The sequence below is a fragment of the Lepeophtheirus salmonis genome, chromosome 1 (assembly GCF_016086655.4).
Source record: "Lepeophtheirus salmonis chromosome 1, UVic_Lsal_1.4, whole genome shotgun sequence".
Taxonomy (NCBI): domain Eukaryota; kingdom Metazoa; phylum Arthropoda; class Copepoda; order Siphonostomatoida; family Caligidae; genus Lepeophtheirus; species Lepeophtheirus salmonis.
In genome coordinates, this window is record NC_052131.2 from 564,877 (window position 1) to 636,965 (window position 72,089).

At 30.4% G+C, this 72,089-nt stretch overlaps 1 protein-coding gene across 1 annotated transcript; it reads right to left on the reverse strand.

Moving 5' to 3' along the window:
• Nucleotides 1-6,040: 6,040 nt before the first annotated feature.
• LOC121132299 (uncharacterized) lies at nucleotides 6,041-35,826 on the reverse strand. Its single transcript, XM_040727675.2, has 4 exons — nucleotides 35,703-35,826; nucleotides 35,076-35,402; nucleotides 21,469-21,702; nucleotides 6,041-7,128 (listed from the first exon to the last, which is right to left on the reverse strand). Exons 1-4 carry the CDS (start codon nucleotides 35,724-35,726, stop codon nucleotides 6,472-6,474), a joined length of 1,242 nt encoding a protein of 413 aa, XP_040583609.1. The 5' UTR covers nucleotides 35,727-35,826; the 3' UTR covers nucleotides 6,041-6,471.
• Nucleotides 35,827-72,089: the final 36,263 nt, after the last annotated feature.

Below are 72,089 nucleotides of genomic sequence, written 5' to 3' on the forward strand. Positions count from 1 at the left end.
CGCAAGAATGACGCCACTACGTCAGCTGAGTCAGCTAACGCCAAACGGACAGCCTTAGAAGATCCTTGTTGCCTCACCTTTATATATAGTCACCTTGATTATATTAATTTCGTTGCTGCTCCTCAATTTTTCTCACTTCTTCATCATCCGGCTTCCTTATAATCCTTGGCACCTTTGTTCTGACCTCCCTATTAAAGAGGAGCTGAGCAGGTGATTTCCCATTTTGTAACGAAGCCGACCCATATTCCAGTAACGTGTCTTCTACATCTGGATCTTTTTTTTTAATTTATGGTTTACACATCCCTTTCAGCTAAACCATTCGGATGTAAGTTCCATCCCGTTTTGGTACTCGAAAACACCAGCAAACATTCGGGGTACAATTGTGAGGTTGTGAAGGGCTCTTAATGGTATTTTAAAGTTTTTGCGGTAAGTTGCATTCCTTTTTGGTACACGGCAGTACCTGAAAACACCCTCAACATTCGGGGTACAAAATGGCAATTGATAAAGTCTATTTAAGTTTCTTCATAAATTTATACAAAATGGTTTCATACAAAATTGTTTTGTTACCAAATATCCTTATATGGAAATGTTTTATACGAATTGTCCTTATACGAAGTTACCGTACACCATTTTAAATGAGTGAGTTGTCTTCATACAAATTGCCTATGCCCAGTTTGCAAGTTACATTTTGAGTTAGATTCCTTTTAATCTTAAAGTACAAGTAATATAATTGTCACGTCATTAAAATGGCTCTGATTACTTCTGTCAATTTATAAAAGTCGGGAGCGACGTAACTTTTATTGACTTATTGAGACAAGCCTCCAAAAATACACCCATTTGGAGGATTGTAAATCGTAAAGATTGTTCGAATGTTTTGGAGGAAAGTAGCTTAACTGTCATGACGTTTTATTAGATCAGCTGCAAGCACCGCTGAAAGAAAGGAGATAAGCACAAATCTCACTCCGTATCAAGCAAGGACATAGTCAGAAATTACTCCGTAATCCTCCATACTACCTTTAGTCCACAAGGGACTTAGGCTTAAAACTCCCCAAAAAATCTTCAGCGTTACTCTCCGTCAATCATGATTACACACACTCTTAGTAAAAAATTTTAACTAAATGTTGTCTCCTCAAGAATGAAAAAATAAAACTCTCCTATTTACCAATTTAAAAATTAAAAAAAAAAACTTGCTGAAATATGCTTAGGATTTACAAATCAACCTATTTAACTCCAGCCATAAATCTTCAATATGTATTAACTTACAAATTGATGACAAAAGTCTACACACTTTTCCAACAATTCATAAGTTTATTTTATTAAATGTAATTGATTGATTTTTTGTTCTAAACTATATTGCATTTAAGTTCAGTTTGTGAACTTCGTATTTGCTAAACCATTTTAATAATATTTCCAATAGTTACATATTGATACATATTATATATTATTTAAAAGAACATGTTTTAAGCCAGTCTTTTCTGTTTATCAAAAAGTTTTTTCTAAAGGCGCATTCATGATATAACCAAAACCTTGGAGCACACCATTGAACAAATTTTTTGTTTATATTATCACAATAACACACAAATATATATATGACGGAAGCTGTCTCAAGGTGAAAACATCGCAAGGCAAACCCGTCTTAAGGCGAGAGCGTCACAAGGCGAATATGTACAAGGAAAATCCTCCTGACAAGTAAATAAATGATAAAACTTGGGATTTTTTTCGGTATAACGTAATGAGCCGTGCAGTACTTTAGTCTTTAGAGCGCTCTTTGGCTGAGGTTTAGCAACACACCCTCGTTGCTAAACATCGTTTAAAGGTTCCTTAATTATTTTTTATTTGATATAATGTAAGTTCTTTTTCTTTCCTTTCTTAATATGAGCTTTAGTTACACACCCCTTAAAAATGACTCATCAACTCATATTCATGATACACTAAAAAATGATTGTACAGTACTGTACATTTATAATACAGACAAACTTTGCTTTTTTTAATAAAGATTATAGTTTTATGGTATGTATAACATAACATTTTGTAAACCTCTTACTTTATCAAGTTGATGAGTGATGAGACTTACATTTTTATTGTGCGTCTGATCATCAAAACTATTATCTTTGTAACATGAATGTCGTCTGGGGATCATTTTTTGCAAAATGTGTTGTCATGTGTAGGTAATAATTTATTAGAGTTGAAATACATTATCTGTTTTTTATCAACATATCTAGAGCTATATATTTACAAACATCAATTTGTGTTGTCATCGTCAGGGGAATTGTATCTACTTAATTATCCTTTCCAAATATCATATAGGGAAAATAGAAGAAAAAAAAATCATTTTACTAATAAGATATTTTTATCCAGGGCTGTTTTTCCCAAGGTGGGTTCATTGAAGTCCTTGTGTGTGCTCTATAGTGCATCGAGCTCCGTTCTAATTTACATAAATAATAATTAAACATTTGGTTGTACATAACTTTTATATGCTGAAAATATTAGGAAATGCTATAGGGGACTGTTTAACGTCCAGCACGATTTCTCTGTAGATGCATAGCTTTAATATCGTGGCAATACTTAATCGTATTTTAAACGATGCTTCTGACTAAAAACATAACAAATGTGAAAATTCCAAGCTCGAGCAAAGCTTATATCACAAGAGTAATTTGAATTTTTCTAAAGAAATTCGACTTCCTCATATAAGTGTTTAAAAATTGATTTCATTTCAGGTTTTCATTGAATAGAGGGCACCCTAGGGGATTTTCTTGTAGATCAAACATTTCCTATAGGGCTTTGCAGTAATGATCCAGGAAATAGTATATGGATCATCATATCTGAATGAATGTGCGATGTAATAAGAGATAAAGTAAACATATGTAGATTGGCTCTTCCAAAATTATAGCAGCATGTGTCGAGCGTCTCACTTGTTGTGATCCATTACATATTCTTAGTGAGGGATTGAGTCTGCTGTGTGATAAGGGCAAGGAAATAGATGATACAACTGACAAAAAGAGTACGTCTAAAAAACAAATATGATTAAAGACCTTAAAATTGAATACTTAATGAAGGTTAAAAAAAGAAAAAACAGTTTGTATCTAAATATTACATTTTTACTTAATATTATTTTTTTCCTTTTCCTTATAAGAGTGCAGCTATCGTTCTTCACATAATTCATGGCTGGGTCTTCTCTTCTTATAATGTTGGCTTGTCTCTGGATGTTATCTAATTACGATAACAATGTATTATCGCTCCAGGTCGACTTAAGTCAAATGCTTGTAGGATTTAGAAGAAAAAAATATTGGGGCTTATATTTTGAATGAGGCCTTATTAAAGTGGGTGCAAAGGAAATATTTACCTTCTGAACGCAATAAAAGTGTTAACCTAAATTTTTCGTCTGCTTTTTACGTCACTTTTTCTCACAACAGATGATGAAAATAGCTTGATAAGCCGGTTATCACTTATTTCATGCAAATGGGCGTGGAACTCTAGATATAGAATTGTAGAATTATATGGTATTATATAACTTGGCTGATATGAGACATATTTTGTTAAAATTCAACTATATTTGTTAATCTATTATACTCATGTAGCTATAACTTTCACAGGAGATGTACTTTTATTTTGTTTACAGAACATTTTTAGCACTTATCTCTAACACATAAAAATATTTGAAGATAGAGGCCTATTTTGGAAAAAGAACAACTACAATTACACCATAATCATGTAATACGGGGCACTAAAATTGGATTAGTTTAAATGAAACCAAATTGGTTTATTCTTTCTATTTTGCTACTAAATATGTAATAATTTATAAACAGTATTGTATGATTGATAAAATGAAATAGACGGCACATACGATTATAGCGTGGACAACAATCATTTGTTAGGCTTTATATGGGCTACACCTCCTACTGTGCAACGCCTAACAAATCTACACCAAAGTTCAAAGTTGTGCCTGCTCTGGATACACCTACTACAAATCAAGGACTTGTAAGCCTCATGACAATATCAGAAACATCCACAAAGCCATGACCAATATTACCATTAATAGTGTGTCTCATATTACCCACCACAGAGGCATTTAATATATTTTATTGTTACTAAAAAAATTATCATCATAGAGCCCAAGCAGTGTGCAAATGCTTTGTCACGTTTTGAAAAAATTATACCAACTTTAAAACCCCAATACAGTTAAAACGATAGCTGCCGAATTGAAAGTCAGCCGAATCCTCTCACAGACCAGGCTCTGGAGGCCAGACTAATGCTCATTGTATGGAAAGAAATTTAACATAAAAGAAAATATATAATAAAGATGATTTATTTTTTTGTTTTTTAAATCCTAAAATGTACTATATTAACATTTCCATTGCGTCCCTCATGTTATTTATTGATGTTGAGGAATTAAAAATTCTAAGTTTACTTGATGTATTTTCAATTTCAAAAAAGACTCAGAATTTGAGTTTAGTCAAAAAGGCAAAACCAACGATGGGGGATGTGTACGAAATGTAAAAAGTTTGATAACAACTGCATTAAAGGATAAATTCCCGTTATTCCTCAAACGACGATTTGTCACATGGGTCTTAAATGATCTCTAATTTTTGCATGCTTTATTTTCTATATAATCAATGGAACCTTTGTACCAATTTTTAAAGACTTCGCAATGCTTTCTCATGTTAAGAGTGCTTTCAATCAAAGAGATACACTGGAACTCTTATTTTTGAATATATCATTGCAAATTTACTGTTGCATATTTAATAGTATTTTTAATTCATATTTATTCCATGAAAAGGTATAATAAATTTGAGTTATAATTTATAGCCACAATTCAATATTCTCAGTGAGGTGTGACATATTTCAAATTCTAATCTAAGTCACGTATGTAAAAACATCCCAAAATAAAAGATGTAAATATTTTGGTAAAAATTATTCATAGTTCTTGACTATACAAAGAATAACTATGCCAAAAATCATCTTGACATCCTTACTATTTCCTTTGACGTTAAAGGGTTAAAAACATGATTTCTAATGCAAATTTTTTATTTTTTGGGGGAGAGGGGGGTGCTTCCTTCGATTACGGCCCTGTAGAGTATGTACAGCATGCGGGCATTGTTTAACAACGAACTTTGAGAGCATGCAACAACTGTATATGTTCAGGTAGGACATAGTTTGTTGTTTTGATAGATAGCCAAAAACGTTTGCATCAGTTTAAAAAAAAAAAAAAATAGCATCAATCAACAAAGTATTTATTCTAAAATTGTGTAAAAGACAGAGTGTGCAATCCACGCCTTACGAGACAATGTTGAGATTGAATATTTCTTAGACCTACCCAAGTCGTTTTTCCAGAGAGTAAAGAAGAAACTGGAAAAGTCTGGAGGAGATTATGAATCTACAACAAAAATTTGCTGAACACAAGATCACAGAGGGATCAAGATTTCATTGCAAATAAAATATTGATGATGAAGAATCCTGTTGTGTCTTGACCGAGAGAAAGAAGAATGAAATGCGTGGAGGAGATTTAGAGAATGTGTAAACATTTTATTACATTGTCAAACTATCTGGTAGTGACTAAGCCGCCAGGATATTTCCGTTTCCGAGGTCGAGTCGAGGCCGTTATTAAGACTAAAGGCGATTATATTGAATAAGATTGTTTTTTTTCATGATTCTAATTTTTTTTAGCATTGGATTTTACTAAAATCGAATGATAAGTTTAGGAGAAAATCCGGTTGGCTGTTAAATAGGGATTGGATCCTGTATGTACCTAAGTTAATAACAATTACCTAAAAAATATATATATTAAAATTTCTCCGCCGGGATCTCTTTTTCCTGGAATTACTCGGATTTTTACACCCAGGGGAACTTCCCGGAAAATATTTATTGATTCTATAATTTCACAGTATTTATTATTTACTAATGATATCCAGTAATTTAAAAATTTGTTACCCGGGGATCCCCCTCAACGACGATTTCCGTGGAAATAAGAAACCCTTCGACTCTTAGTTACCCTATTGTGTCTCTGAATAAAAGATGAATTGGTAGAATTCATGGTACACAATTTATAAGACTTCATATTAAAAATTTATTGGTTAAACATTCATACTATGTAACATGGGTTATATATTAAACTATGAACAAATAAAATATAATGTTATTAACAAAGTAACGAAAAAATATGTTTTTTTTTAAATGTATTAATTAATAATAAATACGGTACAATAAATAAATAATTAAAATAAAAACAAACCTTAGAAATGGTCTATGTGTTTTCTTTTCTTTTTTTTTTGTATATATTTTTTTGCTCTTTTTTAAAAAGAAAATATGTAAATGATATATTTTATTATGTAGTCAATACAATCTGAATTGACTCATAAATAGAATTATGTATTCATAATGTTTTGTTTGTAGGCATTTTTAGACTACTAAGTCTCAATGTCTATTATTCTTTCAAAACCGTGGCAACAGATGACGACATTCCCTCTTGGACTGTCAATCCTGCCAATTGTAGTTATGGTACTTTGGATCTACGAGTACATGTCCCCGTACAGGTGCAATTTGTCTAAGACGTCGATATAAAGACTGAGGTGGAGCAACTCCTTCTGATATCCTTATCCTTGATTCTTCAGCTACGATGGGCTCAGCTGTGGTCGCGGTACGAGTGGGAAATGTTATACTTAAGAGCGTCGTTGACGTAGTAGTTTCTTCCCGATTCTCTCCTTGAGATAATACGTCGATTCGATTACTGTCCTTAGTAGGAAACTCAATAGAGTCATCTCCCAAATTCCTTGGGTTTGAAGGAAACCCTGTTCCATCATCTGGGAGGAGACATTTTTTCTTATGCTCCTTTTCTTGAACTGGAATCATAATTTCTTGCTCCGAGCAGTTTTCTACGGGCTCCTCTTCACACTCTTGATACACAAGGGTCTTACATTTGGTTTGTTTGACTGGAACACAGTTTGTTGAGTGCTTCACCTCGCAAGACATGGTGGAGGTCATTTGCTCCTTCTCTGCTTCTTGGAGATCCGTGTAGGGAATGGGTTCACCTTCTTCGCAAATGATTTTAGGGACTTTGAAGTCTACTTGACGAGGAACGAGTTGACATTCTCTCCATGTCACAGGCTCGCAGGATTCGTTTCCTGCCCAAACCTAGCAAAGAAAAACAAGAGCGATATAATCATTTGCTTTTGAATATACCCAAATATGTGCATAGTATAAAATTTCCTACTAATAAGATGTTAAAAAATTTAAAAAAATCTTAAATATTTTTCTTTAATATAAAATAATTTGCATTTTTTTATACACATTTAAGACACAGAATTTAATGCATAAAATACCTTTCCGATAAAGGCTTCAATGCATTGTACAATGTATGTAACTACATGGTTAGGAATGTGGACTTTTTTTTTGAAAAGGTGGGCCTGATAACTTTTTTAGAAGAGACAAAAAACTTTCTATTGTATTTTTTTAGTCAAACCAATAACTTTGTAATGGTAACGATAAAAATTTCTCCATTTGGGTGGAATACAGCCAATTTAGTCCTTCTTCTGCGGCCGCCCCTGATTATACATTTTATGTATCATTACGGAAGATCAGGACAGTTGGAACACAAGACGGTTGCAACAGGCCCTTTTTCAGGAACATAAACCTACAACCATATTTACTTGATTTATTTCACCAAAAGATTCCCAGGTTAAATAGAGTAGAATGCTATAATATTTACTTGTAGTTAACGAGTGCTACTCCATCAAACCAATTAACGGAGCATTACAAGTGTATAATATATAGGGTTTTGAAATAAGAGGTGTCATTTTGATATTCAAAGAAAAATGTCATTTTTGTAGATAAATGATTGTTGGTTTATTACAATCTAAAAGAGACAAGTATATCATTAATAATGGAAAACAATATCAGCTAAATGGCCACCACAGCTACGCTTACAGGGCCGTATCCTTTTTATGAAACTTTCCATCGCCAAATTGCAAAGTAGCTTCATAAATTCCAACTTTAATGTCTAGAATCGAGGCTGGGCTATTGGCATAGACCTTATTTTTCACGTGCCCCCAAAGGACAAAGTTGCAAGGTGTTAAATCACAGTTACGGTGAATGGATTGTGCTATCGAGAGATGATTAATGATTTTTTATGGCCAGAATTAGATGGTATTGATCTGGACAACGTTTACTTTGAACGGGATGGCGCGACGTCTCACACAAGCAACGAAACCATTGTTCTTTTACGGAAAAACTTTCCGGTCGTGTTATCTCGTGAAGAGGCGATTGCAATTGGCCACCGAGATCTTGTGATTTAACACCTTGCGACTTCTTCCTTTGGGCCACGTGAATGCCATTTTTCTTTGAATATCAAAATAACATCTCTTATTGGAAAATCCTATACATATAATGCAGATTATTTTGAAAAAAAAAAACCGCAATAATTTTAGTCAACTTTTCTATGAAATATTTTATGGAAACTGTTTTTGAGGAGTCAAAGTAGTTTTTTTTTATAATCATTCACAGTCAGCTTTTGATGGGTTTTCCAGAAACTGATCTAATTTGAATTATTGATTATTTTGCTATCATTTGATATAGTTGAATCAAAATTCAAAAACCAATACGAGAAGAGTTGCTAGCAATTAATGAATCATTAAACAATTTTTTCTCTCTTCAACTTTGGGGCTAGTTTTTATTTAACAAGGTGTAATCTCATTAGCATAAATTGAGATTTATGTAATCAGTTTTTTTGTGTTTTTCTTCTAACTGATATAATTTAAATTTTAGATTATTTTGCTATCATTTGGTAAAACTTTATCAAAATTCAAAAAAACACTCATTCAGGAACAATGTAAGATATTGTAACCCTCAATAGTAAGGGGACAGTTGCAACAAGTCCTGCAATTTTCTTCGCAATGTTCATTCTTCTATACATATAATATTATATAATTACACTTTACATCAAGCATTTGATTAATAGCATTTTTGTGGCCAAACTATGGACTGGTATAACCTTCAAATAGACTTTAATAATAGTAAACTTATCTAGTTTTGTTGTGCTAAAATTTAACAAGTCTTACTCAAACAAACATGGCGTAACTGAGCCAAAAAGTACAAGTGTTTCAAGTTTCCTTTTTAAAAATTCCAAGAATTGAAAATAAGGTTATAATAGAATGAAATACATATTACATGGTGATAGGTATGTCTATCGACTAAATAATATGTAAGCACATCGTTGATAAAATTATATTACATAATAGTATATTGCCTATAAGACAAAACAAATTGAATACTATACGAATTTTAACATTTCATTTCAGGAATACTAATTAAATATGTATTATGTAGCTTTGCTTAGTAAATACATGTACAAAATGAAATAATGAATGTAGGAATTGAATGTAAAACTAGGGAAACTGCTATTATTTTTTTTCAAATTGATATTTTTTCGGTAATAAATTACTACTATCTGGAATATACATACAAACAAATAATAAATAAAATATTATAATATGTCGTTTCTACGTATAGCCCCCAAAGTAATAAAGAACACATGCTTTGTTTAGATTTTGGAAGTATTTTAATATAATCATTGTACATACAGACACACAGAGGTGTACACGTAGCTTCCAAGCTTCGTGGTTCCCAGTCTATTAACAAACATTTAAAGTCCCTTTATTTTTATTTTCAAAATTGGTAACGTGATTGTTTGATTTGTTCTATAAATGTTTCCAAAAATTCATTCTTTATACTACCAATTACAAATTGACAACCAAATATCGTTTAAATGATTGTTACAGTGAGCTAACGGCATGGTAAATATACATACATGTAAATACGGTGTTTTTGAGCTGGTCCCAAGGTTAATAGAAATACAAGATTTGACCATCATGTAATCGGGCTTGTTAGAATTTTCAATCTGATGTATTATACCGACTGCTGGGCAAGACAGGCAGATTTTGACAAAACACCCACCCACTCATCTACTATGACGTCAATATTAAAAGCGTGGTGGAAGTCAAACATAAGTTGTATACGCGTTATGGTATAACCTTGTATTTCTATTACCCTTGGACCAGCTATAAAACACCGGATTTACATGTATCCATATTTATCACCCCGTTTACTCACTGTAAAAATATTTACACGGTATTTGGTTGTGAATTGTTGATTTACCTGCTTATTTCCCCCTTATGAGTGTTCTATACGTTGATTGGTTGAATTCGAATTAGTTTTTGTTAACCCCCTCTGTCAGTGAACTCTGTTAGTTATATAGCCCGAGATTGATAAAAATACACCTTATTCCTTTGAATCTAACTTTTATAGCCAATACTTGTGAGCATGGTCCTGAAAGTCCTACCTTTCTTTTCCTTTCAATTTCTTGGATTCTTTTTTTTTAAATGTGAGGAAATGTATAATTGTGGCTTTCATTTTAATGTTGGCAGATTTCTAAAATTTGAATTGTTTGATTAGCTTATGATAACGTAACCTAGTTAAAATAATTAATAAAACAACGTTGATACTTGATTGGTTACATTCAATTTTTGAAAAGAAGGGGCTTTTTTTGTATCATGCAACTTTTTTTCTAGTGAACTTTGGTGCAAGCTCAACCAGGTAATGTTCAAAATATTCATAAAGACCAAGACTAATAGAAAAATCATCTACTGACAAAGGAATACAGTGTACATTTTTATGTTTGTGGAATGACACCGTGTTATTTATTTATTATAACAAACATTTTTAGTCTAAATTTAAATACAAAAGTTGATACGGCATTACCTCACTAACACAAAAATATCCTATGTAGTTTGTTGTCAGCTGTCAATTCCATCTTCTCCCTTGATACGTCATGGCTATTTCATAATTAATTCTTTTTGATCAATAAACAAAGTAATAAGTTATTATTCTATACTTATACTTCGTTTCCAAAAGAACAGGAAATCAATTTATTGTTGATCCCTTGTCATTTATATAATAGATATATTGGCCATTTTAATATTTAAATGAAGAATTTTTTGGCTATTTCTTCTTAGAAATAATATAATAGCTACTCTTTTAATAAAATATTACTAAGCAATATTAAAATATAGTATCGAATAAAATACTATTTAGATTTTAATAATATGTAATTCATTTTAAAAATGGTGTAGAAGTTACTTTGATAGTCTGGAAGTATATAAGAGATAAATGGCAGTTGGTATGATTGACTTATTTGGCTAACTACAAGATAATTTTGGGCCTTTTTTCAGTTTTTTTTTGGATGAAAGGTATCGTGATACAATAAAGGTTGGCACTTTAAGAAATGGAGCTCTTTTAAAGAAACAACAAAAAAAAAAAATCTCTTGACTAATTACATCATCAATATACCTATCAGCGATACAAGAAATATGTACTTCATTATTGAATTATCCTCAGCATAAGTTCTGTAAATTCCTCATATAAAATAATTGATCTTATTTTTGGGTCGCAACTTGTAGAATCTGATTGCATGTATTGTATATACAGTGCTCGGCAACAGGTGCTCATTTTTCCAAAAGACACTAAAACATGTTGTTGTTTTTTTTTAATCAGAAAAGTTCTATATTCTTTTTCACAGTTTTTTACACATTTGAACTTTTGTTTCATACATATAATTTTGGAAATCATACAAATAGATTACTTTCCTCATATGCTGAATAAACCGAACTAAATTATATTAATACCTGGTGATTTTGTCATTTTTTTTTTTCTATTTAAATAACTTTTCATTAAAAGGTTTTAAATGAATATTTATTTAATAACATATCTTATTTCATAATTGCGTATGATTAGTTGAGTAAGTAATTAGCAATTTACAGAATAAACGCTAACTACCAGATTTGGACATACTGCACCATTTTAGGATTATTGCATGATTCTAATTTTAGCTCATTAGCATCATTATCCGGAGAGTTATTTGCGTTCAAAGAGTTTTGCAAATTTCAAATTATGAAAATGAATTGAAAAAATGTAAACGGATTTTCATTTATAGCACCAATAAAGCCTCAAGTACTAAACTACAAAATAGTTTAATTAATAAAATATTATGTTAATCCGTTCTTTGGAAATTATTCAACGCAGGTTCCTCACTACTCCTTGTGATGATAGCTATTTACAGTATTTTCAAGAAAACTTTAGAATCTTGTCTTTAGAATGAAATCACACTCACTCCTCTACTATTTCTAATGCCTGATTGTCATGGATTATAAATAAAGGAAGTCATGTTCTTGCACACTGTATTTATAATATTTGTTTACTAAGATCTTCCCGGAATTTAATATTTTTTTATTAAGATAATGAAAAATAAATAGTAAGTATTGAAGTTAACGTATATTTTCTGATATTTTTTTATGTAAGCCATCAGGATTCCTGTGGAATTAGATCATATATATATAAATACCAATACCTACATATGTACAATCTACATTGTACATACATATATTGATTCAATCATCTACAATTCCTAGCATATTTTAGGTATCCTCCTCATATTTTTTTATGATACTCCTTAGATATCTAATTTTGTAAAAGAAAACAATAAAAACAAATGGTTATAGGCATTTATACCCATGTGGTTATTACCTGGAATTTTGAGCAATTTTCCTTAATCATCTACTTCATTCCTAAGTCGTTTAACAAAATTAGACTGCAATTTTTCTTATACGTATATACTGTAGGTATATACATATTTATTATCAAATTTACAAATCAGGAAATTTACTTTTGGAATGAAATAGTATAAAAATGCCCATCTAAAGTATGAATGGGGTATGTCTAAAGATTATAAAAATGGTTTTAGCTTCACTCTAAGTCTTTCCAAAAACCGCCACTGCTATTCTAAAGATTAGCAGGCACAATTTTAGTTAGAGGCTGCGAGATTATATTTATTCTGGATATACCACGAACAATATTTCACTATATTGATGTGAGAAAGCAAATTGGTCATTTTCAAATGGTCACATAAATAGTCAAATGCCCAATGATACTTGAAAGTTGGGGTTGGTCACTAATTTTGCTTTCATTTGATTTGAACCATGCGAAATACTTCTTTTTGGAAGCATTTTCAAAATTTATGTATTAATTTTTGATAAATTGTCAACTATAAATTTATTTTGATGAATGTTTGTTATGGTTCTGGAAATGAAATTTGTTCTGGGCATATTTAAAATCAATATACTACAGCAAACACATACTAAATTTAGGCAAAAATTGAAAATGTTGCCGTATACATTTTCGCAGCTTGTCATTTTGCCTAGACGTGATTTGAGGCATGACATTTCACCGCTTTTTTGTCTTTAGTTATTAATGCTGTATCTGAGCTATAGCTTTTAAGATGAAAAAAATGAATACATTGAAGAAATTTAAAAGGAAAATTGTTTATAAAGACACATAAGTAAGAAGTATCGGATCCAGAATGATGAGTCTATTTCAAAAGGACTCATTACTCATAGTCATGATTTTAAATAGTATAAAAACATAATGAGACCTTCCATCTATTTTCAAGATCTTCTAAAGTACTAATTGTCCGAATGACTCAAAAGAGTTCAAAGCCCTCTTTCAACTCCAATAATAGATAACTTGCGTTGCTTTGCTTATTATTAAAAGGTTGCGATCTACAACTGTCTACAATTTTGAAAAAAAAAGAGAAAGTATAACCTACGTGTAAAGTTGCAAATCATAAGCCTATTATATTTAAAAAATAGCATGATAACTCTCTTATGAATTATAGAAGGAATAAATTTACTTTTGAAATCAAAGAAAAAAAATATGAGATAAAAATGGAGAATGAAGTAAGACATGCTAATGACAAAATCATACAACTTAAAAGGATGTTGGAGCTTTCTAAATACTTATGTAGCTTTATCAAAAAAAGAAATCTTTTTATATCTATTTATGCCTGTAGGTGGCATGTACAAAAAATATATACCTTCATATAATTAAAAAATATATATTTATGCATATATCTTTTAACTTTTTTAGGTGATATGGTCTAAATAAAGAGAGATACGTCCACGAAACAACGTTTTTAAAACGATTTCTTTTATGTTGATTAAAACAGTTTTGGGGTCCCTCGAGGAAGAAATCTGCTACAACCGAGTTGGTTCAGAATGTTGATGTGTCAATTGCAAATCTTTTTAAATAATACATGTAAAGAAAAATAATTGGGAAAGCGAATAAAAAATCCGATATTCTCTTATGGACAATGAAAAGTTACATACTACTCCGAGTTACATTGGACATATACAAATCATCCAAGTTCCAAGCTGGAGGGGCTCTAGACCCCCCTCCCCAAATCAAATAATCTTTGAATCTTAATAGAAAATGTAATATTTGAAAAAAAAAATTCAAAAAATGTAATATTTGAAATTTAATTAAATTTTTCAAATATTTTTCCAAAATAATCTTATTTTGTGTGAATAGCTATTTATTTTTGAAATTTTGCCCTGAAAATTTTAATATTAAATTTTCATTTTATTTTAACAGCTCTGGAGTTTTGAAATTTATAGATTTTTGAAACTTTTTTTGAAATTTTTTTATTTTTTGTAAATAGCTATGAATTTTTGAAATTTTTCTCCGAAAAATTTAATATTTCAACTGATTTTTGGCCCTTTTCTTCTTTTTCGTTTTGGAGGATAAAAGACTATGAAATGCAATCAAGTTAACAATTTGTCAAACTCTCTAAAATGAAGGTAAAACATAAATATTTTCCACTCAATCTTCTAAACCTCACTACACTTTTCTTTTAATATCCTGACTACTAGATCATTTGGGGACTTTTTTCGATTTCTTTTTTGAAGAAAGGTTGCGGGGTATCAATAAGGGAACTTCTTGCGGGATCTCTAAGGGATTTATACCTACGAAAAAATATCGAGAAATCCTGCATTGATTTATTTAATAATATAAGTTTTGTCATCATTAACTATTTAATAATTTTTTAGCCAGGCTTGGATCGGGTAACGGATAAGAACTTGTACATTTTAGTAATTATGATAAGAATAAAGAACATGGGAATTTATAATAAATGGGGGCTTAAGACTAGCTTACAATCTATTATTATTTTTTAAATATAAAAAGAAATATTTCCCGGGATCTCGTAATTTAAAAATGTATTTCCCGGAATCCCGCTCAAAGAGTATTTTCCGTGATATGAGAAATCCTACTAGGTATGTACTTTTAAAAGAAGAAAACCTCATTACGAGACTTGAATGCAAATGATTAATGCTTATTATGGACATATTAATAAATCCATATGATTGATTGCATTTCCTTATCGGTGCACAATACATACTTAGTTATTATTCTAGCAATTTTTAAATATACAAAAATATATATGCAACTTTTATAAAGCGATTATCGAAATTCAATCATACATAGAACTAAATGGGCTCTAAGAAATGTGGGGACCAGCAATGGACGAAAAAAATATTATAAACTTTAATTCCCATCCCTATTCAATTTTGGCTCGAGGCATGGATATTGTACCTGGTCTCAAAAGTTACACTTTTTTATATTTTCTAGTATTTTTTTATGATTAAAGGTTATTGTGGACCTTTTTTAAAATACTTTATGGGGTCTAAGATGTGCTTAATAATGCTTTGGGATTTCCCTGTTTTATCAAAGATAATGTTCCTCGTTTTTGTTCAACAAACTTCACTTAAACTGGGGTTAAACTTAACTATGTTATGATGAATAAAACAAGGAAACTGTAAATCATTGAGCACATCTTAGAAGACTTAAATGATTGAAAACAATGTGGCAATTAAAAAAAAAATTATTTTTAAATCATAGCACCATTTTTGGCAGGGTATAAAAAGGTCTTATTTATACCTAAATATCCTAATTTTGTCAAATTATAATGACCTGAAATGCCTCAAACTTTAGCAAAGTCATTTTTTTGATTGTCACCAGCTGAAATGATCTTTATGGAGGGGAAAAAAATATTAAACCGAAAATGGAACTGTCTTATAATGTATGTAGTGATTTCCATCCTGGTGTTTTGTGGAGCACAAAAATGGAATCTTTGTCATTCTTTGAGACCTGCTCCGAGGACATTCTGAAGAGGGAGTTTGACTGAGGGTGGTACATTTGTCAAATGATAACTCAGGTGTCCTTAAGCCAGTATATTCTGTACTATTATAATAGCGTTATTCTTTTAAAATAATGAATAAATGAAAGGCACATCTGTTGTTATAAATGTACATTGTACAAACCCTTTCTTAAAATAATTAGCCAATTTATATTGCTATGATTATCTATTTACAATGGGCAATATAGGTATGTAGAATAAATACTTTAAAGGATACACAAGTTAATGTTGTTGGTACAATTTACATTTAATTGCATTGAATGTGCTCAATTATCCACCAATAATATTAGGTACTCTACTTAAAGGTACATTACATACATTTGTATTCATTCGTGTTATTCAGTCAAATGTTGTATAAAATGACTCATATTTTCATTGAAAAAAAATAAAATTATAATTTTATTATTTATTTAAAAATTTACACCAAAAGTTATATAGGAATTCATCTTTCAGATATGTTATGACCACAACGATCTATCAAAGAATGAACATAATTTCAAAAAGGAAAAATTCCATCCCTCGGATTTTAGCAGACTGCATCCACAATATCCGCTATTATTATGGCCTTTTTATTCAAGGGTTTTTGATAAGGGAGGGGTTAATACCGCCGTTAGGATTATTTGTGATCATATATCATATCAAATTCGAAAAATATCGATATCATAGCATAGTGACTTTTAAGGAATGTATTTTTTTAAATAAGGTAATAAAATCTAACAACTAAATATTTAGGCAAAATTAATTAAAAAAATATTTAAGTTGAACTGACGTTCGCTCACTTTCATATTTGTCAAAAATCCTTTGTCTTATTTTTTTCCTTTATAAATCTTATGATCTCCTTTATAAAAAAGTGTGCATTGTGCAAAGATCCATGCATCAATAATAATTCTTAAAATATTTCCTTCTTTATTTTTTGTTTTGACCAAAAAGAATGAATCGGGGCTGACAAGTACTGCGAGGTTCTGAAGGACAAAGTCATCACGTGGATGAAAGCCAAGGATGGGAGCGACGGGTTCACCTTCCAGCAGGACTCAGCCCCTGCTCACAAGGCCAAGAAGACCCTCGACTTGCTCAAGGAAGAAAATTTCGACTTCTGGTGCCTGCACACTTGGGCCTCTAACTCTCCCGATTTAAACTCTATGGACTACTTCTTTCAGTGGGAGTTAGAGAGGCAAGTCTGTTCGAGGCCCCACAACAGTTTGGCCGACCTCAAAAAATCGATCGTGAAGTACTGGGCCAAGGTAAATTCCACTCACGTCGTCTCTGCCTGATCCTCCTTCCCTACCCCTCTAAAAATAATAATTTCTCCAACACTGGATGAACAACTTTTGTAAAAAAAAAAAGTATATATAAAATTTAAATTTCATGAGTTATAGCCCATTAAAAAATGTCCCAATTTACCTTCACATCACTCTAAACATAAAGCCTTACCCTTGTGTACTGTTATTCCCCCTCCTTTGAAAGCTCCAGACGTTCCCTAATTATAGGAAATCTTTAATGATGTAAGTAAGACTGCTCTATTTTATTTATTAATTCATAGTCTCTACTGTTCTATGTATGTACATAAAAATGTGGCCCTAATTTCTTTATACATAAATAATTGTGTTCAATAATGGTATGGAATAAATGAGTATGTACGTTTATAAAGAGCGCTACTGATTTTAATTAACATACACTGTATACCGATGTGTCTCATTTTCTGGGAAACAACATTTTGGTCTTGGAATGTCCGCTGGTTAAAACCCACATTTATCATTGTTGTTTAAGGACCTATAATATGGAAATGACCATTAAAGCCTTTTTTTAATGACGTTTTTTGGATAGAGTTTCTTTTGAGAGCCATATTTTGAAACTATACAGATAAAGAGTCAACAGTTGATAAAAAAATATCCAGCAATTGAAGGATAAAATACAATTTCTATAAATAGGTTTAATCATACGAAAACCAAGTAAAATAAGAGGTCTTATTTGGAAGCAAATATTTTTTAAATTACTTTATATTATAGCTAACATTAGAAAAATATACCGTATATTACAACATGAAAAGAATTGCTATAAAAATATCTTCGATTTTGATTGATTTTTTTCTGTTTAACGTTTAACTTTCTTATGGAAGGCTTAACAAATAAGTAATTAAAAAGGTTGTACGGAAAGTTACAAGAGGAAATGTTAATAACTCGATTGTTTTTCCATAAGAAAATCAAAAGTTTAACTCAAGAAATCAATCAATATTGAACTTTTTATATTCTAAGAAGAAACAATAAATTTTAAGGTAGTCTTACTTCGAAAGGCTTTAAGGAAAGAGGGGATATGCGAGTTGAAATACTAATTAATTACAAAACCAATGCCTCAAATATATTGCATCACTCATAAACCCTTGATCAAAAAATGTATAGACATGGAGAATAAAACATTAATCCCCTCCAAATTAAGGGATTTGTCTTTTTTAATAGAATTTTTTTTTGTCATTCGGGAAAATTATGCAGCAGAGCAAAAAGTTTAATATTTGAATTATTATTATTTTTTTTTCTGAATAGCTGTGGATTTTTGAAATTTAATTTTTAATTTTTTTTTCCAAAAAATTTAATTTTCCAAAAAAAAAAGAAGTCTTTTCCTGTGGATCAGTCCACGAATAATTTAAAATAAATCTATGCTGTAGGGTTGCTAAAATTTACCCATGACCTCCACTGTGATGTAGTGCCATTGTCACTATACCTTAGTGGCACAAACACGGCCTGATTGGAGTCGCTATGAATGAATCACTGTATATAAGGTTGAAAAATACTGCTACCGAGAAAGTTATTTGGGCCTGGACTTTCTGGTCCTCCTGACAATCCACATTTACCTACGTTTCTTACTCACTCACAAATTCATATAATTTCATTCGTCAAATTAAAAAAATTGCTAGGATTTATATCAGTTTATTGTCATCGCAGAAAATAACATAAAAATGACATTTTATATATATCAACAATTTCAACCAAAGTGATATAAAAAAATGTAATATTATTTGACAGAACCTAACAAAAGGCTTTTTTTTCTAAAGTAAAATAAAATTATGATAGACGTACCAAACATATATTATGTCATTATGGTAATCCTTGAAAATCCAATTTTCTAATATATGTACCGTAGAAACATATTTGATAAGTTAAACTGTTTATCATTTTTGATTTTTTCAGTTCTTGATTTTTATGTGAAAAGTCTTCAAATGTCAGGATTTAAGAAGAAAAAAAAAACACTTTTTTTTTTAAATAAAGTAAAATAATTATAATACAACTTAAATTAAAAAGAGGTTTTTAATCAGGGATTTTATTGTGGTTTAACTACCTTGTTGGGTAGATAGTCATATGTGAACTTATCTATCTTTTTATGCTCATTAGAGTAGATCTTAAATTAGTTTTTATTTCTTGAAATGTTGGGAGGACCAAAGTTATAATCTAAATGTGGATATGAAGATCACGTGATCAATATTTGGACAAAAATTTTATTGCCTGCGTCGAGTATATTTGAAAATTACTCTATAACTAATACTGTCTATTCATCCCCTTAACTAAATTAACAACGTGAATTCTGCTAAGGGAAAATTTGTCATTTGGGAAAATGGTTAAGTACGTCATCTCTTGTATAATACAAATATGTTATCTTACGCAGAGATACAAGATATCTACTCAAGCTGACAAATATGTTTTGCCACTTTATGTCAATGCTTGGGTAGGTATATACGGTACCTTAGTGATACCAGTGTATTGATAGTTTTAAAGATATACTAAATTTACATTAGATTCGGTTCTTGCAGTCCCATTACATCATACGCAATTGTCTTTCCAATTACGTAACTGCCCAAATTCCTAAACTACAAAAACTGTAAATAAAACAAAGCAAACTGTCTCCTATAACGTCTTCAAACAAAAATCCTGGGGGTTCCCTCTAAGTGTATGTGAACTGCCATTAACGATATTTTTGTAATATATGTATACTTTCAGTGGAATAAGTATCAAATGACTGATACTAACTTTGATATCGGAACCAGTACACAAATATTGGTATCATGAAGACACTAATTTAAAGGTTGCACATTACACTTGAACTTGCTAAATTCCATATTTAAAAAAAATAAAAATAACATTCATATTCGAATATAGTCAACAGGGGACAGTTTTTTATAAATAATTATTTTAGATGAATTCACAATATTTTAAAAGTTATAAAAGTACTTTCTCATAAAAGAAATTATTTAAAAAAAAAAAAAAAGATTAAAAATCCCTTTTTTGTCCTTTATGTAAAACATAAGATCCACACTTTTTTTTAAAACACTTTTCAATGTAAAAAATAGCTATATTTTCATGGAATATATTCCTCTAGATATCCACCATTTCTCCACGATTGCTAAGTTGTATTCCTCATGGTGGAGTTTTGCTCAAGAATTTCAGAGGCAGCACTTAAAAAACTTATAATTACCTTATATCTTTCATGTCATATATCATCCAGAACTAAGCATTTGAATATCTGCTAAATTGTAGTGAGTGTGAATTAATGATATATGGTGTTAATAGCAAAATATTAATAGTCTTATTAATTATCCTTATCTATTTTGAAAATGATAAAATATAACCGAGTCAGGAGCACTATAGTTTATAGTGATCTTGACAGTATATACGTCGTCTCTCAAAGTTACCCGATTTTTATGACATTTTCTCAGGCAGGTTTTTTAAAGCTCACCTCAATTTAGCCAATATTTGCATCCCTATCAATAACTATAGTTCTATAACAAGCACTACTATTCATTTCATGAATATTTACTAAAAATCTATAAATGAAAAAAAAAAAATCATCACTTTTTTACTTTGGAAAACAAATTCTCCAATAATTTTTGGTCATGTCTCCCCATCATTCCGGAACAAATAAATTTAAGAACCATTGTGGTGTCCTGATAGAAAAATAAGTATCGGGATTTCGGTACTTTTCGATACTTGTTTCACTAAAAATATAAATCATCTGCAGGATTTTTGTTTTTGATAGGCTTGAGCGTTAAAGCTACCAGTGAGTCAATATATATTTTAATGACGTACCATTTCTTATATCAATTTAGAAAAGTACTGTTTTAAACATGTACTATAATCTGGTACAACTATAGTACCGGTAAATCGAACAATACTGGTATGGTATATAAATCACGTTTTATTACTAATAAGAAAATATATTGTGAATTTTAAGGGTCAAATACTATTTACATTATTCTTGTTTGACAATACTAATGTAGGTACCTACTATCGAAAAAACAATTTCAAATATTTTACTGCCTTAATTTTGTTCTTTTTTGTTTTTATGAACAATCATAAATTCCCCTTTAATGCCCATGTACAAAAAAATAAATCTCTTAAAAAGCTCACTTGATTTCCTTTCGCATCCGTTTTCCAATTGGTGATACAATTCTGTTTCGTGATGTTTCTACACTCGGGCATCATTTTTGTGTGTTGTACTGTGTCCATTCCTTCTTTGCAAATTTTTTTACTGAATGTTTTAGAAACTGTTTCGTAGCTTTTAAAGGGTGTTATATTCATGGACATACTACATTCTGTGAAGGGTACGATGTCACATTGTATTTCTGTTACGTCATCACATATCTGTAATTAAAAAGGTTTGCTCATAAAACGTGATCATTCAAATAAAGGATAAGTATATTAAATTTGAATGTAATTGATGAGGTTAATTATATTATTTATTTCTCAAGTGATGATATTCCAATTATATATTCATGTTTTTAAAAATTTTTTAAATAGAGGCCGGTGTTAGGATTTCTATTTCAAATTGTTTGATTGATATATTTCCAACTCACATATTGTAGAAAAATAAAATATATCTCCTTTTGAAAGTAAAATAAGCCTTTTTTTAATATAAAAAGTTCATCAAATGCCATATTTCTATTGTATAATTTTTTTAATGACCTTTTTAGAATAAGATAAGCTTTTTTGAGGACCTTTCACTAATATGTGTCGAAATTGAATTTAATGACGTCTTTTTTTTTTAGAAAGTAATATTTTTATATATTTTTAACAAAGAAGGTAAATTAAATAGTCTAACTATCATACCGTTTTTTACGAACTTTTAGGAGTTATATATATGAAATCTATATGAATAAATACACCTACATTTTATGTTGAATATTATTATCATTCAGGGAGTTGTATTATTTTGCCGTGAGACGGCGCCTCTTTCTGTCGCTTAGTTTCCTAACTAATATAAGTAAAGCCTTCCTGCTCCATTGGCTAATTATCTACCAATTTTGGGGTTTCTCCTGTTTCTTTTGGGAGAAATGATTACAAGATACTACAAAGTTAACGACGTGTCATTAATTGACGCCCCTTGATGATGCCATCGACGGTATATTGTATTGTTATTGTAGCTGTCTTGATTATTTATATGTACAATATTGAAAGGAACATTAGGTAACTTTTTGCCATCTAGACTTTTTAAAAATGGCAATTTACTAGTTGAATCCATTCGAAATTACAATAATAATAGGAATTTTTCTTTATGAATTAAATATATAATAATTAGTGATGTGCCGTGAGCTGAATTTTACTACATGAGTATTTTCGAGTTTATAAAAAAAATAATCCAGGAATTACGTGCTTTACTCATTACTGTCCTTAATACTTTTTACTTGCCTCAACACTCCATACTCATCCTAATACTTTTTGCTCCCTAAAAAAACTCGTCAGTCAAAAAAATCATATTTTTTAATTAAATTTAATTATGTGTCTTGTTCTCTAGAGGACTATGTATTTGTAATTTAATATATTATATACGTAATAATACTATACAATAATATAATGTATTGATGACCACACAAAATTGTTTTCATCATTTATGTTTCACAGATTGATCTAAAAATGAGTTTAACTGATTTGAATCGTGGTCATAAGCGTAATTTAACAGTTGATATAGTCAATAAATCATTATTTTACTAAAGTCTGATTATTACTTGTAATGAATATGTTTATAGTGGCACTGATGCTTATAAATACGAATGTATATTACTGATAATATATAGAAAAATAGACGGCTAAGTAATTCCAAGACATGCCCCGCTAGTCTTTAAAAAATCAAATAAGGATTATTTTTTTAAACGTCGCAAAAAAGTCAGCACATTTCTATCCTGAGGAAAACATAAATTCTAAATTTTGCAAAGAAAGAAAGTAAGTCTAGGAAGATTTACATATTATAATGGGCTAGAAAAAGAATCCCAATTTTTGACGAGTTCCGAGTAATACTCAGGTTTTTTATGCCCACGAGCCGAGATTTTTGTCTCTTTTTTGATTTACTTCATAGAACTCGAGTACCAATTTATGAGTTTTGCTCGTAGTACATGACTAATAATAATGATAATTAATTATGACCATGATAAATTATTTATTTATAATTTTTAAACGAGTTAAAATATATAATTATACATAAAATGATTTGATTTTATTTTCTCTGTATGAAGAAATAATTATATAATAATTTAAAAATATACATTTTTCTTCTACGTATAAAAATACTTTTTTTTTTTTTGTTTTAAGTGGTTTGTTTCTTTATGGTATACATCATAAGCATGCCTTAAGAATATAATTTAGCCAAAAGGAATATGAATATATGTACGTATATAACAATGGTATACAATGGTTCTCAACGAATTTATAATCATACATACGTACTTTCATCTTTCTTAATTAACTTTTGTATAATTGAATACGTTCAACTACAAATGGCTTGAATATATGTAAGTATATGTAATCATATAAAGGATTAACTGATCAAGTGGAGAAGGACTTCGGATTATTTTATATGCAAGGCCTTTCTTTGGTTTGTACATATGTATGCATGGCTCTAAATTTCAAAGATAATCGAAACACATGTTGGTCAAATCAATTCATTTACATATGTAGTTCGTCAATACAAAAGATAAAACATTTATTTATATTCATCGACGAGTAATAATCGTCAATTTCAATTAATCAATTGTTCTAATTAATCCTATAAAATAGACTCCAAATTGCATTTAAAGTAATAAAAATTAATTATCATTATTTTTTTTTATTGGAATGTATAAATTTTATTTAAAAGTATAAATAAAGTCTCATAGATTAAATTAAGGGTCTAAAATATAGTTATCACTCTCAGATGTCTCCACATAAATATGAAAACAAAGCCTATAATTGAATGAAATGTGTGCATAAAATATTGGAATGAATGTACATTGTATGTACCAGAATGTGTATAATTCTTGCACTATCTTACATAGTCTACTTAGTTTTAATCTGAATGAAGTCAAATGATCTCGGGCATGGACGAGATGAAAGAGAGATTCAATCAATATATATTATGTACAAAAACTATTTGTAAACTTAGCCGTTATTGGCGGCATTGACAGTCTCTAAACTGGGCCAGACGACCACGTACAAATGTGAGAGGTAGCTGTGGTCATCTTTTTCCATTCCTTACTAACAGATGAATTTTGCCATGGTAGACTTGAGGTATGAGCTCTGGGTTGGACAAAAGTTAATTAAGTATTCATTAAGAAGACTCCTACAGCCTTCATATGGAGTTTTTAATGCTTTTGACTAAAGAGAGTTGTCCCTTTTCAAACTCTTTAACTTCCCCCAGTGGCCTTGACCACGTTTGACATGATAGACAGGTCTATGGAGTTTATTTTGTCAATAAGGGTATGGAAATTGCCACGTTGGCATCAAATTAGTGTTTTGCAGCTAGGGGTTTGCTTGCCTGGCCTACTACTTCTAGGAACATACTTGACGCTGAACCCATCTTTCAGGCGGTTTACCTTGTCTACTTTAGGATGTCTGAGGCGCGGATCACAGGTGCAATCTCCAACTGTTTTGTTTCCATCTTTGCCAAAAAGTTGGATATTTTTGTTTGCAATATCTCGTTTAAACGATTAAGAAAGCATCTTTTCATTAATTTACTTAACTGTAGGATTGAAGCTCTCTACGCCTCTTGAAAATGCAGTTAAAGAGGTGGTGCAAGACTTAATCACTACCCGGTATATAGAGTGTAAAAAATTTATTATTGGTTTATTTTTGTTGAAAGTTTTTTTTATGTTAACGTTCCACATATATTATAAACGAAAGGTTGTTCTACTAGGTAACACTATTCTTGAAAAAAAAAAAAAAAAACAATAATAAAAAACGCCAAGAAAAATAAGTGAAATATTCGTGTTTTGAGACATATTGTGTGGTTAATTTTGCCTTTTAACAAATATAATTAGTGTATATTTTCTAAATTAAGATTACTTATAAATAACCTTCAAAGAGTCAAATTAGATTATTTACAAGAAAATTTCAATGCATTTCTCAAACTTTGCATTAAAAAAAAAATAGCTATCGAAATTATTCGACAACTAGTCAGTTTTTCTGTTCAACTGTGGGACTATTCTTAATTTAACAAGGTGTTATTTCACTATCATAAATACTTACATAGTATTGTTTCATAAACTGTCGATTTTAACAATTCGGTTCAGTCCAGTCTTATCGATCTTTAGGACCGTTACTCCTTGGAACCAGTCCTTAGGACTGTCGGTCCTAAGGACCGGTCCTGTTAAGATCATTGCACATATCTCTTCCAAAAAATAATATATTTTTCATGATAATACAATATAATTTGAACATATTATATTGTTACTTCGTTACATAATTTATTTTAATATATAACAGAATAATTAAAAAGAGAAAAAAACACCCTCATTGACGTCACGAGGGATCGATTTTACTTTCTTTAAGAACCGTCATGTGGGATTGGACTAAATGGTACCGGACTGACCTAAACCGTGGTCCTCAATCCTAAATATGGACTGATACTTCACTAAACACAAAGTAGTGATTTCATACAAATTGTGTCCTTTGACCGGTGTCTCCGGTAAATAAGTCTGAGAAATCTTGGGAAAATGGTAATGTGGGAAGATAAATCCTACTAGTAATGTTGGAAATGTTAATTCATTTTGATTCCGACAAAGCGTTTTGTTGTGCGGAGCACGGATTTACGGGTGTTGGACTGAGGAAATAATAGATTTCAAATATTTGGAATTTAATTGATATATATGTATTTTCTTTCGACCTCGTCTATTAGATTAAGATGAACGTGTAGTTTTACATACAATAAAAAAATATATTTCATGACCCATTATAAAACAAAGAAGGATACATTTTTTTTCTATAACTTGATTATGTTCTATTGTCTTTCTTACCAAACTGCCTTAACTCCCTTGCATTCTTTACTTATATATAAACTACACTCAGATCAGCTTTCTTTGACGTATACATAATATATTGAGTTGTGACATTTCTTATATAAAAAGTAAAGGGTTTTATGAATTAAGTAAGTATATTATGTCCTTTTGAGTTAAAATAACCAGTTACTTTTTTATCACTTCTTTTCTTAAACATTTGACACAAAGTCAAAAAATCTTAGACTATGCAAATTAAGTAGGATCACATTATAATAATATTCTGTATGTATTTGGCACAAAGTACGTTTTTGTTGTAAAGATTCTATTGAATACGTTTTGCATTAGTTCGATAAGTCTTTTGTCACTTCTATTTATTTTTTTGTAAAAGTAGTCCAAAATCTTAAATATCAGGTTGAGTAAAAGTAATTTTGTATTTTTCGCTTTATTCAAATGCTTTCTAAGAAGTGTTACAATCATCTGAGTTAAACCAAATATCCTTTGTTCTGTTTGATAACTTGTTGTCAACAACAATCCAACTTCAAAATGCCCGTCTCATGGAAGCCCTTGTCTCTAATGGCAAAAAAATCGACTACCATATTTCTCAAGGCTTTATTGAGGCCAAATTTGTACCCTCAAGTGCGTTGACCATAGACATTTTCTTGATGAAACAGGATTCCTCTCCTATTCGAGTTCCTTTTTATATCCAGTCTTCTGCAAATGTTTCAAAACTGTTTTATAATCGATGATTAGCTCCTGCGTGATGCTAAGTCCGCTAAATGGCGGTCTATCTCGATATTTTCCATGATTTATCGACATTTTGACCGACAGTCTCTGGAATAACTATTTCTTTCTCATATTTCGCCGTAGAATTTTCCCTTTCAGTTAATAAAGTTGTAAAATATGGCAATTTTTTTTTCTTTGAGACAACTATACTTTACGCACGATAATTCACGAATGAATCCCCTAAGCGCACTACTGTCCAAAAAGTGTTTGTAGTATACCCTCATACCTTTACAAAACTTTATCTGATGCGACCAATAATGAACAAGATTTACTTAGTTAAAAAAATAGAGACGGAAATTTTGAAATTACTTTTTTCCCAACCTATTATAATCAAAAAGTTTTTGTTAGTCTGTTCATTTCTCACTCTTTTTTATCAAATGATCAATTGGTAATTTATAAAGAACTGAAATTTTGTATGGAGGACTATGATTCTTCAAAAATGATAATAGCCATATCTTTAATCATTAATTTAAATTAACAATAGCCAAATAAAATATTTTTTTAAGCCGACAAAAGACAGCCCAACAGGCAAGAAGAAAATAATTTAACGAAGAATTAGGAAGTTGAAATTAAATATAATTATCTTTTCCACTACAGATGTAAAAAAAATACTTCTCAAAGGACGTCAAGCTATAGTGCCCACTAATGTATTCTGTGGTCCACATTTTCTGATTTTTTAAAATTAAAATCCTTGTATATTTCTAAAAACATAAAAGTTTTTTTTTTTGTAAAACCAAGGTTCTTGAATTATTGTTTAGAAATGACAAATTTCTTAAAATTTAATTAACACATAGGCTGAAAAGTCCCGAGCTTCACAATTACAAAATTTAATAACAATCTGTTCATTAGTTTTTGAGTTATTCTGCTAATTCTGACGCCACCTTTGTTGTTTCCCAAACAATGGATCAAAAACAATTTTGTGTTTTAATTTTACACTCTTTCTTGATGGGTAAAAATAATGTTCAAGCTAAGCAATGGGTTGAAAAGTATTATGGGGACCCCTCTCCATAAAGCAAATAATAATATTAATTATAAAAAAAACAATTATGAACGAAAAAACAGTGTTTTCGTAGTTAAGCCAGATATCATCAAAACTTCATGTAGTTTTAGCAATATTGGCAATATCAGTACTTTAAGTGATCACTTTTACATCCTCAATACAAAAAAACATACAAAACATCATTTCTAACTTTATCTATCGGCTTTTTTGTAAGTAAAGTTTAAAATAAAATGAATTCCTCAAATATTGAATAATTTTAGAGTTTTTTATTAGTATAAATTCTGTTTTGTTTGTGAAATTGACTATGTATATTGTACAGGGTACAAGAACATATTCCTTTTTTGTAATGATACTCAATTTTTTTTTTTTTTTTTTTTTGGAAATATAGTCAGTTGCTATCATGGTATTGGGGTAAAGAGGAATGTGCGTTTGCCCTCAAAAATAAATCTTGTCAAACGTTAATTTTACAGAATATTTTATAAAATTAAACTAATTTCTGTTTATTGCTTCATTTTCTAATATACAAAAAAAGATTTTTTTCAATCCATATCCAAAATTTGAAATTTGCAAAATTATTTGATAGCGAATAACTCTATGGACAACGATGCTAGAGAGGCAAAATTTGTGCCATCAGTTTTTATGGGATAGAATTTCTTTAAGTTAGTACGATTTGTCCGAGTTGAGTAATAAAAATCTAAATTTATTCTGGAAAAACCAACATTTTTAAGACCTTTGTAGAATCGTTTCAAAATAATTACTTTTTTTATTTTAAGGTTATTAAGTTTTTTTTTATATTTAATTTCGACCGAGCGATCATAATTAAATACATAAATATTTTTCAACTTTAAAGACTTCTAGGTAAAATATTAAAAAACAAATAAGAAAAAAACAACAGGTTTTACACAACAAAGCTAGCGCATGTCTATAAAATAAATAATGTTATATTTAATCAGCCAAGCCGAAAATCCAGTGTGGAATCGGCATGTTTAAAAAAAGAAACCTAAAAATAATATGGTAACCCTGACAATATGAAAGATGAAGGAGAGAAAGAATAATGGTCATGCCATTTCAGTAGATCAGCTACAATCAGCTGTTACCAAAGAGGAAGGAAAAAAGAATGCAAAATAGGACATTTGCTAGAATTACTCCGATTTCGATCCCCAATTCTACTCTGACTTCAAAAAGGACTTACAATTATAACTCAGGGTGACGCTACGTTTTTTATGAGCACACATGAACGTTCAAACAGGTTTGGAATATAATTATATTTATTTTGGAAAGGATGTTCACTACTCAGGAATTAAATAACAATGACAACCGCTAAGGAAAAGAAAATCATTATCTATGCTAGCAATTACTAATTAAAAGCTAAAAAACACACCGGGTTTACATAATTGTTAATCAGACAACGATACAAGTGAAGTACATCAAAGAATGGTCATCATATTAAAATAACTTTCCAATTATTTAATTAAAGAAGGTGGGGGGCAGCTACTACTCTGTACATATGCATACATTGACCGTAGAAAGTCGGTTATTATGAACTCCAACTTGATATTTTCATCCACTGCTGGGTTCATCATTATATAGTCACTCTCCGAGATCATCACTCCAAAAGCGCTGTACGCTAAACCTTCTGATGCCTTACTAAGGGGGAGGGGACCTCAGGCAACTATAAAATAGATGCCCTGATAACTCAACTTCGATTTTACCAAAGGTACAATATTTTTCCACCGTGGTTGAGATCTTATTATTTGTAAATAAGGATCCTGCAGCGAATTATTAGGGAAACCACTTGTGTTTCGAGGTAGTGGGTGATACCTAACTGGTCCAGACGTCTTTTTATTAAATCACTTGGGCTATTCTCCAAGAAAAGCTCTCCTAACACAGATGATACTCAATGTCGACAGAGCATTATATAGGGTATTATAACAAATTATTTATAATAATAAAATCATTCACAACTATAAAATAGGATATTTTGTAAATTTAATTATGCCTAACTATCTCTATAAAACCCCTGATTGAAAATCTATTTAGAGAGATACTAAAAAAATCGCTAGGTATTAAAATATCGAAGTTTGGTGTCACTACCTATCTGATTTGATTTTCAAAACTTTAACTTTTAATGTGTACTATTATTATGAAACTGAAATAAAAGTTTTCTGACTTATACAACTTGTCATATTGCCTTTTGGAAAAATAAAATTAGGTTACCGGACCCTGTACTAGGGGAAAAAACTGTGTCTTGAACAATGAAAAAGATAAAAAAGTTTATAAAAAGTAAGGAAAATATTGTAATGATTATTATACAATATGCTAAAGACAAATTAGGTCAAAAATCAATTTTACGAAAATGCAAAAAGCAATGCCTTAATTTTTTATAAAAGAAACCCTTATATTCACTTCAAAATTTATACTTGCATAATACTTATATGTAGGTAAATAAGTAACTGCTTAACCTTTTTATATATATTAGAAAGAATAAATTTTTTTTGACAGCTTTTGGAAAAAATAAAAGAAAAGAAAGATTTATTAATAAACCTCTTTTTTGAAGGAAAACTATAATAAAAATACACCTTTTTCTTCGTTGTTGTGTTAATCCTGAATAATTTATTAGGTTATTGATGTAATCCTTAGAGTTTCAATTTATGGCAGTATCAAAAAGTAGAATTAAAAATCCTAATATAAATTCGAGAGTGGATTTTGTTTAAAAAAAAAATATATATATATGTTGGTCCATTGTATAATGTATGGAGCCGTAAATTGCAAGTATTTTTGGTATTTAACACAATAATCTGGACAATTTGAAAAAATGTTTTTAGAGGAGAGCAACATGGCCGTCATATAGTGTTGGACTGGCCCTAAAAGTGCATTCCTAATCAGTCTTTTCTCCTCTTCCTTTCCGTCTTTTTTTTCTAATTGGTCCAATCAACAATTCTAGGACTAATTAGTTGGTCGTTCAGCCCTAGCTTAGACTGAAAAAAGACTGAATTATAGCTAGAACGTATAATACTAAATTATTCTACAGCTAGATGAAGTTAAAATAATTCAATACCTTAGTATGAATTAGGATCGCATCTATTGAATAAACAGCTCAAATTACAAAGTACTAAAATACCAATGAGCTAAAATTGACGGAATTAATATGCACTTTATCGAGATTATTGCAATTTTGTTAGCTTTTAACAATGATTCAACATTGCTGTCATGATGTTTTCTTAGATTAATTGCAATTAGCTATGAAAGGAAGGGAATACGCAAAAATCTCACTCCGTATTAAGTAAGGGCCCTGCACGGTAAATTGCTCTGGAGGAAAATTGCACGGGTGAAAATTACTCATATTTTGTTCAAACTTCATGTTAAACACATTATAAATTAGCTTATTTATGAGAAATATATAAACATATTTGTTTTTTAAATCCCCCAACCGCTTTCATACCAAAAAATTGTTCCAAGCCCTGGGGTTGCGCAGATTACCAAGGGATACCCCTGGATCCTTAAAAGCTACTGCCAATTAATCCAATATACCCGAGGAACCCCTTTTACACCAGAAAATAGTTCAAAGACCTCGGGTTGGCTGGGATTCTGGGGGATATGTAGGATAGTTAAAAACCACTGCCAAAGCATCTCAATTGCGGTTTTCAATTTGCAACCCGAGAGCTTAAACTACTTTTTGGTATTAGAAGGGTTCCTTGGATGTATTTGCGGGTTTTTTTTAACTATCTCATACTCCTCCCGGGGGTGTATTCAACCATAGTTTAAGAGGGCCTAAGCTTTTTATCTCCCTCTCTCTTTACCAACCCATTTGATCACTTTCTTATAAAATTAGATTTAATTTAAAAAAAAAATTGCAAGGAAATTGTATTACCATAATATTAATCACACTTGAAGATACTCCCTTGGGGGATGGAACAAACAAATATGTTTAAACATACTAAGATGTTCCATCTATAGTATTTAAAAAATCCTCCAGGCCAATCTTCCACGGGCAATTTTCCCACGGGAAGATAAGAGTAAAAAACACTTTTTCCTACCAACAACTAGCGTTGGATCCCTTTAAAAACTATAAAGACTATATTCCTTTCAGTCCATTCCTTATTAACTTTGTCTGTCGTGCCTAGGACCAATTTCTATCAGTCTTTTAGTACTTCGTCATTTCAGCTATTGACGTTTCATCAATGCAGACGCAATTATAAATCATTATTCCTGACAAGAACATTGATTCATAGCAAGCTCTTGAATTAATTTTACGTATATCTAGCCATATAATAATATATTATTATATGATCTAGCAATCATTTGTTCTTTTCTTCAGTCCTAGCTAAGGGACTAAAAGGGGGAGTGAGTAGAAATACAGTCCTTAGGACCCATCCAACACTATTGCCAAATACAAAGAAAAAATTGCATGCTTAAAAAACCCCTAAGGATTTACAGCTCGAACAATGAACTTTCAAGTCTCATATGTACAACGCCTACTAAAAATACCTTTCGTTCAAAGGATAAGTTTTTCATTTTGTTGTTTACAAAAGTGAGTTTTTCTTTGTTTTAGACTCAATGTAATATTGTACATATTTTATAATGAAATACTCACACATTACACAAGGGTTAAATTGAAATAACAAAGGCATTATAAATTTGTAAACGTATGTTTACAGAAGATTATTAGCTATTTAGACAATAGAATAAATTTGCATACGAGATGAAATATTTTTATTATTATAATATTTTATTAGAATATGATATATATTACTTTTTAAAAAAAAGGGACTTGCTCTAGAAAGAATATTTAAATATATAAATATATTGGAATTTTGATACCCTCGAGACGTTAAAAAGCTCTCAGGGTAGAACAGAGAATCATTAATAAAACTCCTACTAACATAATATATGACCTATCCATGTATCCTACGTTGTTTCAAGTATCGTTTCGAGTACATAATGTATATTTTTTACTGTCAATGCATGGAAATATCACATAATATGTCTAGATATATTTCTCTATTTAAATTAACCTACTAAAATATGGACTGTTTAACAAAAAAAAAAGGATTCTTATAAGTGATTAAAAATCATGATATCTTCTGATTATCTTATTTTTGCTCAATCTTCTAGGTAAATCTTTAATTTACCATATATTTCCTGTATCTTTTATTGGGGGGAGAATCATACTCAATTAGTTCGGAGTCATAAAAATACACTTTATAATTAATTATAGAGGTAAATGAACATTTCATATGCGTTTTTATTATTTATCTATAGTTCAACCTTTGATATTAAGTTATTCTGTGTAGCATGTTGTTAGCTTATTTGTGTCACGCAACTTTTCATCCAAAAAGATACAAAAAAAAAGAAGCCATAAATCATCTGGTATTTAGCCAAAAAGTCAATCATACCAACTGCTATTTATTTGTTAAGCACTCCCAGAATATCGTTCTCATGATATTTCTCTACAATTTTTAAATTGATCTACCTATACTCATAAATATACGAGTAAATTCCATAATATTAAAATCTTACATAGCACAGGTGAAAATCCAGACTGGAATGGACATGTTAAAAAAAAGAAGAAAATCCAAAATCAATATGACAACCCAATCAATTTGAAGAATGTTTTGGAAGAGAGAAATAATAATGCTCATGACGTTTCATTAGATCAGCTACATCGGCAGTCACAAGAGAGAAAGGAAAAAAAGGAATATTAACAAGAAAATTTGCTAGAAATACTCCGATTTTAATCCCAATTCTACTCTGAGTCCAACAAGCTAATTGTTTTTTCTGAATAAATACTTGAAATAAATTTTTGTCTAATATTATTTCACATAACATATAAGTGCCAATAGAATGCCCCTCAGACAGAAGGTAATTCTAACTATATCCCTCAAGCATAAAGTTTGCTGAGCCCTTTCATAAACCATAATTTGGTTTATCATACAAAAATAATAAACTATGTCCTCTGTTATCCAAATGGGGTATTTATGTACCCCAGAGATGTAAATATCCTTCTTAAATATTATCTACATTTTTTTGTAGATTTTTAATTTATCATAAATGTACTTCTTGTAGGGATTCAATTTTGTGGGGTGGGACTGCATTAGTTTCTGAGTTATGAACAAATTCTGGAATTAATTATGGATGTTTCAAATAAAGTTTTTTATTATGGTTTCCTATTATTATTTATTTACTCTAAACTGAATGTGAAAAAAAATAAATGGAAGGTGAGAAGAATGGGTATTTTTTGTTCTGTATAAAGCTGGCTTGTTAAATATTGGGCATCATCATAGAAAATCTCGAAAAAAAATCCCGAAAGGAAGAAAATCCAATTAATTTTTTTACTTTTTATATAATAGAGCCCAATCTTTCATTGACATATCTATGAGTGAATTATAGGCTTTATATTGAAATTTCTTTAGGATTAGTTAAGATGCTCAAGAATTTTAGCAATAGTTTTGAACTTTTATTTGATTCAAGAGACATATATTTGCCCTAATCATATGGCCTTTGAAATCAAATCTATAAATTTAGCATTCTTTTATTTTGACTACAACTTCGACTATTTTAAGTTTAATTTGCAGTGGGATTCATGGGAATAATTTATCAATAGAAAGGAACGATAATTCGTCGAAGAATACAAATGTAATCTGAACTCAATTTTGAGAAAAATAATTAATCTTTGATTTTGTGTTGACAGACAATAATTATGATAATTTAGAAATGATAATATATCCCCTTACAGTCTAAAACTATTCTAGATTATTTAGTCACAGGGAAAAAATGTACAAGTAAAAAAGTTTTCAATTTGTTCACCCGTAAATATTAAAAAAAAACAATCAAAGTTTTATGTTCCTAAAGTATTAATAACAATGTTGGAATTGCTAAACTTTAGGACTTAAAGTTAAGTAGCGATTACAAATAATAATCCTACCAAAAATGAATTTTATGTTAATTGTGGGAACCTTTGTAATAAAATGAATCACAAAATCTTTTACCTGTTCATCCTTATCTTTACAATTTTTGACAAACACTGTATCACATTTTTTCCTCGTCACGGGCTCAAAGGACACCTCTCCATACGTTGATACATCCACACAAAATTCATCATTATGTAAGTCAATCACTACAGGACTCTCTGTCACACTCGATGAAGTCTCATTTGCTTCTACCTTTTCCGTTGTCGATAATGGAAATTCTGCATCGACTCCCTCCACATCTAAGGTATTAAATGTGACGTTATCTATTTGCCTACGTCCACGAATGAGCCAGTCAGAGAGGGATGCGGATCCAAACTGAAATCCTTGGCACATAATGACTAGACACTGAAAATATGAGTAATTTCAATTGTTGTAAGCTGACTGTTCTTATGTGTATTTATATACTAGGTACGTGTGTTGGGCTTCGATCTGGGTGAGGATATGATTTTAAGGATATTTTTTTGAATAGTTGTTAAATTATATAACAAATTGAAAAAAAAAAAAATGTTATAACATTAAAAAAGGAAAAAAAAAAGAAAATATTTATATATTTTTTTCTCGAATCACTTAAGACCAAACCGGACCGAATCTCAACACTACTAGGCACCTACGTATTGTGGATACTACACCATGGAAGGGACTTACCACAAATACAACTTTTGATCTCATGTTTATTTTTAATTCTTTTTTTTATTCTATTCAGCAATGTCTTCTTACACCCCTGAGGAATTCCAAACCACTGAACCCTTTATCATCAATGAAGTCCATAAATATAAGAATAAAAACAATAAAAAAATGTTCTCCCTCCTCCGTGAAAGATGCGATTTTCTCCGCTCCGCTGTAAGGATCTTCCTCGCCCGCAGAGCAAAGAAAGGAAATCTTATGCTTAAATAAGGATTCAAGAAAATGTTAAAAAAAGTATATACTTGTACATATATATAGATATTTATAAAAAAACAACCTTAAATTATAATTATTATAGGAATTCGGGAAAAATGATGAATGATCGAGGTTATCAGAGAGCTTTTGTGGGCTCAGGGATTACACTTTATTTATGTTGGTTTTTTGGAGGACCTATACATATTTGTCGGGTATAAATGTAATTACAATTATGTAGATTAATGAAATATCTACTTATCCCTTGAATAATTATTACTACAAAGACATTTAATATTTTGACATATTGTACAATGAATATTGTCCCTTCGGCCTCAATAATTCGGTGCACGTATGCAGAGTCCTCAATGTGAGTCTGTAAAAAGCAAAAAGGACTTTATTCACCGCTTGTAAAATGATTGTGTATCAGTGGGATTTAAGGCCAGTATATGGTAAATGGATACGCAAGGTCTCTGTCGAATCGATTTTGACTTAATGGAGAAATATGGCACCATCAATAATAGTAAAGGAATTTCGGATCTAGAGGGTTAGAAGACTAAACAGGTTACTGTTTTCTAGAGGGATGAGATCTATTATAACAAATAGAACTATGGAAATATTGCTCAATGCAAAACCTATATATCTATGTATAAAACGACGAGCAATAGCTACCCATATGAGAATAGGAATTGTTTTAAGGAAGCATATGAATAATATGGAAATAGTAAAGGATAAAACAGATATACCCAAATTATTTTATGAGCAGAGTGTGATGCCCTGGAAAATTTAAGGAGGGAAATATAAAAAACTTCACTGAATAAAAATTACCCGAAAAAAAAAAAAAACCTTGCTCTTCATGGATGTCGTTCAAAATAGGCTTAAATTGATGCCGTAGTTTAAAAAAACTATTTTAGGGTCTTGTTTTGATTTTAATATTCTGATTCTAACGTATGTGATTTTAATGTGGTGAAAGTATAGTTCAGTTTTAGAGGTATATGTTACACGGATTGCTGTATTAAATTAGGGTTTCCGTGGCTTTTTGGGGAAGTGTATGTACTCTCAACGTATCCTTAAAACCTATAGTAATTAAAAAAAATTTTCTTTCGAAAATTTATGAATGATTTCAGCAGTATGAAATGGAGGTCTCATTCTGGTGAAATACTTTGATGGACTCACAAACTACTTCTTCATTAGGGAATCAGTTTATTTTAAGTACATTATACTAATTAATTAGAGTGGAGTGCAAGAAAACTATATTTTAATTTTAAAAATAAAGATATTAGTGATCCGAGGCGTTTGAATATTTAAAAACTTTCTTAAATGTAAACACAAACCAATAATAGTTGAATAGTTATTATTTACGGAACTTTTGGAGTGCAATTAGTCATATGTCTAAAAAAATATTTAAAAAAGTGTGTCATAATTAAATTTATATAGTCGTATGTAGACACTATACTCATCATAAGGTTCAAGGCTTGATGAGGTAATGGGTTCCTAGTTGAATATTTGCAAAATTTTAATTCTACATAGACTAGTAAATACAGGTAATTATAAAGCTTATAATATTTATTCCAAAGTGTTTAATACTAAAAAATTATATATTGTGTAGTACAAAAAGGCTATAAATCATTCGAAGCAATATGAGTACATTGAAACTCAACGTTAAATTTATCGATTTTGAAAGGATGTATGGAGAAGCGGATATATTTATAAGTAGTTATTTAGCTCACTCTTTCTAGTAGTCTTAATATGAAAAATTAGTTGCATTTTAGATCGTGAACATATATTTCATAATGAGGAATTATCTTTATTCGTTTTTATGGATAATTTTTATATTTTACAAAAATAATTCAATTGGAAACCCGGGGGATTTAATAATTATTCGTAAAAACGATGCCTTTTAAAGGGGGTTATAAAATTTGGGGGCGTTTTTCCTGGGTACTATTGAGGAACAAAATTAAATAGGGATAGACATAGGAAAAACTTGGGGTTAAGACCATATTCAACCAAAAAAATATGCGAAATTTTAATCCATGATGCTTGTGTCTATATATTTTTTTAATTTTGATAAATGAAGCATAATATAATTGAATTCTTTTCTTAGTGAGAGATAAATACATAGAATATTATTGTTTTGAATGAAAGCAAATTTGTCTGTTTGTAAGAATGTTTTTCGTAAAAAACATTTTTTTGAGTTATCTAAGCACTAACAATGAGCGTCATATATCTGTGAGTATATACGTATAAAGTCGTATAAAAACGGGTATGTAAAAAGGAATGAAATCACGCAGGTGTACAGGACCATTAATATTTTATACAACTCTATACTGTATACAGATGTAAAAAATATGAGTTGATATATAAATTGTTGAAAACAAATAATGACATGACTAATTTGAAATGAAGGATATCCAATACTTGGGATGAGAATCATGCAATAATTGAATACTCCATCTACCATCGATTTATTAAATGTCCCATTTTTGATTATTTTAAGTCAAATAACTCAAATGTAAGTGCTCTGTGGCACATTATAAAGTTCAAATGCACACATTTACTTTACTTATAAATAAATAACAATTATGTAATTTTGATGGATCAAAATTAAACGATAGTATCAATGTATTATAGTTGGTAATTAGAATGGCCAATGTTATAATTAAATAATGAATTTTTGACGAAGAAATTGCAACCTGTAAAATTTGCTGATAGAACCTGCAACTTGTAAACATCATATATATATATATATATTTTAGAAAATAACATTTTAAATCTTGTTAAAATTATATTTTTTTCATAACACAATTAAAAGAAAATCTTTAAGCCATATTTGCATCCTCCCGAACAAGGAATTCTTCCTCCGTTTCTACGATTGTACAATACATAGTTACTGAAGAAGAATATTTATTTGATCTATTTTTGAATTTACAAAAACCTCGTATTCCACTTGTAGCTTATGTTATTGTCTGAATTGATTTTGGAGCTTGTAGTATATAATTAGTAAACATCATGTTTATGCAATAATTAATCATGGTACTTGTGCATTTATGACACGTCGTTACCCTTATTGTACAACACAACCTTTCATACAAAAACAAACAGAAAAGAAGCCCATAATTAGTTGATAGTTAGCCAATTATGGGCTCATTCTTTGGAATGATTATGCAATAACTGTTGAAAACTGTTTACAGCTTAATAAGAACTCTTTCTTGTTCAACCAATCCAGGTTCAGCACAATATTAAGGTGGGAAACAGCATAAAAATGGACAGATAAGAACAAAATATAATATCACTTTTTGATGAAGTGGCTAGTTCCGAAACTTGATGATGGCATTTTCCATTTTTTTACTCACGAAAAGTGAAAGCCTGCCCAATATTTCTTTATTGAGGAATAAATAACATAGCCTATTAATGGGCACTCGTACATTTCAGCAAGGTTTTTCTAATAAAATGTTTTGGGCGAGCTTTTTTCAGCGATGATTATTTCCGGCGTGCTTTTTATAGTGATAATTTATAATATATCACGTTTTCTTTTAAATAGTTGTTTTGAATTCTACCGTTGTATTTCTAATTTGTAATTACGTCATTATAAGCAAGATCCATTCTCTATGGACTGAGAGTGAGCTATAAATTATAAAAGAGGTGTGAATTTATACTCTAGGAGAAAAAATCTTTATTGTTTATTGTATGTCCCAAAATAAGGATTAGATGACAAGGATGGATAAAATTGACGACAAAATTAAAATGATGTAAATAGTCTATGTAAAAATATAATTTAGAAGTTAATTATAAAATGACGTCACCAATAATTATCATTAGTCAATTAGTATTGTACTATTCCCTCGGCAGTTTTCTAAAAAAACTATTCTTAACCGTCAAAATCAGTTTTTATTTAATATTTTGAAGTAAAATTGGCAAAAGTTATTGATTTTCTCCCAATAATCCACATTATATATAATATATAAATTTAATAATTGTGATGTTAATTCTTTCAACTAAGTTTTTTTGATGATTAACCAGTCTTCCTTACTTTAAATAAAAGCCAAATATACTTAATTATAGTCGTCTTATTATTATATCTACATGCCCAATGATAATTGCATGTGATGAAAGTTTTAAATAGCAATTAAGGTCATTAAAAGTGACTTTATGTAATCCTTTACAAAGATGTTTTCATGAAAGTATGTGGTTTTCTTTTTTTTTTCATTCTTAATAATCGTGGATACATCAAATTAGATTGATCGTTATTGGCTCATGACAGTTAAATCTTTTGGATGAAAACATGAAAAAAAAAAAAAAATGTGTGTGTAAATGTGCGTTTGAGAAGGCTTCAAGATCAAATACACATTTAGATCACATATATAAAATAAAAATGCAATCTAAAAGAATGGTTGCACGTGACATATCTCTAAATAGATATAAAAATAGGGTCTTTCAGCATATCAATTAATTATGAGAAAATTTATAATTATACACTTACCCAGGGTGATAAAATTGTACCAATTTTGGGTATGTAAAAACACCCCCGAAAATTAACAGTTTAACCCTAACAATTTGAAGTATCCTTCAAGAGAGTAGCTTAACTTTCATGGCGTTTTATTGGATTAGATGTCCAATAGGGTTTACACTCATAATTAGTGATGTATTGAACTTATCCTGCCGGATCATAAAATAAACCGAAAATGAGTGTGGTAATCCTGACACGTTATGAAATGGTTTGAAAGAGTGCAACTTATCTGTTCATTATGTTTTATAAGATTAGCTGCAAGTACCCTTGAGTGGAAGGATATAAACACTCATTCCAATCCCTAGATAAAAGAGACATGTAGGCTGAAACAATTTCAATGGCGATCCTCAATTCTACTCCGGGTTCAGGAAGTACTAACACTTAAAACTCCCGTAGCAAACCCTCATTGCTACTGATCGTCTTTCACGAGGACAGGTACTCGTTATTACTTTATACGCATATGTTCTCTTATCAAGAATTAAAAAGTAATGATATCAGCTTTAGGATGTTCAGATTGCCAACTAAAAAAGCCACTCCCGCTTTAAGGGACATATTTATATATTTTAGATTTTTTTTATTATAGAAAAGTGACGTCAAATAAAATTTGACCAAACAACCGTTTTGTTGAAAAGACAAATTTGACAAAAGGTAAAATTTGGAATACATAATATGTTAATTTGAAAATTTTACAAAAAAACAAAAAAGATCTCTTTTTTCGACGAAATTGCTTCAAGCTTTTGGTAAGGGGGTGTGTAGTATCCTCCCAATAGACACAAACCTGGTCTTCAACTCCATAATTAACGAATAGAAATATCAACTTTTGAAAATAAAAAAAACTGTTCATCTTACCAACAAAAAACAAATTGAACTAGCACGATGAAAAAAATATATAATAAAATGCTTATATTTAGAGGTGTAAAAAATATGACCTTAGACGCGTGCAAGACTTTTTATATTTGCAATTTGAACGAGGTTTTTTTATCCCGAAGCGGCTATTTTTATATAATTATTGAAAATCTAAGTATTAAGAGAATGAGCTCATCAATAATGGAGAGTAAGGGTCGGTTGCTTCAAACCACCTTACAATTAAACTGGAAACTTATGACGTAACGACGTTTTAGCTGTCTTAAGTTGAGCTGGCGCTACCGTAGCTCAGATATAGGATTATTTAGGTAGTTATAAGTGTTACTTCTTTTCAGACTCTGAGAAGAATTAAGGATATAAATTGTAATAATTACTGGATATGTTCTGACTAGCTGCAAGTGGGATTTGTGTTTATTTGCGTCCTTTTATAGATGATTCTGCTAATCTAATGAGCTTATATGCCAGCTATAAGTTGCTTACCCCTCATACATTATGCAAATTGTCAGGATAAGCATGTTAATCTTAGTTTTCTTTTTTTTAAATATCGGCAAGTCAAATTTTTGACACTCTAAATATAAATCTATTATTATGGCTTATAAACATGAGTTGGGTTAATTTATACTATTTTTTAATTGAATCAAATAATTATAATTAAGGTAATATAATAAGGCAATATATATATATATATTTGATTTTTTTTGTGGAGAAAATAAATCAATTCTATTGAGGGATTTATTCATAATATTGTATTTTCCTCTATTTTTACATTTTTAAAATTACTTTTTTAATTGGGAAAATTCCTAGAATTCGACATCAATTTAAAGAAAAAGTTTTCATTTAATGCGTTACTTTTTTTTAATAGTTGAATAAAAGTTTTATTATATTTGTCATTTTTCAATCTACACCCAAAACGGGGATCAGCTGACACACACAAACATTTACATTGTATTTTGTTGTCACCTATTAATTTTCTGTTTATTTTCTCCTACGCGGTGCTTTGAACGTTGACTGACCGATTTAGAATTAACTCTTGCTGATCTCTGAACAATTTCAAAACATTATCAAATTATGGAATAGTTGGGTAGAATTGGCTAGTTACCAACGGATTTTGGCATTTTTTCTGTTTTTTTCCCTGGAAAGGTTGAGAAATACAATCAAAACTAATATAAAATTAGTTTTTGTCAACCGCCTATTTTTTCTCCTTTTGATCTTTTTCTTATTTGTGTTACGTACGTTGATTGATTGAAATCAAATAAATTCTTGTTCAGCTCTGAAAAATTCTCTCAAAATAAATGTAGAATAATTTCACAGTTTGTTGAAAAATTTCCAAGTATATACCGAAAAAAGGCTGTTAGTTAGGATAAAGATAGTGACAAGTGTTGAAACTCGGTCGTAGATAGATTTCATCGCTTCACTCTTCAGCGATTTTTGTAGATTGACTTTTGTTCAAGATAATGGCCTAATACCGTTACCGAAATTTCATCGTTTTTATATCGTTGACCAATTTTTTCTGTCTTACTCTAAGGAACAATTGTCTCCCTATTCTAATTGTAGGATTTGTACGGTGTACACATTGAAATACTTCAAACTTTATATGACGTCACTTATGGAAACGCACAAGATGTAAACAACAATATACCTATAAAACCCGTCTAGACCAAATTTTTAAAAGACGTTAAACAAGACCAATTACTTTTAAATAACACATTAAAATCAATTTGTCATTGAGACTGATCTAAAGCGAATTTTCTTTGTGGCCAATCCAACTTGAACTTTTTGAGAATCAGAATTTGTTGAATCTCAGAGGTGTCTAGGATTTCTAGACTGAAAATATATATAAAAAATCTTTATCACAATATTAACAATCAATTCACATATTATCATTATTTTGAATAATCTTTCTCTATTTGATTTACCTTCAAAAGAAAAAAAAATGTATTTGAACTAAACCTTTATTGAATTTGTAATTTGAAAACTATTTATTCAAAAACAAGCAAAAACATGGAGTCTCAAGGTGAGCAAAATTTTGGCTTAGAAAACAAAGCATGAGTAAATACGCAAATTTTAACATAAATGGTCAAGGTGTTTTAAATACTTACATTTGCACTTTGTACATGAAACTAAACACGTTTATTGATTTTTGATTTCTATTGTTAAATTGAAAAGAGTGGGGAAAACCTTGTGGATATTGTAATAGGGTATAAGAAAACCATCAATACCATTAATATCCGCAAGATAGCGCAGATTTAATAATTCTTCGTAGTAAGCAAATATGTACACAAACTACTATTAATTAAACAACTTTCATTCACAATGTATCTATGCCTGTGTTCATTGTCCTATACATTTTCTGAGATGTCCAGATACATTTGACATTCATAACTTAGCGGCTGACATTTTCTTTCGATATCAGAATGATTAGATTACTTATATTCACACTTCACTTAACCCAAACCAACATGAATAAAATACACTCTTTTGATTTAAAATTAAATAATATGTCAAAGATATGCCAAATTTCCAAATGGCAATATTGGGTGTTTTAAAAGAGTCAGTTAATTAGTCAAATAATTTAAACAAATATTAAAAAATAGTCTTGATAAGGGTATTTTGTAGGTAAAACTATGAGTTTTTAATAAATTCCTTAATTAAAAAATAAAAAAAAAAACACACACACAAGGAAACGGATAACTGAATTTTATACAATTTTTGATTCTTTAAATCTTTATTGGTCAGATTTTTCTAATTTTGATGGTCGAAAATAAAGCAGATCTAAAGGAAATTTGTTTCTTTTTGTACATGGATGGTACCACTGCGTAGTACATTTTTGTGGACCAGAATTAGTACTTGCCTAGACACATGTGGGCCGTAGTTTGCCTACCCTGGTCCTAGTATATATTTATCAGTATATTACCGAAATTCTAGATCCGTTCTAGTGTGGTCACGGTACTAATTGTTTTGTATCAGTTCCGGTATCCAAATTGGTATCGGTATTTGGATACTTCAACCAAAGTTACAAACATAAAAATGTTATTACTGATCAATTTTAAGTTATTTTCAATGTATGCAATTTTGAAAATAATAAAATATAACCAATTGATAGCACTTACAATTTTTATTGTGCTCAAAATTATTTACTGATAGTGTTAATAAATAAAATACATTTTCTGATTACAAGGATGGGCAGAAGTATCACGACAATATTTTCAAATAATTTTAAATGGTATTTTAACACAAAATTAATCACATATGAAATTTAAATTACACAATTAGCTGTTGTATCATTAAATACGATCACCCTTGGCTTTGATCACCAGCTGAAAACGGGACATTAAGGCTGAGCAGGTCTTTATTCCATCTTTCCTGTTGAAAAAAACAAAACATGTTCCTCTTCACAAAGAGCTTCGGGGATCTCAAAGAAGCTATGGGGATGTTCGTATACCTTCATTCTCAGCTCTGACCACAACAAGAAATCACACAATTTAAGGTCAGGGCTGTTGTAAGGCCACTAATCAGTATTGATAACAACGTGGAAATGAATGTCGAGGTAATGCATGACAATTTTGACAAGGTGCTTAATATTAAATCCGCATGAATTTTTGTATCTGGAGGGTAAGTGGCTTCTATCCATAGCATAACAACATTCTTGAGAACGTCCAAGCACACTGAGGAGGTCAACTTGAGAGCGTTGTCAAAAATGTGAGCCGGCATGACTTTTCGGCACTAATGATCAAACCAAACACCATTATCTTGGGTAGAAATTTTGTCTTCATCACCATAGGAAGATTAGCTCTTTCCTCGGTCGGTCAGAGGTCATTCTTTGGGTTGTAGGTTAGCGTCAAAGGTGAAGTTTGACTAATTTTTGAAAGGCTTCATAATACCAGGATTTGATTTACAAATTTGGAAAAGTTTTTTGACTCTTTGCAACCTGATGTCCTTCATCTTCGTGGTAAGAAAGTGACGCATAACTCTCATACAGGAATTCAAGCCTAGGTAGTCCTTGATGTCCCTGATCATCTTCCTTCTTCTGATATACCTCCTCCGAGCATGAACAGCCATTGAAATCCCAGGATTACTTTAATGGACCTCTTGAGCCCATCCAGGAAGTGGGCAGTCCGCCTTTTGGCTTTTTGTGAACCACAAGAAGAATGGAAAATCCTCTTACTCATATTCAGTCACTTGCAGACGTCATAGACGGTACTTTTGGCATATTTTGGGACTTTTATGGTTGCCTTTGCATCGTTGTCTGCTTCAAACAATTGTGTAATGACTTTATAGTTGTCATATTGCTGATTCATGGCGAAACTGAACACATTAAATGTAAAAACAAAAGTTGTTGTCTATGAACAGTACTTTTAGGTGAAGTTAGACCTTAGCAAAATAAATGCAGTAGATTTAAAAAAACAAAAAAAAAACAATTAGAAATATATCCGGTTACTTGTACTCACTCCTGTATTATGGATTAGACTGAATATGGCTTTTTCCAAATACTCTAATGACGTAATGGTTCTACCAGTACCTGTTTTGATACGAATTTTATATAGTACCGCTTTCAATGTGTCAGCCCCTCAATACTAGGGTTTCTCATTTCGCGGAATTTTTTTTTTTGAGTGTGATCCCAGGAAACAAATTTTAAAAACGAGATTCCGTTAGTAAATAATAAATTCTGTGAAATTTAAGTATATTTATATTTTAAAAGCAGAATTCTCAATTCTCATTTTCTCAATTTTTATCATTATAAATAAATGTGTACAGGTTCGTTTTTTAGAGTAAATGGATCTCACCATTTGGAACTCCGTAATCTAATCTGGCACAAATAAAAAAAAACTTGAATAATTTGTGATTAAACTAATTTTGATTGAAATGGGGGGTTGTATAATTGTTAAATAAATAACCTGACCGGCAGGCTTAAAGTCAACTCGTGTTCATCATTAGAAGCCGTCTAACTCTTTTTATGAAAATATGAAATTTTCTCGTTTTATACTGCTTCAAAATATATAAATATTATATTCCATATGCAGAATTTATGTGCAGATATGGAACAATACGAGTTTATTAATCAATTATATACATAATTAAATGTAACTTATATAATAAAATAAATACATTTTGGGGATTTTCCGTAGGTGTAAAACACCAGAAATCTCTGGAAAATGGGATCTCGAGTGAGAAACCCTATTCCGTATGATTATTTTAAGGCTATACTCAGGGATAGTAGGGCCCCATCCCTCTCATATGGAGTATTAGAGTTGAAAAAAATGGAATTTTAGCGGAAAATTTTATATTAGTTAAGTAGTTACTTAAAAAAAATTGGAAAATGACTTTTGAAAAAATAAAATATTATTTTGTCCTTAGAAGGAGTTTTTAGAAGTAGATGAAAATATTAGTATCTAATAAAACGTTAATAAGCCAAGTATTGTTAGATGTTTAGGAAAAAGGACGCAATAAGCCTATACACTTTTAAAAAAAGGAAACAAAATATACGTCACTTACTATTACACGTCGTTCCCTTTATTTATCATGCAACCTTTCCTCCAAAAAGTTACAAAAAAAACAAACAACCAAATAAGTCAATCATACCAAATGCTATTTATCTGTTTCGTACTCCCAGACTATTATTGCCATATTATTTATCCACAATTTTTAAAATGAAATACATATAACAATATATATTTCATAATATTAAAATCATATATAATATTTTATTCGATACCCTGTTATAAGTTTCCAAAATATTAGTTTATTAAAATTATATCTATACATTTGAATAGGGAATATATATCAGGGGCGTCTGCAGGGGCAAGGGAGGTGCCCCCCCCCGTCAAATCGATAAGATATAAAAATAATATAGAATTAAATAGCTGGGGCCCCGTAGAAATTGTATTCCTGTTCTTTTGGAAACGGAGTATAATTATAAAATAACTTATTACTTTGTTTATGTATAAAAAAGATACATTATGATATGGGCATGACGTATCAAGTGAGACTCGGGTATCGAAAGCTGACATGTAATTTTTGTGTTAGCGAGGTAACGCCATGATTAGAGTCGGGGGGGAAAAAATGAGATGTTCGTCGGAAAATTTGGAATTTTTTTTAAATCATAAAAACTCCCTATTGAAAATCCTAACACCAGCCATGGATATACCGAACAACACTTGTTGCCACGTGACAGAAAAATCTCGGGATTCGAGGAAATATGAGCTCAAACGAGAATTCTTATTGAGGATTTAAGGAATTAATGGAATGGGTAAGTAATCTTAATCCATGTCCATAAAAAATGGATGGGGATTTGTGCTCAGGTGACGTGAGTTCCTTTCGTCAATTATTCCATATAAATAGGAGTACATTCATACACATATAAATAAAACTAAGGTAGGTAATCGTATCATATTGTGTACATAATATATATAATATACATACATAAGTATAATATAACCCCTCTGCACCAATTGGAACCAAGGCTCATTCATTCATTGAATACATTTCTTTTGAAAGTATTATAATAATTGTATGTATATAGGTATACAGATGTGGAAGATGAGAAAAAGGAGGAGTAGAACGATGTTGGGGCAGAGGTGGATGGATATAACATAAAAATGGGTACGTTCATTGTTAGGAATTCACAATGTCACGACCTTAGAAATCAAAAAAGATTTGTATTCAATAAAAGAGAAATGGTATTTCTACTTAAATAAAAATATGGGAGTATATCTATATAATATGTACAATCATAAGTAAGCCTTTTCAATTAACAACACATGGAGTTGAACATTTGATAGTATAGGAGAAAGGGTTTTGAACATCCTTAGGTTCTCAGAACGATAGTAATTCATTATCAAATCTACATATATTAACAAAGTAAAGTTTGTGTCTCTGTATGTCTGAATGTCTGAATATATGAAAACGAGTCACGGGTGCACTGTATATAATACTTTATGATGTATATCATAAATAAAGTTGTTAATCCGGTGTGGAATAACCATGTTAAAAGAAAAGAAACCGAAAATCAACATGGTAACCCTGTGAATTTTAAGAATGTTTTGGAGGAGAGAAAGAATAATGCTCATGACGTTTCATTAGATCAGCTACAATCAGCTGTCACAAAAGAGGAAGGAGAAAAGGAAATAAACGAGGGCATTTGCAAACATTACTCCAATGTCGATCCCCAATTCTACTCTCAAGGACTTACAATTATAACTCTGCAACAAATTTTAAGGGTTACCCTCCGTCTTTTGAGCACACACGAATGTTCAAACAGGTTTTGAATATAATTGAAGTTATTTAGAAAAGGATGTTCACTTCTTAGAAATTAAATAATAATGACAACTGCTAATAAAATAAAATTCCTTCTTTATACTACCAATGACAAATTAACGGGCCAGCTAAGAAACACACCGGATTTACATGTATGATCATAAACATATTTTGATCAAATAAATAACTATGCAGCCTTATTAATGAAAAGTTGCAGGCGTGTGCGTACAGCATCAAACGTGTATACAGGGTGCACTGTATAAAGTGCTCCCTAATGTAAATCATGTAATATTTTTGATATAAGAAATAATAATGCTCTCTTATTTATCAAATTTGCAGGTGTGTATGAATAGAAAGAGCACTGTCAATTTTCGTTATTGGTATCTTTTAATAATAATTCATGGGCATTTTCAGTATATATTAAGATTTGAATTAAATATAAACGCAGGAATGTTAAATTGATTTTTTTTATTTCATTAGTGAGCGCTATTAAGACTAAAGTACTTATTAGTCATCCCAACGTATCAAATTTTTATTCCTTTAACTCTTATTATTATTCTCTCTTTGTTGAGGAGGGAACGCATGAATGGATGTAAGTATAGAGTATTTACGTGTGAGTGTACTCATGAAAACGTGGAGTAACACTGAGGATTTTTTATGGAATTATCTTTTATTTTATTAAAACAAATTTTGTCTGATAGAAGACGCCTAATTACTCAGGGCAATGTCGGGTACTATGCCTAGTAAATAATAAATTTATGTCTGTGGAAACATTCCTTGAATTTTTTCAAGTTTATTTCCGGCCACCCAGTAGTTTTATTAATTTTTTGGGCAATGATACTTTTCGAAACATATGTTACAAATCATATCAAACTATTGAGATATACATTATATCTTTTTCTTTTTGCATCTTACAACAAAGAATCAATTTTATATGTACAAAATGCCTTTGCAAAGTCACAAAGAAAGAATTGCAAATTCTTTTTTATTCTCTCTCTTTGAGGTACCCTTATAAGGCTTTTATAACGTCTGTCAAACATTTTAATTTGTTGTTTTTTATAGCGAGGGGAGAGAGTTGATCAATGATGTTAGAGAATAATTTCACACCTTAGAGTGTATAAAATTTTATGTACATATACATACTTAGTTACATAATACATACCTGCAAGGGATTTCCTCATATCTAAATAAGTAGGTGGAGTGTGCCAAAGAAGCAGGAGAATTAAGTCTTTCATGTTATTTGAAATTGACCTTATCTGGAAGAATTTCTTTATATTTATCTTAAAGATGCGCTCAACTTGAAAGTGTGTATACAATATATATTCTTTAACAGTGCGTAGAGACAATATATCAACACAAAAACAAGCTAGAATGATCTTTTTCATAATTGAGGATGGATTACATTTGTATTCTACGACAAATTATCCTAAATTTCTATCTATTTCCGCCGCAAATTGTAGTGAAATAAACAAAAATTGATCGTCAGAATAAAATAATTAGAAATTGATGGTTTATATTTGGACAATATTTTGGAGCCAATATATGTCTATGAAATGAAATAAATGTTCTAAGCTATATCCAAAATTCAGGAGGATCTTTATTCATCCAACAAATGTGAATAATGTGCTTATAATTGTCTCAAATATGTATATAAAATATTGAAATACCGGGATATCAAGTAAATGAATAAGTTGGGATTTTATAATTTTCTTAATTTTTGCTCAAGATTGTTTTTTATGCTGACGTACCACATATATGGAACAATACTTATGAATTTATAGATTTATAAATAAAATGATAATTTTGATTTCACTTTTTTTTCTATTATTGGAAAAATCTTCACGAATTTTAATTATAAGATCTACAGTCAACATTTATGAATATTCGATATCTTAAAATCTTTTTCCAATTGGGCTATATTATGAAGAAGAAAGAAATTAAAAATGCCAGACTTAATCCCATAAGAAAATCATCAAGAATTAACACCTTTACTGATCAGATTCACAGTCTTTTGATAAGCAGTGACCCCTTCAAATCTTATTTTAAAGGATATAAATAAAAGTTATTGGTAAATACTAAATCAATATTTATAAACAAATAAATTGTATTTCAAATAATTTTAAATGTTGCATGAAATCAGTTAAAGCTAATATATTTTAGATAAATAAGTTTTATAAAAATTAAATTACAACTGGAATTGTAAAGATCAACAATTAATATCAATTTTTATAATTTTAGTCGCTTTGTGGAGGAAATAAAGCACTCTGCACCACGTGAAAGCCATCATTGTTTGCTAAAGGCGGTTAAATTAATGATTAAGAGAGCTCAGACTCACATCTATTTATAGTATTTTTTTTTTTTTTGAAATTATATCGTTAACTAATAAAAAAAATATTATGATGACTTTTAAAATTCTATGTGTGTATATTTTAATACACCCCTTGGTATTATTATCAATCTTAATGACTCTGATGATATTCTATCTGGGATCAAAGCTAAAAGAAACTGGATTTGTGGTTAATATCAAGATTAATAGAAATACAAGGTTAGACCATCATGTCATCGGGCTTCCTAGAATTTTCAATCTGATGTATTGTACGGACTGCTGGGCAAAACAGGTGTATTTTGACAAAACACACAACCACTCATAGTCCATGACGTCACTATTGCTAGAATTTTCAATATAATGTATCGTACCGACTGCTGGGCAAGAAAAACAGATTTTGACAAAATACACAACGACTCATACACTATGACGTCAATATTAAAAGTGTGGGGGAAGTCAGGCATCAGGCGTAAACGCGTTATGGTATAACCTTGTATTTCTAGATACCTTGGTGGTATCAGGGTACTGACGTATTGAAATTAGAATAAGTGCTTTCAGTGCCATTACATCATAAAAAGATTGCCTTGCCCATGACATAATCTTGCAAATTTCTGAGTTAGAAAATTTTGCTTTAATGGAAATGTTTTATGAGACCATACGATTTCTGAAATAATCCATCATGATTTAAGCTCCCCAATCTACAAGCCTGTATTTGTATTGAGACATTTTTATTTTATATTTTGAGTCGAAAAAGTAACTAAATACCAAACCAATCAAATTTGAGTACCATAACCGGTGCAAAAATATCGATATTGGGACAACACCACTATTACTTATGAGTTAATTTATCGGACCCAGTATTTGTAATTTATTAATTTAAAAACACAATTGAGATGATTTATTAAAATCTTAAAAAAATTCAGCAAATAAGATAAGTGCGTCTTATTTTTTCTTTCGATTTTTTTATGCATAATATCAGATTCAAAAAACTTAAAACTAAAAATTAGCGATGGGACAATTCCCAAAAAAAATCCTAATGCTCATTCTAATAAAAATTCCGACATTATATAAGACACAACTTAGAGTTTGTTAATTATTTGAAATCTTATCATACTTTTACTCAGCTAAAAAAATCACTGATTAGAGCTTAATAAGATTCATGCACATTTGTAGGTTGGCCAATGTTTCATCCCTACTATCGTGTCTAAAGTTTAAACCGGTAGTACACGTTTATAAAAATTCGCAAATAGGAGACAACATATATTATTTTTACAAAAAAAAAAAAAAAAAAAATGGTATACCCCTCACCTGTGTTTCAAACACTTTTTTAACGTTCAGCTTGTAGTTAATTTGTTTTTTGTTAGTTTCCATGCATATTTGGATCATTAATAATATTATTACTATATTTTATAATATCATAACACTAAAATCCAACGTTCAAATGTTTATCCAATTCCTTTTCCATTTAATTGCCCCATCATGAGTAAAGCAATGCTTTTTCTTTGGAATACATAAAACAAATATTCAACATTTAAGATAATGAGATTTATAGCTATCGATGACAAAAAAAAAAAAAAAAAAAATATATATATATTCATGACGTTATCAATTCTATCTTTATTTTGTTGGAAATATTTATACTAAAAATATAATATTTGGGGTCAAAATATAGTTTTAATTCATAAATCACCTTGATGCGATGGATATTTTTCTTGAGGTTTTCTTTTCAAATGATTGTGGTTCTTTTCGCCTTGAATATATATATCAATGCTTTTGAATATATATTATTTTTCCTTGGTGTTATACTTGTCTGGAAAATCCGCAAAGTAGATTATAAACTATATCTGGAGCAAGTCTGTACTTTTGTGTTTACTAGGGTTGTATTGGTCGTCCTTTAAATGGGATATAAAATCGGTCCCATCCTTTTTATTGGTCCTTCTTAAGCGCCCAATATTTTAAAACAAACACACCCTTTATGGCATCATTATCATAAATTTTAAATCAAAGTATCGTCGTCAGTTTTCAAATAAGGCAGGACCAAAATAAAAACAAATATTTATTATCTACAAGGTAGTGTAACAGTTTGTAGGAAGCAGAACACTCTTCAGGGAGTTGTACTATTTCCTCGCAAGATGGCGCAACTCTCTGTTGCTTTGTTTACAAATTAATACAAGTAAGTAAACAAACCTCAATTCCTCTTGAATTCGTTCTGTAAAACCTTACGTATGTTTCATGCAGGAGTATAGTTTGTCAATATTCTTAATGATTGCTTAATTAGATAGTTAATTATTCTTAAAAGCACTGGATATGAATAACTCTATGGCAGTCAATATATATTGATGATGATGTCACTGGAAAATGTAAGAACATTTATAAAATTGTTTTAAAAAAAGCTTCCTTTTTTAATGTTAATGTATGATCTACAAAAAATATGACGTTATATTAAAATTACCAAATATGTAAGTATATTAAAGGTTCATGAGGGGTGTATATGTCCTTCCAAAAACATTTTCGCCGAAGTACAATTTGTAGCATTTCCGCGAGCATGCTATTTAATATATTAATATATGCAATTTCGTAATTTAATTCAATTTAAAATGATAATATAATGAATAGTTATTGTTCGTATATCATGATACATATCGTGCGCTGAAAACTGCCCGTAGAAGATTGCCCGTATTTGGTTAAAACTTCATGGTAAATAATAACATATTATGGATTTGCTTAATATTATTGGATTGGTCAGTGTCCTTGGGGTAGTGTAGGATTGTTAAAAATCACCGCCAATTCATTCAATACATCCAAGGAACCTCTCTAACACCACAAACTATTTCAAGGCCCCCAGATTGGTTGGGGCCGGGGTCCAGGAGTAGTATGAGATAGTTAAAAACCACCGTCAAAGCATCACATACATCCAAGGAATCCCTCTAATATCAAAAATGGTTCCAAGCTCTCAGGTTGTGTGGTGTACTTGAGGGTACCACTGGATCCTTAAAAAACCCCAATAAAGCATTAAATACATCAAATACCCATGTAATACCAAAAAAATAGTTTCAAACCCTTGGGTTGGGCGTGAAAGTGTTTGTGGTGTTAAAAACCAAGTGTCATGGCCTGAATCCAAAAGTCTCACATTCGTCTCATATTTGCTAAAAATGTTTAAAATCTTATAGTCTATGTTAGTTCAATGTATACATATTAACTAGTTAAAATATTGAAGAGCTGAAAGGCCACATCGGCTCCAATGAAATCATTGGGTTGATTCTATGTATCCTATGGGTAAGTTTTCGGTAGAGTTGACATTTTTGTAATGAAAAATCGAAGTTCATAAGTTAAAAAAGGAAAAGCGGTTGTTGCGAATGTTTCTGTTCATTTTTTAATAGGACCTCTTGGTGCTAACTTATTCATCTGAAGTAAGCATTCTCACTTACCTTTGGTGTAAATTGTTTTAAATATACATTGTAAAATGAATATATAATAATTCAAATATTTCCGGTGAACTAATGCTATTTTAAATGTTGATGGTTCTTTTCTTTATAGCAGAAATCCATTTTCACTCTTCAAAATCATATAACAGGTAGCATATATTAACAAAGGTTTCAATGCAGTAGTATAATAAGGCCTGCTCCCGCCTTCTCCTCAAACTTGTTTTTTTTTTGCTTCGCAAAAAATGACATTCTAAGCCATGGAAAAGGCATGGATATTCGGTAACTGTTAAAATGTTTATGTAAAAGCTTAAAACTATGTGTGTATTCTAGATTATAATAACATAAGACAAATTTATGAATAATGCTGTAGAAAAAAAAAAAAAAAGAAGATATCTCTCTTTCATTTCTTCATACTTTGAAGAAATGAAAGAACTTCATTATATTATAAGTTTTCATCTTATCGATGTAGAGAAAATTGATTGATGAACATCGATATTGAGAAAATGAAAGATTATTGAAGTAAAAATATATTTGACAAAAAATAATAGTCATCAAGGAGATGATCAATTTCTTGATAGTTGAACTATTTATTTACGACTTGTTGTTTGTTGCGCATTTGAATTGTTGATGGTCAAAAACTATATAATGTCCACATATTATCAGGGACCGTTTAACGATGAGCAGAGTCTCGGGAAAAGATGAATGTGCAAGCCCCTTCATTCTTTTTTCAAAATTGGATTTTTAGTTTTGGAAAAAAGATTACGAATCTTTTTTGATAGAAAGTAAAATGTAAAGTAATTTTATTTTTGGTCGATGTGACATTTATATATATTTAAAAGAAAAATGAATTCATACTTTTATTCGAAGATAATAATTTGTTTAATTTTTTTTCAAATTTTACCACATTCTTAAATATTATTTTTTTAAGTGACTTTTATTAGAAAAATGAATTTATTCGTTTTTTGAAAATAGTTTATATATTAAATAAATTACATGTCGGCCTCTATTTTTTATAATCAAGTGCAGGCCTAGGAAAATGCCTCCATTACTTAGGGTTGTAAATTAGTACGTGAGTTTTTGTTTTTGCTGGCAACCTGAAAAGTGTAATTTATTTTCTAAAGCTGTCATCATTAATATGTGATTATTGGGGGAACTGTTGTAAGTATAGAGTAATCACGTATCCGTGTGCTCATGAATTACGGAGAGTAAGACTAAGACTGTTGGGGAGTGCCTTTTGGACTCTAAGTAGAATTTAGGATCGAAATTTGAGTCATATAACTTAAAATCTTAGCATCCACAAAAAAAAAACCTAGATGTCTGGCTAAAGATGATAACTCAGATATTGATATAATTAAGAAATGTTTGTCATCCAAACTGAGTTTCAAATGTAAAAAAAAAATATTGCAAAAAAAATAACTTTTTCAACTAATTACTTAATTAGAAGTTTATTAAGGGTTTTCATTCATTGGAGGCAACTTTAAAAGGGCTCTTGGCCTCAAAAATGAAAATAAAATGTTTCATCATGACCCCAGATGAACAGACAATTTTGAACCAGTTCATAAAAAACTGGGTAAAGAAAAGTACAAAAACTCGGGATATTTCGGGTCAAAGGTCAAACACCCAACTTGGAACTTGTTTTTTTTTTCTTCCCTCATATCCGTTTGCAACTAATGAAATTTATAAGAGCTATCTCATCTCCCCGTGAACATTCTTTAAATTGTCAAAGGTCAAACACCCAACTTGGAACTTTTTTTTTTTTTCCCTCATATCCGTTTGCAACTAATGAAATTTTATAAGAGCTATCTCATCTCCCCGTGAACATTCTTTAAATTGTCAGGGTTACCATGTCAAGTTACAACTCCACCCAATCCCCAATTAGTGCCAGCCCATCCGTGGCCATATATTAATTGGATACAATAATGTTCCTTAATAACGATTGTCATGCGGTATTTGTTTAATGAATGCCTTTTAATTACAACTAACATCCAATGACGGCATTATAAAACAAAATTAGAAGAAAAAAGACTTAAAAATCCCCCATAAACAGAGTAGAATAAAATGAATTGTAAAAGAAAAAAAATATATTAATTATAAAACCTTAAAATATATGTATTTTAGTACAAAATGTACTTTTATCCGTCTTTAAAAGGGTCAATTAGTCTTTTACATATAACTATTGTACTTCTCGAAATATATTTTGCTGTATCATGTATAATTTTAATTAAATGAAGGTATGTATGTATATAGTACTTGGAAAAAATTAACTTAAGACCATTATTATAAATGCCTTTGACAGGATGAAAAAATCTTATCTTGTCAAAAAGGAACAATATTTTTGTTCTTTTACGTATATGTATAAGCCTGTTTCTAAACGTAGTCCCTCCCAATGAAATTGAACTGAACATTTGCATTTTCCTTTTAACATCCCTTGTAATCTCACGTAGGGTATACAATTATAATTTAGTTTGCTTGGTACTTTAGTTTTAGAGATCTTGTCTGCTTAATTTTTTTGTATTGAATCAAAAATATCCAGTTTCTATCAAAGTTGTGTCTCAATTTTGAATTTTACAAATCTGTAAAGATATAAAGAAATATAAATACATTATTTTTTCCTCGTAATATCAGAGATCAGTGTTTCTCAAACTTTTTTTGCTTCAAGGTACCTTTCAAAAGTGCAATAAATCTCAAGGCACACTTGTGTAAAATATGATTAAAAGTGAAACTATATAGCCTTAATGCAAATTTCTATTTATTTAGACGAGATAGTAATCACTTTCAGTGTTAAAAACACAGGTTAACAAAGAGCTTTATAAACTTGCTTGACCGCCAAAGCAATACAACAACACAAGAACTCAACTTGAAGATCATGAAAACTCAAATAAAATGCATAATGTAGGCTAAGTCTCTATTTCAGAGTCAATCATGTCCAGTTCTTGTTGGGGTTTTCTTTAAAAAAAACAAAAAACGATCCATGATGATGTTGCTTGTTCCTTTCACTTTGTGATTTCAAATGTATTTTCACTGTTAAATAACAAAACAATATGATGCAAACTTCAGTCACGCTGACCTTGGTGGTCTATTGACATGAAAAATTATTCACAATGTGTACTTGAGACAGATTTTAAGTTTCATTGTATACCTTTATTTATCGAAAATTGATTTAAAATTATATCCTTTCATATTTAAAAAGAGTATTTATTAGTACATTCAAATATATTTACATATGAAACGTCAGATTCTTTTCAAATTAGATGTCCAAACATGATTTTTTTTTTTGACAGTGCCCTACACGGTCTAGGAACACTCCAGTGATCTGCAACACAATTTTTTAGAAAATCTGCATACTTAATTTTATTGGAATTTTAGTTAGTTTTAGAATAAATCAGGGGCGTCTGCAAGGGGTGGATAAGAAATGCTTCAGGGCATGATTTTTGTCGATATCACCTTTCCAATTTTTTTTTTACAACTTTTCTTTTCTAAAAAAAGTTATTTCGTCAAATTCAGGCCTGACCAGAAAATTTTAATTTTATAACATTTGCAAAGAATTACCCTCCACCCTCCAATAAAATTATGCAGACGCATAATACTTATTTGATTACATTTGGTTGTACAATAAAAGTTATTTAGTTTAAGTAAAACCTCTTACTTAATTTTGAATTTGAATAATAGGTCAACATACTAGGGAAATATGAATGATTCAATATCGCGGAAATGCCTTTTACATATCTTACAATTAGTGATGTGTCATTCCTTTTTCAAGACTGCAGACTGCAGTCCCGTCCAGTTAAGTCGCGGTCAGGTCAAGTCCAGTCCTAAAAATTATAAATTTTCGTCTTATATAAAGTCACTCAACTTTATTTTTTTTAAAGTAGTTCTAGTACTGACAGTCTGGAGGACCGACAGTCTTAAGGATTGATTCCAAGGGCTGATGGGACCGCTCCTAAAAATGGACACGACTGGAATGCATAAATATGGACTGAGACAACACTACTTAAAATTCTTACACAATTAATCTACATATTTTTTATCAATGTTATTTACTCACATTATCCGATCCAAATAACGATAAAATGCTGCCCGCTATAAAAATTCCATTGTAAATACAGTTTGAAAGAGTCTAAGAATTAAACAAATATAAAATTATTATTTTTCCCTCTCAGGATCGAGTCCCCCTACGGATCCTTACTTTTCAACTAATACTTTTTAATTTTTACTTGAGATATTTATCGATGAGCCTATTGTGGCCTCTGATAATAGGGGTCATTTATTATGCGAATATCCCAATCCATAAGAATAAAAAAAATATATATTCTTTATTGTCACATTTAATGACAAATTGCCCACAAGGGAATTTTTTCAAATTACTAAGTAAAGAATTTTAAATGAAGAATAAAATCTTTTTTATCATATGCTTAGTGCTTTTTTTTTGGGGGAGGGGGGAATTCCATCTATTAGGGCTGAATTTTGTATTAATCAGTAGCCTATAAAAACCATTTTTTTCCATTTCTCATTTTTTGCTTACAATTGTGTTTATTTTTGTTTTCATATACCGGGTGTGCAAGGAAAAAATCTTTGAACTTCGTTTTTGCTACATAAATCAACGTTTTTATGAATGAGTAAAGGTGAAATAGTAAAAAAATAAATAGATTTTCCTATGTGTCTTAGAAGTGGAGGAAATACCAACTGAACGTGACCAACGAATTTCGGTCCGTACCCTTTTGGACACTAGCAAGAAACCAACAGAGATTGCAAATCATTTGGGGATATCCAACATGAGCCTGGACAGGAACGTGGTGTTTCAGAAGGATGGTGTGCCTAAACATACATCCAAAAAGACCCAGAAATGGTTAGAGGAGCATGTGGCCCCCTACTCACCAGATGTTAATCCATTCGTCTTCACTTTTTGGGTCCATGTTGATTCCAAGGGCCTTTCATCCAAATATCTACAATCTCAAGGACACCGTCAACCAGCACTGGGCCTTGTCTGAGGACTAAATCCGCAATGGGTGCAAGGTCTTCCGTGACCGTCTGGAAGCCATCATTACTGCCAAGGGAAGGTGGTCTCAATCGATGATTAGAGTACCCAAGACATCATATCAGTTACTTTTATTTTTATTGACATTCCCTATTACAACTGGTTGCTGAAATACATCTTGATAAAGTTCTAATTTGAAAATGTAAGTACTTTTTCGCTGCATCCGTATACATATGTGCTGTGTACAAGTTGTAACTTGTATAAATAAATCGTACAACTTGTAAGCAAAAAATTGGATGATTGATTTTCAAAGAAGAATTTACAGTATTTGTGATAACGATAATGCAAAAATTCTATAGAACTTAGATATTCCGTTTATTAATTGGCTAATTTTTACTTCATGGAAATATTTTAAAAATGTATTTAAACAAAATTTTAATAAACATTTATCGTAATTTGATTATTTACAGTTTTTCTTACAATATTAGTTAGAATTCTAGCCCGGAACTATAATTTTTATCCATGTTCTTGTTACGCAATTGCTCCGGTTTATTCAAATATGTATGTTTTGTATAAACCAAATAAAAATGTTCAATAAAATAAATAATAATTTGTAGATGGAAATTGAGGATACTTGTAGAAGAATACAAATGTAATTCACACTCAATTTTAAGAATAATTATTCTAACTTGTTTTTGCATTGACGGGCCACATATTTGTATTGAATAATTCTCAAGTTTACAAATTATTTGCAAATAAATTATATGAATTGTATTCAGAAATATTGTTTGAGGGAGTGTTAAAGAAATGCGTGTTTTTAAAGCCATTAAGGAGACTTTAAAAGCTTTAGACTGACTTGCAAAAATACAAATAAAAACATTTCATCCATAAGTATATAATTTTGCAAGGCTTGTAATTATTACAACCACAAAATGAAGTCTTTAGAATATATATATGTAAGTTAGTGATAGATTTTGGGACTTAATTGTAGATCTTGGTAGTTCCAGTTCTTTAAACCGATTTTGTTTTTGGTTTTCAATCCAAGAATCGAAAAATTTTTAATAGTAAAATTTGTAGTATTATTCGTGATTCTATTCTTTGGTTTTACTTTGAAATGGACAAGTGTCAACGATCAATAAATTGACTAGGATTAGAGATGAGGTTGTCTTTTAAGTGATAAACAATTTTAGGTTCTAATTTTTAAATGAAAGTAGTTTTGGTTAATTGTTTGTTTAATTAACACAAATAATTTTTCGGTCGTTTATGCCAAAACCGATACAAACTAAACTATTAATGGGACTATGCTTAAAAATCCTTTTCAGATTGATTAGAACAAGGTCCAAGGTTATTTTTATTACTCGTGACACCCCCTGGAAATTTATCTCTGACTCATGACTCGATACGGTCTTCTTGGAATATGGTCCTTACTGTTTTTCGGTTTCCAATCCAAATATAATGGATATTTCAAAACCGTTGTTTTGGTTTTTTATGTTTATTTTTAATTATATAGAGTTTTCCATTTTGCTATATACCAGGGATCCATCACTAATATAAATAAATACAACCATTAATACTTTTTCTTTTCATGATTATTCTTGGCTGATTATGACTTATCTTTATAAAGCCTTTTACTCACATGTAAATAATATTAAACCAAGTGTACCGTTGTGTGTTTCCTCTTAAAGAACTGAAATTTCTCGGGATTAATTTCTTCTTATCAACTCATTGATCAATCTCAAAATATGCTATTTCAATATATGGCTTAACATACCTATAATAATTTCGTAATAAATCCTATGATAAGTATCAATTATCTAATCTTCTATACTCATATAATTTCCATTGATGAAACCAGTTAATATAAAAGCCATTTGAATGATTTCAAAAGTGTTGTTGAAAAGACGAATAAAATATATGGAATGTCTAAATGAATACAACAACATCCTGGAATGGAATACGAGCTTTAATCCGTAAAACATACTAATCAAAAATGACAGTTGAAAAACCTTCAGAGATTGTTTTCTTTCACATGAAGACTGCAGATGAAATATAGATTAATTTGTCACAAAATAAGATGAAACAAGAGTCTTATTAAATAATTGTATTTTTCCTACTTTTTTTCATCACTAATTAAGTGTTTTCGATTTATGAATGTACCTTTTTGTGAATAATAGCAAATACGTGCTGATAGTTGATTGTGAATGATTACTACTCTTAAAAACTTTATGTTTTTCTTTGGTAAATTTGCCTACATGACTCTTAAGGGCCTCTGTAGGTCTCTTAAGTTTTTAAGAGTAATAGTACTGTTATTAATCTTGACATATTAAACACATACATAATTTATAAATTAAAATATATTTTAATTAACGTGGATATTATGTATATGTTCAAAATAATAAATGATTTAATTTCAGTTCCACAATTCTATATTTTGAATATCTCTATTAATATTTTTGTAATGAATATTTTCAATATTGCTTAGGAATTCAATCTTACATGTTGTTGTCTCTCAAAGGATTGTTTTATCACATTGAATACCGATTGGTATGATGTTTGTGGATAATTATTAATAACATCACCAATATGTCCCATCCCTGATCATTTTTTGATTGAGGGTGTGTGAATGAGTGAAAATATTTAAGGTACATGTATTTTATTTTAAATTAACTTGACTAATTATGAAAATTGGGTGGATTTTTAGCACGTCGGTTTTTTAAATTAAAAAATCATTTATATTAAAAAAAAAATAAATTATTATTAAAAAATAAATTATTTGTTTAAAAAATGAAATTAAATTATCGGCTAATTAAAGTGTAAATCTTTGTTTTCTAAGCAATTGTCATTGTTATTTAATTCTGGAGGAGTGAACTTCCCTTTTTACTACATTCAACGTATTATTGATGTATACGAAACCGGTTTTGGATATATTAGGAAAATAAACTCACTATTCAGGAGTTTGATTAATAATGACAACAGGTGAGGAAGAGCAAATTCATTCTTCATATTACCAATTCCAAATAAAAACGGGCCAACTAAAATTACACACGATTTACATCATTCATGTAAGTTTGAATACGCTGCTCTGCGTATAAAGCATTGCCTGGTTACAAAAATTGGAGGAGTTTTGCAGGCAGTGTCATTACGTCATAAAACAAATTTGCTCAATGATGACGTAACCCCTTTTCTTGTACATTGTCCCGTCCCCCTAAATATTTAATGAAAATTGCACTTAATCCTTTAAGACCAAGTCTATAAAATTATTCACATATTTCAACATCTTCTTCTATTGAAATGATTTTTTTTTAAATTATAAGATGATCTCCAAGTCTCAAATTTTTTATACATATTCATAAACTATTCTTATAGAAGGAAAGAACATCAAATATAATAAGTATATATAAAAAATAGTTTTCCAAGTTAGGTAAAACTTGATAACAACTCTTTCTATGGAAATGGAATTTTTTTAAATAAAAAATTGATCTTTAGGTACAGATTTTGAACATATACTCCCTGACTACTCTATGGATAAAATGTAATAAAATAATATAAAAAATCATCTAAAAAACTACAGAATATCCTTACATGTTAAGGCGATCCATATTTTAAATTATATCCCATGAATGAAGTTAGAAATATCAATTTTTAGAGTACTTCATATCCTAAGAAGAATAAAAAAAGATATTATATAAATCAAGAGTTTCAAAATAACGAAGATCCGAATCTGGAACCCCTAGAGGTTTGGTACGGCCCGGGTGATAAATCGTCATTTTTAATATAAATTAACGAATTCACTTTAATTTTCTTTAAAGTCTGCAAATTTCAAAATATTAAATATTTCGAAATAAAATTTCAAAATCCATAGCTATTCTCAAAAAATTTCATAAACCATAAGCTATTCCCAAAAAAAAAAATTCAGAAAAAACAATTTAAAAAATCCATATCTATTCTCAAAAAATTCAGTATTTTTGGCGGAGAAAATCTAAATCAACAGCTGTTATAAAGATGTTTTTAAAATTATATTTAATTTTCTGTAAAAAGTATTAAAACATTGATTTTTCTTTCAAAAAACAAAAAATCTTAATTTGGGGGGCCACAGCCCCTGCAGACACCCCTGAGTTGTGTACTACTTGAAAAATATTTGTCCAACATCACAAGTACTCCTTGGAGTGCTTCCAAGTACCCCAGCTGATACACGTACTCCCATTTGAGAACCACTGCCGTAGAAAATATGAAAGCAACACTGTGGCGGTATAAACCCCTGTACGATGAGTCTGTTTAGCATCTGTTGGAGGCCATTACATTATTCTTTTTTTCCATTAGCCTAATCAGTGAAATCTCTTTGTATGTAAAATTGACCCAGAGCTTAGGATTTTTCCAGGAAAAAGTACATTTTCTTATGTGTTCACAGAGATGAATGGAAAACCCCTGTGTTTGGTATGTCAGCTGCAAGATTTGGGGTTTTAAAAATAGAATATCATTATGAAACTCAGCATCGTAAAAAATATAACAGCTTGCAGGAGAACGGAGAAAAAAATAAATTGCTGTGGAAGTTGTTCAAAGTGATTTCCATGCGTGGAAAAAACAGTCTGTTAAAGATCCACAAAGCTGTGGCCAGATGTTTTGCAACTGTGATCAGCAACACAATCAAATAAATGTTTGTCCTTGTATAGGTGTTGTTAAAATAGTACATATTTTTTTTAGTTCTTTGGGTATTCATAATGTGTTTCATTTAGAGGAAAATTCTTATAATGAAGATTTTATTGAATGATTTTTCATATTTGATTAGTATTAGGGACCAATATTAATAAAAAAGTAGACTTAATATCAGTTTGATTTAATTTTGTAATGATTTTAGTGCCCAATTAATCACTTGAGATCAGATTAAGCTGGATTCGTCTTTCAAACTAAAATGAGTTAGCACACCTATTTTGAGTAATCATGAGCGTAATTAGCATAAAAATAATGCAGAGAACAACAACATCATTCGTAATACTCATTGATACTATGGTGTTTAAACTTGAAACACACCATTGGCACTAATGGTTTAATAATACCATTTAATATTTTTAGTAAAAAATACCGATAACAATTGCCTTACAAAAATATTAGTATCGTAACAATACTACGTTTGACCAAATTGAGGCTATGGAATAACTCAAATGTAAGAATGTCCATTTGTAATATTGAATCATTCAAGGTGCATCTACAAATTAATGAACTAAGAGTTGGGGTTTTCTACACAATTAATCTACAAATGACACAATATTTCATTTTGCGTGGAAAAAAGTTACTTTTCAACCTTTTTTTCTATTATTATGATTCTTTATTACTGTTGCACTCACTATAAATTGTACCTAGACACATATGTATAAGTTTATATAGGCAAGCTCATTAGCATAAACACTGCTAACTTTAAAGTACATACTATGAAGACATAAAAACATCAACTAATAAATATTGTCAAAAAGTGTAATTTAATGTTTAATAAAACATATCTGTTCTAAACTTACATTTTTATATGAGATATGAATGTATGTTTGCACTTGTATCTTACCAAGTCATATACATATGCAATTATGGTATGTCTACTTTTACTACAGTTATAACTTTTTTTAACCCTAGGACGCCATGCCTATTATATTTGATACATGAGTTTAAAAATCTTTGTTTTTAGAAGGTTGACAATTTTTTGGCTCAAAAACTTTATGGAAAATATGCGAGTTTCCCGCTAATATTCTTTCAGTATTACAAATGTAATTTCTTATCGAAAACTGTTGAAACCACATTTTTTTCTTGGCAAGTTTTAAATCAAATTTTAGAAGTGTCAAAGATAATTTCTTTTTTTATAAATATTAGCAAGAAGTAACAACAATAAGTTATTTAATTTGAATTTTTTTTAAAAACTAAAAAGAAATACCAACACACATTTAACAGAAATTTACAAGAATTATAACTCAATAAAATCAGATCATTGGGACACTGTATTAACGCAGGATTAATTTTGAGCTTTTTGATTGCTAATGAAATTTGTTGAATAAATGAATTATGAGGGTCGTTTGAAAGTCACTTGAACGTCCGATAGATGGCACTACCGGCGTGTATCAAGGTTATGTTTAGTTAATAGCATCTCTTGGAAGAACAACACCAACTTTCAGGCAGGTCAGTCTATTTCTTCCTGTTTGCCATTTGTTTTAATCGAGGAATCGACTGGAAAGACAATGGCTACTGTATTTTGGATTTGCAAGGAATAATCCTCATCGACTGTCTGGAAAAGTGTAAAACTATTACAGGTGCATACATTCATTGTTATTGGACCGTTTGAAAACTGATGTCCAAAAAAGAAAAACGTCCCACGAAAAAATCATTTTCCATCACTATATTGCTCCAACTCACACCTCTGCAGTTGAGGTCGTAAAATTAAACTTGAGATGCCCACAGTACTACCATCTTTACTCATCTGTCATGGATTTTATCAATGATTTTAGATTATTAAGGCCAGCAGTGCGTCCAGAACGTTCCGCATCACTTGTGCCCATATGGTTACTTTAAGTTTTTTTGAAACCACTTATAAACTGTTCTAATCGAAGGTGCCGAGTCCTTATAATGTTGATCAAGCTTCTTTTTAGTCTCCTGAATCGTTTTGTCTGTGATAAAGTAATGAAATTCTTTTTGGTCCATTTTTTGAAAATAACTCCACTTTCTCGATTCAAACGAATGTCAAACAGAAAGGAATACACCAATCTGACTGAAAGATGGTTTGTGTTCTTCTATAAGATGCTAATAACCAAACCTCGATACGCGCCATCTCTCGGATATCGTAATTGGACCATTTGAAAATCGAGTAGCAAAAAAAACGCTGATCGGTTGGCCCCCCAAAAAAAGTCATTTTCATCACGTCACTACACCAGCTCATGGTTACTTTAAGTTTTTTTGAAACCACTTAAAAACTATTCTAATCGAAGGTGCCGAGTCCTTATAATGTTGATCAAGCTTCTTTTTAGTCTCCTGAATCGTTTTGTCTGTGATAAAGTAATGTTTAATTAAGACACGAAATTCTTTTTGGTCCATTTTTTGAAAATCACTCCACTTTCTCGATTCAAACGAATGTCAAACAGAAAAAAATAGACCAATCCGACTGAAAGTTGGAGTTCGTTCTTCCAAGAGATGCTATTAACTAAGCATAATCTTGATATGCGCCATTAGTACCATCTCTCGAACTTTGCACGGACTTTTCAAGGTGGCCCTCGTATGTTTGCTTGGAGAGATGTAGCCACTGGACCTGGAGTGTATTTTCAAGTGGGTATCTGATTTTGAACTCAATGTGCGTTGGTTCGATTCAAAGTCTCTCCTAGATAAATTAATATATAAAAAGTTGCATGAAATATGATCTGTCAGTAAGTAAAACCGTAAAGAAACCGAAAATTGACTTTTTCTGACCATTTCAAGGACACGAGGACTTACTCCCAATTCAATCCTTGGTTTTACTCTTTGTCATTAATGATCACAAACACACTGGTTTTTACTCTTATTTAGATGTTCTGTCTTCAAGAATTTAATAATAATGATAACAGTATTGGAAAGGAAAGTCTGAGATCACTTGCATGGTCACTCGTGGACTTGAGAAGATGGGTCTTGGCTGTTTTCTTAACTCCTCCTGGTCCAGGTCTTTGACCCCCCTAATAAAAACATTAAATAAAATATAACCCTTCCGATTTCTTACTAGAAAAAAAAATAGAAGTGTTAAGGTAATTATAAAGCTCGAATGTTTACCATTACTTAAATACTCAAACTCCGTCTGATCAAACATTAAATGAACATTAAAATATATACATATATGTATACTAAGAACTTTGTGTATACGAAGCCTCTTTTTTCAAAATAGTCAATAGGAAAGATTGAAAAAAACTTAAGGAAGTTATTTGAAATTTTGGCATGCTAAAGCATCTACGGATATACACAGAGGTATAAATAATTCATATCCATTTATTTTCATAACTTTAGAGAGACAACTGACAAAAACATCTGAAAAAGTACATATAGTATCATTGTTTGTCCCCAAAAACGTTTGATACAACTTTAAAAAATTGCAGTTTAACGTTGGATGATAAAATCCTTATCTAAACTATCACGTCTTGAGGTTGCTTATTCTAATAAACCAATAATATTTATTTTGATTCACGTCAAAGTATCCAATATTATAAAACATGACTCTTCCTAATGATATAATAATAACATAGTTTAGCATTCACATCACCCTAATCATAGTTTTTTTTATTGGGTCGACGGCCTGAGAGACTTCAAATGATTCCCTATTAATACGATTGATAAATACTACTACTGAAAAAATAACCGGGGCATGGTCCCTCCCTCCGTATTTGTCCGGTGGCTACAACACTGATTTATAGAATTTTCTTCTAAAATCAAGAAATTAAGTAGATCTATCACTTCATATTCAAAACTAAGATTTACAAAAAATGTCCCACGGTTTGTTCCAAACTTATACACGCAGAACGTCAAATGGGGAATAGATGAGCAAATTCATCTATAGATAAATAAAAAATGTTCAAAATTAGCCCTTAAAATACCAAACAATCTAGAGTAGGTATAAAACATCCTGGGTTTATTCTACCAATATTTAGTCTTCTACAATTTTGTATGCATTCATTTAAGAAATGGGTGTCATAACAAGGTGACTTTCTTAGCAAAGCATGGCCAATAGAAAGAAAATGCGTTCTAATACCATATTCTTTTTTTTATGTGAGTAGATGATTTCATACTGAAGAAATAATATTGAAATTAGCTTGCGTAGTTTACTTGCACAAAAAAATTGATTTATTTAACCCTCTTTCGTTGTCAAATGGAAAATTAAATTACTCTACTTATTTTATAATAGGTTTTAAGTTTTTTAGATAAGTGTATAAGCTTTTAATGGGTCCATTGGACCCATTGGTATTATGTGTTATGTTTGTATGTATCTAGAATATAATGTTAGTCTAATGAAATAAAAAAAACTTGTGTTTCTTTAAAATCTATATAAAGTTACAAACAATGTCACAAATTAAAGTGAAATTGTCACTAAAAGGAGATGTAGGACAAACAATTAAATTTAAAAATGGGTAAATTAAACCAGTTGGATTTTAAGGGTTATTTTATCTATCTGGCAAATAATGGTTAGCTAAAGGAATTATGCATACGTGGAAAACTTCCTTGGGGAAAATTGTCCGTGGAAGATTGCCCTAGATAAATTTGCCAACTAGGAAAACTGCGTGGGACAAAATTGCCCGTATTTTTTTCAAACTTCATGATTAATAACAGCACATTATAAATTCGCTTAATATTACTTATGACAAATACTTAAACATATTTGTTTGTTCCATCCTCCCAAGGGAGTATTTTCAAGAGTGATTAATATGATTGAAATACAATTTCCTGGCAATTTTTAAAATTTAGTCCAATGTTCTAGGAAATGGATCGAAAGGATTGGTAAGGAAGGGGATTGGGACTCTTTTTTGGTATTAGAGGGGATCCTTGAATGTATTGGCGGTGATATTTAGCAATCCCACATTACCCCCAGTCCAATCTGAGGGGGAAGGGTTTCAACCATTTTTTAGAAGGCCCTAAGCTATTTATTCCCTCTCTCCTTAACAGTCCTCTCGATCCATTTGATAGAAGATTGGATTGAATTGAAAAAATGATATTGTTCATAAATAATATTAAGCGAATTTATAATGTATTGTTATTCATCATGAAGTTTGAACAAAATACAGAAATGATCTCTCAGTAGCTTTCCTAACCGGCAATTTTCCTCTGTGGCAATTTTCCTCTAGCCATTTTCCCCCAGGGCAGTTTTCCTAGTACCGGATTATGTTATAAGTAGATTAAATAAAATAGTAATTCAGATAGGAATTGTAATTCATGGAAAAAAGTTTAATTTTTAATTAATTAGATAAGTTTACTTAGGCACTTGTATGAAGTTTTTATCCTAAAACCAGCATTGAGTTCTGGTTGTAATTATGATTGTATATGTTCTTTATATATGACTTGAAATTTCGTCCCTCGTCTCGTACTCATCCTTGAAAAACGTCCCAAATTTAAAAGAACTCTTTAGAAGGCATCATTTTACTGATATTATAGTAAGGTATCTTAGTCAACAATATAAATTAGTTTTGTAAAACTTTAAGTATCTTTAAAACACATGAATATTTTGACAACATTTTTAATTTAAGCCTATTCACTTATATATATATATAATGAAAGGTTGATTTATGATGGCGTCACTGGTAGTTATCCATGATGACGTTATTTATCAAAGATTGTTCTATGGGAAGGCCAATCTAATTTGAGTTCTTAAAATCAGACATGACAGGACCGAAACATTCATAGACTTTTAACTATTAATTATTAATATAAATTAGGCAAATATATTATCTACGTAAATAGTTTGAAACAGTTGTGAAAAAATACCCGGTAATCGGGCTGAAAAGTAACGGGCTTAATAAAAAAATATTTTATTTGATTCAAAATTGGCTTTTTTAATTTGCTTTTTGAAGTGGAGTCCCCGTAACATTTTTCAAGCCATTACTTAGATTGAACAGTATTTTTTGCCCTGGACTTTTCAGCCCACGTGTTATGTCTTTTACTATTTGAAACTTGTAAAAATCCAAATTTCTACATTCATAACTAGGTAAATATAAAATAATCCCATTTAATGATATATATTTTAGACTAATATATACAGGTATGTAATGCGCAAAAAATGACTAATGAAAATTATTACATATTATAACATACGATATAATATGCAGACGTAATTATAGAGTGAATAGATGATTTAACTCTCACCTCAAAGACATTTTATATACTTGAGATTAATAATGTTAAGTTAATGCTTGCTACAAGATTTTGCAAAAAGGAAAAAATTATCAAAATGTATGATAATTTATTTCATGTACCAACATGAATATTAATGCGTAGAGGAGATGGAGAACAGTTGCAACAGTTTTTGTTTTAGACTCAATTACTTGGAGCTGGTTTGACTCTGGCATGCCAAAGTTTAACAGAAGATGACAGCATATTTGTACGAATATGTTTGTTAACTACGTGTTTGAATATTTTACCTATATTTTTTGAAGAATAAATAACTAGACCCATAAGAGGTGATGAATTATTATCTTTTAGTAAATAATAGTTTGGAGTACGGATATCCCGATGCATCAGAATCGGTATTGGAAAAGGGAAGAATCGACCTTCTTTGAAGTATCAGAATCGGCTCAATAAGGGCGACTTCACCGATACTTATGCATAAATATTTAGCTGCGTAGACAAAAAATCAACCAACAGAACGTCGACCGAAAAAACGTCGAATGGACATAACGTCGAATAGACAAAAGTTCGACCAGACAAAACTTTGACTCACAGAAGGTCGACCGTAGAATATAAAATAAAGGGCTACTCCAAATGGTGTTGCAATATATCCTATTCAGACATTTCCCGCTTAAAACATATCCTAGCAGCACCATTTCTATATAATTTACCAGTAAGGGCCTTCCCAATCCCCCTTTTACATGTGGTGGGTGTTTTCAGTCACCGCCGTGTCCCAAAATGGGGTGAAACCTACCCGCATTATTTAAGCAACCACAAAGAGCCCCTCACAACCCATATGCACCACTCGAATGTTTGAGCTGTCATCGGGTACGACCTGATCCCAAAATGAGATGAAAATGATCGCCACTATTTAAATTTACCACACCTCCATTTAAGCCCCGAAAGGGCCTCCGAAATTTGAGACTGTTGCGGGTTCCATCTCATTTTGAGGCCCTGCAGTACCCGAAATGGCTCCAAATTTCGCAGTATAAAGATAGATTTGTGAGAGTTCCTTACTGTTTGCTTATGTAGGGTGAGTGGTAGGGTAAATATCTTGGGCTGGAAATGTCTGGAGTGAAATGACGTAGAAACAGTTTTTTATATTTTGAAATTTAATATTTCTGGTCGACGTTCTTTTGGTAGACGTTTTTTACGGTCCAAGTTTTGTCCATTCGACGTTTTATCTATTTGACATTTTGTCCATTAAACATTTTATCGGTCGACGTTTTGACCTACTACCAATTATTTATATGAACAAGTGCTCCAATTTCAATTCATAGGGCAAGCATATAATTGTAAAAAAACATTGTTATTGTCGCAGTATTTTTATTTTTGGTCCTGACGCAGTTGAAATTAGACCAAAGGCTGAGGGCGAGGAGGCTGACATTAAATATGTAACAAAGTATGGGCGTCAAACTCCCTCATATGAGCCAGCCAGAGATTAATTGACTCCTGACTTGTGAAAATTAAATACTAAAAATGAATTATAAATTTATGTAATTTTTTTCTAACATAATTAATAACAAGTTAAACATTAAAAAAAGTAAGCTATGTTTTATTTGTTTATGAAATTCCTTCATACACAATAAGGAATAGGTATTGGAATCGTCCATAAAGATGGCATCGGAAACAGCTGAAAATTTGGTATCGGTACATCCCTAGTTTAAGGCACATTAAGATATAGCAAGATTCTTGATTTATAGATCACTTATCAGTATTATAGATAAAAAAAAATTGAATCAACAGTACGAGACCAATTGCACTTGTTACAGAAGACATTTTCTCCGAACATTACATTATCTCAAATTTAGGAATTCATGATTGATACAAGAAACTTTTGAAGTACATCACCCAATTAGTACAAGTTAATGGGATATTATTCTTCCACGAGCTTATCTTCAGCCCAAGGATTGACTCCTAGTACACCTGATGCAACATATTA

What these genes read in the sequence shown, in the direction of transcription:
- LOC121132299 (XM_040727675.2), bottom strand. Translation starts at nt 35,726, where the DNA reads ATGAGATCAAAAGTTGTATTTGTG. An exon ending in GATCAAAAGTTGTATTTGTG is followed by an intron (nt 35,403 to 35,702) that starts GTAAGTCCCTTC and finishes TCATATTTTCAG; the next exon opens with TGTCTAGTCATTATGTGCCA. An exon ending in GTAAAGATAAGGATGAACAG is followed by an intron (nt 21,703 to 35,075) that starts GTAAAAGATTTT and finishes TTTTAATTACAG; the next exon opens with ATATGTGATGACGTAACAGA.